This window comes from Dipteris shenzhenensis, chromosome 29, assembly GCF_047967505.1.
Source record: "Dipteris shenzhenensis isolate YYH24624 ecotype China chromosome 29, Dip_SZ_1.0, whole genome shotgun sequence".
In the NCBI taxonomy this organism is placed as follows: domain Eukaryota; kingdom Viridiplantae; phylum Streptophyta; class Polypodiopsida; order Gleicheniales; family Dipteridaceae; genus Dipteris; species Dipteris shenzhenensis.
The window spans coordinates 43,558,037-43,630,125 of NC_141624.1; the positions used below are offsets into that span (position 1 = coordinate 43,558,037).

The window sequence follows — 72,089 nt, forward strand, 5'->3', positions numbered from 1 at the left end:
CTCCATTAGAGAATGTATAATTGCTCCCCTCTTTCCTTAATCTAGAACTTAATGAGGTTCCAAGATTCTTCCTTGTCTAAACTAAGCTAACATTTCATGCCGATTATTCCAACCAGTGAGCCAACCTAGCATCTATGCCTCTCCCTTCCCTTGCTTTCTCACCAAAAGCTTCCATGAGATCCTCCGGGCTCTTGGGGTATCCAATGAAGAGTTATGAATACAACTATGCCACCAATGAAGGAAAGCTCTACCATCTCTAGCCTCTTGAGTAAGTCTCCAAGTTTATGATGAAACTGATAATTTTGATTAGCCTCCCCAATTATAGAAATAGAAATCAGTCTATGATCTAACAATGATAAAGAATTTTCCACCCACATGTCTAGACCCATGCTAAGCTTGTGACCTTAATGAGTTATGTAACATCAATCAAGATGACTACAAAATCTAACCATGGACATAGAGAAATATGTGTATCCTTGCATATCACAAAACCATCTGCCATACATCAACTAATTGAAACTCATTGCTAAGTTGATTCCACTTAGAAATCTCTTCAAGAGTTCTATTGTCTAACCTAAGGAGTTGACCTGCAAACAACAATACATATTGAAGTCTCCAAAGATAACAACTTCATGGTGCATATCAATTTTGAAATGTCTCCATTGACTTGCTCTTGCATGAAAGGTCAAATGACCATAAACCAAAAACAAATGAAGCATTATGCAACTAAATTGAATAGAAATGCCTAAATAGTGACTCTCATCATCATTACCAAAGATGTGGGGATCAAGATGTTTTGCAACCAATAGTCAGTGCTAGCTTTTTCATCATGCTTTCTAGCATAGAACTACAAATATGATTTAGCACTAGTGATGGAGCTTGCCAAAATGAAGCTTTTTCTCTTAAATACAGCAAAAAAAAACTTTGTTGGTATGAAAACATCACAGATTGGAGGCTCTTTTGCCTCTAGAATTGAGACCTTTAACATTTACAAAAACTAATTTATTTTGATGCAACTGAAGAATCCAAATTGCACAACAGAAAACCATCACTATTATGCAAAATGTGCAATAATGAGGAAGAGTCCTCATCGCTCTCACCCACAAGATGAGGAGGGAAATCACAAATTTCCCACATCGGAGATCTTTCAAAGTTGGATAAAGGATTAGGTTTGCAGCATCTCTATGGAACCTCAGAAGTAGAAAGTTATGAAGGAAAAAATGTGCTTTAGCCAGCATTGAGTGGGGGCCTCTAAATCACCCCTTGCTCTTAGGAGTGATCCAACCATCCTTGCCCACTTGAGCCCTTCTTATTGGGAGGAGTTTTGGAAAGGATAGGAGATGCAAGACTAGCAGAAGCTGAGCTTTTAGATTTCTCCATGCCCAACTTATCTGCTACAAGGAATGAAGGCTTTGAGGAAGGTTTGTCTATAAGATTCAGTGGTGGCCTCTTCCAAATTAGGGAGTTTCTTTTGAAAGTGTTCGATTGCTCCACAAGTAAAGTAGACACCTACAAAGTTCCCCCCGTTGAAGTTTAAAACCATCAAACCCACAGCTTAACCCATAGCTTGAACCATCATATGTAGAGTGGATGGCTTGGCCTTCTCCATTGGCCAAAACACAAATTTTATCCTTAGAATGGAGAAGGGGGAGGTGACAGATTAGTGGGACGGGTTCAAGATGAAAAATGGGAGGAAAGATGGCAAATAATAGAGATAATGGGGGAAAAGAGAAGGGGGAGGGGGAAGGGGACTAAAAGGGAAAGGGAAAGAAAGGGGGAAAGGGAAGTTTGAACAAAATGAGAAGGTAGAAGATAGGGTGTACCTTGAGTGATAGTGGGGGTGGAGGTGGAGGTGGAGGTGGGAGAAGTAGTGGGATGGTGGAGATGAGGCTAATAGAAAAGTGGAGGTGCAGGTGGAGATGGTGAATGGAAAAGTGGAGGGGTGAAGAAAAAGTGGTAAAGAGATGGTGGATGGAAAAGTGGTGGTGGATGGAAATGTGGAGGAGGAGGAATGACAGAGGAGATGTGATTTCTGGAAAAGTGGTGGTGTAAAAGAAGTGATTTAAGAGATCCAAAAAGAGAAGGGGGTGTTCAAAAGTGAATGGGGTTAAGATGGGTATGAGAGATGCTTTTATAGAATGTAGGGGCTTAGATGATTCAATTTTTGTGATTAGTAGTCAATCCTCTTTACAGAAGTTACCATTTTGAAGCAGGTAATTTTCTAATTTTAGTAGTACTTGGAAGAATTTTTTGTACTGAGTGATTTATCATTGACAATTCTTTTTCACACAGAAAAACAAGTGATCCAATTTTTCTTTGGGTGCTAATGTCCTAGCAACACTATCAAAACTTGTCCCTTTTTCTATCATTTTCAATTCTAAGGGTTTTAGGTACCTATTTTTGTCTTGTTTCTCATTGTAGCATAGGTGTACACAATTGTGGCATCAGTGATAAATCATGGAAACTACTTCTTGTATGAGCTAAGGTGGGAATTCTTGATCACAAGGTTTAATTTTAACTAATGGTTATAGGCTTTTATTTTTTTTATAGTATGTAAAGCATCATTGTAACAAAAAGCACTCTAGAATGTCAAAATTTTGGACCTACCTTTCCAAGATTTTCAAAATATTCCATTCTTGAGCACTAATGTAAGTCCCCATATTCTACTAATGTGGATACCAAGTCCTTAGAAATCCTAAAACAAGTCAACAAAATGAGCACCAACTGCACATAGGGATCATTTGGGAAACCCAAGCTATACAACATTATAATCCTTCTTCTTTTTAATGTGTACTCTTGCAAAATTGACCATCGAGCCTTTGAATTCAGTTGTGAGGAGGGTGGGCATTTGGTCCAAGGCTACCTTCCCATGATATCCCCAGATGAGCTACCATTGGAAACCACATAGTAATGGAGGGTTATGGAATGCTTGGTGGAGTCCTAGAGAGACTCTTGTGATTTTCAATGCATGGTGACATGTATCTCATACCCCCTCTACCACCTCACCCATGCTGCTTATTACAGGAGGATGCATGCATCTCAATAATCTTGCTACATTGCCTATGCTTCTCAGTATGAGAGGCTACATCAATGGCCTCTCACTATGATTGCCACTTTGAGAGGCTACACGAAAGGCCTAGGGCATGAAAATTTGGAGCCTCTACATCTCTCTATCTTGAATAATTTTAAAATTAAGAGTAGTTCCATGTTGCTAATCATGTCCCAAGGCAAAGAGTGTCATTACACAATAGAACTCATAATCTTCTATTCTTCTTGTCCATAGATAACCACTATAAGAGAATCAAGGTAGGACAAGAGCTTATGCATAATTAAAATAAGAAGGGCTAGAGCCAAATAAATTTTCTCATAATTACGCAATGGATGAACTCATTCATGCATTCTATGGTCGAGAGAAGGATGGGATAGTCCCCCACGAAGTTTAGGAAAATACCATAAGAGATGAGAAGAAACTTGCCAAAGAGGAGCAAACCATGAGAGCTAAGGAGAGATTGACAAAAAAGGCTTGTATGATGTCGTACAAAGGTGCCAAAAACATCCCACTTTGTGTTGATCCTCTTGATATTATGCTTTCAAGAACCTTATGAGTATTCAAGCACAAGTCTCATGTCCATTATGTTGATGAGTAATCTTCTACAACCTTGAAAACAATATTTTATTTTAATGTTATTTTTGTGGATCTCTTTAACACACCTTTCCCTTCCTCTCTTACTCATATGCTAGTTTACTTTGCATATTGTTCCTAAATGGCTACACAATGTTGATGGAATACTAGAAAGATAAAAAAAGTTCTTGTCCTTGATAGAAACTATTGCAACTCAATCCATGCTTGTCCAAATGATTGTATTATCTATAAAAAAGAGTAGGGGCATGCAACATGATTGCCCAAATGTAAAACATTCTAATGTAGGCAAGACATAAAGGATGAGATACTAAGGAATGTCTTGTGACACATGTCCATTATACTAAAGATAAAATGCATGTCTTGTTTTCCCACATTAGCATAATGTATGGAACATCATGCTCGAAAATGGTTGATTGATGAAACATTGTGGATTCTCATGGCTGGAATGTCTTGGAGGCTCATGGAGAGTTGGTGCATGGATTTCAAAAAGGAGCCATGATATTTGTGCAATGGTTTGGAAATGGATGAGGTAAATACTTTTGGTCGTCAGTCCATCTCTTGGTCAACATTGGCCAGTGGATGGTAAGCTATGACATTTGACCACCACGGCTCACAATAATAAGGTAAGACCTCTTGTCATAGATCATAGTGACAACAAAGCACAGGTGAAGAACATGGATTTGTATCTCACTTGATTGGTGGAGAAGTTGGAATAATTGTGGGGTAGGAAATGGGATTTGTCTCACCACGTCGGTGGATTTTATGGGCTACAAATGGCAAAGGGTGTTCCATGTAAGGGGTATTTAAGTAGACCATGCACAATTACTGTGGTTTTCATGATTACCCTTGCCACCCCTTGTACTTTCTCTTTCTTAGTATGGGTAGGTCTTTCATTACCCTCTCACACGAGTTTCTCTTTTCCACTACATAATCATGGCACTCATCTTTCTCAAGGCTCATGATTTGTCAGATATCATGCTTCTCTCACAAGTGGCTATAGACTAAGCACCTCAATGATCCAAGGACCTCACAAAAAATGGTATAAAAAGGGGATTGAAAGAAACTCCCTATGAAGCATCCATATTTATGAGTAGTAGGACTTTGTGGGAAAGGGGCCTTTGCTGATAAGACCCAAAATGGGTTGTGAGCATGGAATAACATTAAGACACCTACACTCCTACCAAGCATGAAAAGGTTTTCCATCTTCTTGAAAGTCCCTAATTGTAAGTATCATAAAGTAACTCATTTATGAGATCCAATGCAAATACTCAGGAATGTTAGTATTTAGAGGCATCTCATTGGTCACAAAGAGAGCAAGGGACAATAAAATGACTTGTGGTGAAGCAAAAAAAGAATAACATGTGGCAAATTTAAAAATGAACATAATAATGCTACTACCAAAGGCACCATGGGTATTATTAAAAAAGGTTGAGGAAAAATACATTAAAAACATAGCTATAGGCATGAAAACACAAGTAGGACACCGTCATTCTTATAAGGATGCTTTTCTTGTGTTAAAAAACTCAACAAACTAAAATCACACTGTTAGTTCAAGATGCTACAATAAAATCTATCTTTACTTCTATTTTCCTTGAAATAGGTGCATATGTTAGTTATGTTTTGGCTTGCAATATTACATGCTATCAACAGTATACATGCTATCGACAATATTTGGGGATGCTTATTGATGGAAGGGGTCAGTAGTCTAGGGAGGTTATTAACAAGCAAGGCACTTTTGTGAGAATATGTTCTTGCAAGGAGCTTACATCTCCAACATTATTCAAGGAGGTGAAACTATGAAAAAAAAGTGAAAGAATATGTCTCACCTTATGGCCTAATGTGGGTACCTTCTACCTTTACGATTGGGGATAAATGGATCCAGAGATATAAAGAAGCTAGGACCAAATGGGAGGATAAAAGGAAACATTGGAGAAGGAAAAACAAAGGTTATATAATTCCAAAGAAGCTATGTATGTCCTTGAAAATGCATATTGGAATGGTTGAAGGTCCTCTCTGGGAGGCCAAGGAATAAGCAGATATTGTAAGAAGAGAGAAGAGGAATTTGTGTTTAGGGTATAATATGCATGTCACAAATTGAGGCTACTTTCTCATTTTGTTATTGGTCTTAAACGCATCAAGTATGAAACCTAAAAGTGGCTCACTAATTTGGTTCTATCTCTCTAGTACACGAAACTTAATACCATGTGGGATTCTCGTCACCACTTTTGAGTAGAGAATATTCATATGTTGGACAATACAATCTATTATGGAGTAATAACTTAAGATATTGATTGAACAAGATAGTGCTAATTCTAGGGGTGTTAACCTAGGCTAATTCCAGGGGTGTTAACCTAGGCTATGGTGAGCTAGAATATGTTGGAACCTTTGAAAGGACTTTGGAAATGAATTGCAAAGCATTCAAAGTTTTCATTTTTATGTCAAATTGTTTAAGGTAGTTTGTAGAGATTTTATAAAGGTTTCCAAGTAATAGTGAACTAAGGACTCCAATACCTTTTCTGCAATTGACTCCACAAAGTTTTGGGTTGATGAAAAGTACACATTTATGCTACCTACACATTGTTAGTAGCTAACAGTCCATCTTTTATTTTTGGCTTGTTATATATATATTGAATACATGTTAAGTTCTCTTTTTAATGTAGCTACTAAGCATTCTTTACATTCTTTTGGTAGGTTGTTTTAAGTTGCACGAAAAATGGTGTGGTATGTGGTCCAAATTGCACCTTGAAAGACACATGTTTAAGGGAATAAACTTTGAGGATGATGCCAGATGTGATGGTAGTTGACATGCAAGCAACTCATCTATCTCTACTATGGATGAAGAACCCAATCAAGGTACATTGAGAAGAAAATAATAGGGAATTAGATCACTTTACTTGGAGAAGTGGTACTACCTGGCAATCAACAGTCCAAGCAGTGAAAACTGAGTAAGGCAAAAGAAGTGAACAATAATCAAGATATAACAATCAATATTGGTCATCTCGTCACATGTATTCAAGGGGTATTCAACCACCAAAAATAAAGCAATTGCCATGAGGTATGATCATGTAAGCACCAAAATATCATATGGCCTATGTAACATATCATAGCACCTTCAATAGTTTTGCTTAATTTTAATCCATTTTAATATCAATGTGAGTCAAAGTGATCAAGGCCTAAGTTCAAGCAATACATTGATTGCTTATAGATTGCATTAGAACCAATCATCCTTTGATCCTTTGAAGCACATAATAGGATTGTAAGCTTAAAGAAGTAACTTGACTATATCCTTACAAGTTATAAGAATCAAAAAATCCTTGGAATCTATTAAGAGCACAAGGTTAGCAAAGCAATCGTGAGGAATGTCTATGGATACATGGCACAAATCCTAGATTCTCTAAGGACCTTAGAATATGCTTATGGAGAGAGGTAGGTGGTATTGCAAGAATCTTGGAATCAAGTTATATTGTCACATCTTCCTTATATAACCCCCTCTCCATTTTATGGGGCTAGTTCGCCTCTTAGTTGTTTCTTTAATATAAGGAGTTAACTATTCTAGGGAGCCTAAAAGTAGGTGTAGTCTTCTAGACTAGCACTTTGGTTGTATCTTTTGGATGTGTTGATTGTATGGTTTATATTTATAGATGGCCAAGTTTAAGAGTTAAAACTAAGATCATGCGAAGGGAAATGAAATCTTTATACATAATATAATGATGAGGATTGCCAAGGCAATGTTTGATAAGTTAGGAAAAAAATATACAACGTAATATGTAAAAATGGGAACATATTGATGCAATGAAGTCTTCACAAATAAGAGACAAAACTACATGCATGTTACAATCATCTTAACCATGTTCATGCTCTCCAAGCATCTAGGATGACTTAAAGTATAACTACTTGCTTAAAGCATTACATGAAAGCTAATATAGGTTATAATTATCAAATGCATGTTGTATTTCTCTGAACATTCATCATAAACAAATAAACAAGAAATAGCTATCTTCTCTATTATCCTTCCATTATAGTTTCAAACTATTCCATTTTACTAATCACATCTTCCACATAGCATGGTAGAAAGCTATCTTGACAATTCATCTCAAAATCATGTTCAATATTGTGCATATCACTAACACAAAAGAGTGCTAAAAAGGAAAGGGTTAGAAACCATAACCCTACCCCTAAAGGAGTTTATATATATTCCTTATTTTCAACTAAATCTACTGTATAGTTAGTCATTTGTGGTATGCTCTCTAGCTGTGTCCTCTCTCGTCATCTCCACTGTCTATATTTGTTCATGGTATAAGAGTTCCATTGCCCTCCACTAAGGCATTGTGATCCATATGAGAGCATGAGAGATTGAGAGATAGAGAGTTCTAAGAATTTCATTCTATTGATGAAAGAGAATTTTTGTCACTTCATTGTCAGAAATTTCCATTCATTCTTCCTGATAATGAGTGCTTCTTTGATTCTTGAATTCTGTGGAGAGATTTCATTCTAACTCGAGTGTGAGGGATAGGGAGAGACTTTGATTATGTGAGAGAGAGAGTCTTTTGAGCATTAGTTCATTGTCTATTGAAAGAGAGTTCTGAGAGAATTCATATTGTGAGAGGTAGTATTCTCAGCAGCAAGTGCTTATCTACATTCAGCCACAAACTAAGCTTCTACAACCGTGACCTACAACAACTAAAGGCACCAACGAGCATCAACCCGAGTCTCAATGCCTAGCGGCTACTCACAACCTTACAATAGATGACTCAACTCTTCTAAAGGACATGGCTCCAACAACTACAAGCCATGGCCGATGAGAGCTCTAGATAACAAGAAAATGACTCAAGCAACAGAAGAACATGCCATAAATGAAGAGGTAGAGGAAAAGGTAGAACATCTCAGAGAAGTGGTCATCATTGGCATCAAAGTCAACATCAACATCAACATCCACACTAGCATCAACATCAACAACCCAGAGAAAATCATTCCAATCGAGGAAGATTTCAAGGAAGAGGGAATGCATCCACATCTGAGGAAGTCTACATGCAACAACTAGCAAGGTATGTTGAACCAAGGAAAGAGCATCAGGTTTGCCATCTCAAGAAAAGTGTCTATGGCTTAAAACAAGCACCCAAAACTTGGTATAACAAGTATTTTACTAATCTAGGATACATCAAGTCTAATGTAGATCATATACTCTACCACAAAATTCAAGGGGAAGACATTACTATTACACTTTTCTATGTAGATGATTTGATTGTGATGGGAAGCAATGATAGCTTCATCAATAAATTGAAACAAGATTTATCTGCACAGTTCAACATGAAAGATCTTGAAATTTTGCACTATTGTCTTGGAATTTGAGTTCGGAAGAGACTCAAACAACACCTTCATGAGGCAGCAAAAATATGTAGATAGTCTCCAAGATTGTAGCCACTCCCATGGAGCAAAGTTTGAAACTTATAAAAGATGTAGAAAAGTCTATAGTCAATGACAAGTACTATCATCCGATCTCTTATATATTTAATTATCATAAGGCTAGATATTTGCTATGCAATAAGTTCACTTGCACAATTTATGGCAAATCCAAAACAATCTCATTGGACTGTAGCCAAGAGATTCTTCAGATACAATAGAGGTATATGCCAGTTTGGAATAGAATACAGAGGAAGTCATCCAAGGTTGCATGGATACTATGACAGTGACTATGCAGAGATCATGAGACCAGGAGATCCACACAAGGATATGCATTTTTTCTTGGTAAAGGTGCTATATCATGGTTATCAAATAAATAGCCAACTATTTCTTTGTCTTCAATGGAAGCAAAATATAGGTCACTCACAACAAGCACACGTGAGGTTATATGGCTTAGAATGCTATTGTCAGAAACAAATTACTTTGATGAATCAAAGCCAATAACAATCTACTGAGATAATCAATTGGCTCAATCATTAGCCAAGAATTTAGTATATCACTCTATGACAAAGCAAATTGATGATGATAGAGAGAACTTCATCAAAGAAAGAGTGTTACTTGGTGACATCACATTGCAACACTATGATAGCAAAGATAATGTTGCAGATATCTTTACCAAACCACTTGGCAAAGGGCTTTTTGAGAAACACCGACAAGCTCTTGGTTTGACTCAAAGGAAGGAAATTTCCATCAAAGGTGTGTGATGGAATGTAATGTTCAGTCCTTCTTTGATTCCCCATAATCATAATCTTGAGGGTAGGCCTACCTCATGATGTTGATCTTGAGGGAAGGTGTTGATGATTCATCTCAATAGCATGTTCAATATCATGCATAGCACTAACACAAAAGAGTGCTAAGAAGAAAAGGGTTGGGAAAACCTAACCCTAACCCTAAAGGGGTTTGTATATATTCTTTGTTTTCAACTAAATCTAGAGTACATTTAGTCGTTTGTGGTGTGCTCTCTAGCTATGCCCTCTCTCCTCATCTTTACTCTTCTCCTCTCCTCTTTCCATATTTATTCAAGCTAAAGAAACATTGTATGTACCACAAATTAACATGAGATTCCTTAGCAAAAATGAAATGTGAAATATCTAGTATTTAAGTACTAAGATCATCTCAATATGACAACCATTTCACAAAGTAAGCCTAATCCAACTAGTTCAAAAGCATTGATATGTTCTTCCTAATAAACATCACTAAGAAGAAAAAAACCATATGAACAATTTACTACCCCCACTATAAAAACTAGGTAACCCAATCTAAAGGCCATAAGACATCTAAAATAGCACGAAATATATCATCAAGAAATAGTATCCAAGCCAAAAGTTTACCATTTTGAGTCATATGTGTTGCTCGTGGGCATCATTGTATACTCAATATCTTCACCCTTTTGAGTGAGAAAATCCAACTGAGCTCTCTTGGCACATGAGGCATACACAAGGGGTCCACAATAGTGTGGTAAGATTGCTATAAAAAGAAAATCATGATAGACTAGTTGCTTGGTATGCTCATATGATAGGAGACATGCCATATCCCATCTCCATGATTATACCACATGGAAGACACAATAACCTCAAAATGCATGCGATAAACCTAGTCGATTTCTCCATTGCTCCTCATGCCTAGTCAAAGATGATCTCACCATATTCTCGGTAGCTAGAATATAATGAGTCCAATAATTACTCATTTTTTGGATGCAAAGCCTCTCAAAGAATCTCTTGCTCCATACACAAAACGTGAAGGGATGATGGCCTACACAACTAATAAATACAAGTGTGCAAAACTGCATATGCATAACCACAACAAATGTTTGAATAATATGTAATTCATCAAACCACATAATCAAAGAAAGCAACCAAGAATTGAATGGCTTCCTCTAGTGATGGTAGCCCTAGCAATGGCAGCCCTAGTGATGGCAGCCCAGATAAGGTTTCTATGTCTTCCCCTCCTGAAGCCCTCACGGCCTATCCCCTCAATCCCCATCCCATTAGTCTTGTTCTTGTCAATTTGGAGTCTAATCAGATAGTCATCAGTAGTGCCTCGAATACCATCATGCAAGATCTAGCTCATGATAAGTGTGATACCCCTCTCCCTCCCTTCAACCTTCACCTGGATGAAAGTGACATTCTACAACTCAAACAAGGTGGTAGAGAGATAGACGCTTTGTGCAAGCTTCTTTTCAAGTTCAAAACTTCTTTGACTAGCAATTTCTTTAGTAGTAGTCAGAGCAAAGACAAGCCTCATTTCATCTCTTTCACTACAAAGGAGCATTGTCCCAATAGATCTGCCAAGTCCGTAGTGCACCAGGTCACAAAAGGGAACCCCATGCTAGAGCTGCCGAAGAGCACCTATGCTAGTGCTATTAGTGGAGGAGGCAGAAGCCTTTTCAAGGCTCTGACGATGCCGAGAGAGTCAGCCTAGGAGCAACTCTCACCACGAGCCAAGACAATCTCTAGTGGCTCCACGGCCTTCTCAATTGCAAAAACTGTGAAGCTCTCTCCTTCCTATGATCCAAATGCTTCAAAGGCTATAGAGCCTCTCAAAGGTAAGCTTCCAATAGTCAAAGTACACAATGAACTACTTAACGAAACGATGAAAAGGCTCTATTCATGTGATGTTGTAGGATACATTCACAACCCCAGGCAACCTGTGCTTTTCTTGGAAGGATGGGTCCCTAATTTTTGGTTGTACAAAGGTCTGGTTGTCACAACCATTCGCTTCCTCAGAAATGGGTATATTGTTTTCATTTTTGAAAAGCCAAAGATGGTGATAGAAGTAGTTCAAAAAGGGACATGGACTATTAGGAACCAACCTCTGCTAGTCCAGCTCTGGGTGCCTTCCTTTAACCCAGATTCCCCACCTTTGTCCAAGGCCTCTATATGGGTTGAATTCCCTGACTTATCGTTATCTCTCTTTCCCCAAATTGAGACTCTCTATGCTCCACTTGGCCAATTTATCGAGGTGGAAATAGAGAAGTTTGTTAGCCCTCGAGGTAACCCTCAAGCCTGTGTTCTCATGGACCTTGCCTCTAATCCTCCTAGTGCCATCCGTATTCTCAATCGGGATGGATCTAAGCTCCAAAAAGTATTCTTCAAGAACATTCGTAACTCTTGCTTCCTCTGTGGCATGGGAGGCCACTTCATCAAAGAATGCCCATCTAGAAATAACAAAAAAAAGGAAAAACCGAAACCACCCCAATAGGACCCTTAGGAAGACAAGGACACACAAGCCCCTTCTAAGCAACTAGTAGCTTCTCGTGTCAAAGAACAGATGGAGGCTCAAAGTAAATTAACCTCTGAGAGCACAAGGGAGGAGGCAAAGGGAAAGGTAAAGAGATCATTACTGAAAGGGAAGATCAGATGGAAGATAGCTCTAGGGAGGAAGAATTTGTGGTCGCCACCCAGGCAATACACAAGACAGTTGACAAACAAGGTCCTCCCTTCATAGTCATCAAAGGCAGAAAAGCCACCATGTCAGGAAAAACAAAGGCACAAGTTGACGAGGTAAACGATAGAGGAAAGGAACTTTGGCTCAATTGAAAGAGAGGAAAGAACTTACTAGGTGATAAACTCAGAGCAAGGGAAAAATGTAGGTTGGTCAAGAGGAGCACGATCCAAAGATTTGATTCCATTTTTTTAGACAAGCAACTCTCTCCCTTGAAAAGTTAAAAGGTGTAGTCACATCTAGGTCACAACCATGGACAATGGGAAAGTTCTTGGTGAAGATGGACTATCAATCAAATTCTACCAAGTTTTTTGTGATAGTGGCCCACGCCTTCTCCTCCTATGGCAAGGGTCCAAAGCAAAGGGGTTCCTTGATTCATAGATAAACACAAGCATGATTAAACTGATCCCCAAAGGTTGTCCAAAAGAAGGACTAAAGAATTGGAGACCTCTTACTATGCTTAATACTAGCTATAAAATATTTGCTAATCCACTTTGCTAGACCAAGCCAAGGCGCTGGCAGATTTGTGGAAGTAGAAAAACAAGATTTTGTGTGGAATAGCCATGCCCTAGCCCTAGCCCCATCTGTCTCACCATTTCCTCCTCCCCCTCCTTTGTCAGCACCTCCTTCCTCTGCAGGCCCAAACGTTGCCCCTGCTGCACCAGTGGTTCTCCACCCACCCATCTCTCCTCTTGTTCATCCCTTTAAGAGGCCAATTTCACGTGCGAACCCATCCAATGTCTCTTATAAGGTTTGTCGAGAAGCACTTATATTGCCGCTTTGCCAGTTTCTATTGCCTCTCCGTTAGCTTCTGTTAGCACTTATATTGCCTCTCTATTAGCTTCCGTTGAAGTCAAAGAAGAACCGGTCTAATTCAATATTTTCATCTTATGCTACTATTGAGTTTTCTAATTAGTTGTTGTTTTGCTAACTTCCTGACGTCTACATATGCGCAGTCACGCTTCCTTGGATTGTTGTGTTAAACGATAGTTTTTATGATGGCCACCAGAGAAAGTTTTTCACCTAATAATGCTCAGGCAGATGTATATAAACTTTTGATATTATAATATAACCCACACTTTTGGGAAAAAAAGAAGAAGAAAGTAACCACATTAACACAACTAACCAAGGATCTTCTCCATGCTCCTTTGAACAACCATAAGGACATTTGCCAAGTACAAACATGCAACATGCCACCATTAGGCCTTTAATATGAATTTACTGCTATATCCATGTAAAGCATGGACCTTCACACAAAGATTAGGAAATAGAAATAAAAACAAATTTTAAATATGATTTATTTTTATTAGCTAGGTATTATATACAATCATGTAGTAAAGCTTAAGCAATCGATGTGGTTTTTGAGTTTATACCATTTTAGTATGCCTCTAGTATGCACGCAAGTATGAAATTTATTATAATGTTCTAGATTTAATATATTTAATGACATAAGATGCCTTTTCAAGTGACTTGCCCTTTATTAGCTTATTCTAATAAAAAAGGCAATTAACATGATATATGAAAATTTTGCTTATAATATCTTTCTTGTCTCATATTGTTCTTTGCAGTAGATTTATCATGGATTTTCTTAATATCCTTGACTTGTGAGGAAATCTATAGTTCTCTTCCTTGAGATTTTTTCAAAGCTACTATTCTTCAATTTTTAATCTATATTTTATTATCACTATAATATTAATGAAAAAATAATAATAGAGAAAAATATTGATAATATTGCAAAAAACCCAATAGGGGGGCCCTGTTGGTGAAAAATTGCATTCATTTGTGGAGGAGAAAGTAAAAAGGTGAAAAGGAAGAGCTATAACCTAAGGTAGAAGCCAAAAATTAAAGCTCCATTGAGAAATATATAAACCACCATTGCAATCTTATAAGAGAGCTTGCTCCCTGCTCTGACACCAGTCCATGGATGCCTACTCGCCTGCGCTCCCTACACCCTATGCTTGGATATGATCTGTGAATGGATTTGCCCATGGAAACCTTGCCTCCCTCCCCATCTGCAAATCCGGCTAGTCCTCCCTCCTTGAGCTCCTTGCTACTCACTCTAGCCTCTCTGCTAACCTCGGCCAAATTTCTTAGCTCCAAGGCAAGCTTGCCCCCCTCTAGAACCATGCCAACTTGAACAAGAGCCTCACTAGCTGAATCGATGGGATCTTAGAGTGAGCTTCCCCCTACTTCATCCCTACTTTCGCCCCCTGTGCTCCAACCTCCCACCTCTATTGCTTCTATCCCCTACCACCTCCTCTTGGGCCCTCGCGCCGTCCCATTGAGGTCCCACCCCTACTGCTTGGTCTGCTTGGAACGGACATGGTATGTATTGTAGGGTTGGATCTGAGTAGGAGCTACAATGGATGGAGATGGAAGGGGGGTTGGAGTGATGCAAGGGCGACGAGGATGAGCATAGGGCATGAGAGAGGGCTTAGGTAGGGGGAGTGGTGGGAGTGAGAGGGCATCTTTCGAGCAGTGATGAGTAGGAGGTAGGAGGAGCAGAGGGGTGAGGCTGAGCAGAGGCTGGAGATGTGAAGGGAGGGAGGGTTAGTTAGTTTAGTTAAATCAATTAGGTTAGGTTAGATTGATTAGATGACATTAATTAAATTAGGGGGCTAAACTTATCAATTATTGTTTTAAGGGAATCTTGCAAATCCAAGAGCTTTTGTAGATGTAGAGCAATGTTTGAACGCATAGACAATTGAAACACAAAATTACAAACCCACTGAAATAAATCCCATCAAAATCCAATGCTTCAATATGTAGATCATGAATTTTTAAGATTAGTGGAGCCATTTAGGACCAGTAGAATTAGAGAGGATTAAATTGGAAGATGCAATGCAATAAATCCAAGTGTTTCATTGTGATGAGAAGTTGGATATGTGGCCCATTGAATAGATGGACTTGCTCTAAAGCTTGCAAACTAGTAATATAAGACAAAATCTTTGTACACATATTTATTATGATGTATGTAATAAGATTAAACTATAGAATTAGAGAGGATTACATTTGCAGATGTAATGCAAGAAATCCAAGTGTTTCATTGTGATGAGAAGTTGGCTATGTGGCCCATTGAATAGATGAACCTTGCTCTAAAGCTTGCAAACTTGTAATATAAAACAAAATCTTTGTACATACATTTATTATGATGATGTGATAAAATCAAAGTATTATGATGATTTAATTGAAAGTTGAATTATCATAATGATGTAACAAAAATTTCAAGTCTCATTTTTGAGCCCTTTACTTTCCTAAAATTTTCTTGGAATTGATTGTACATTTGTCATGTAGCGTTGTCATGCATCATGTCATGTTGCATCCTTTCATATAGAATTGTCATGCATCATATCATGTTGTGTCATCATGCATCAAGTAAGCATGCAATTCCTGTATTTACTCTAGGCTTTTAAGGGTAGCACAAATTCTTGCCAAGTCTATCAAATATTTCTTTTGAGCAAGTGCTATAGTATCCTATGGCTTGTTTCCCATGCTTTGGAGATTGAGACATCACCCTAGTGCTATGATAATAATTTGCAAGTGGTATAAATGATGATCTAAATGATCATTATTGGCAAGTGGTAGAAATGATGCTCTAATCCCACACATATGCAAAGGGTATAGCTCACATTGACTGAAGTGTTTAGACAAAAAATTTCTCCTCAAGTCTTTAGGGTCATGAACCGCAATCATATAGAGCGTGACTCCTCTCTGAATTCTACATACTCAACAATCCTAGCCTCCAAATGTTTTAAGGATAACATCTTTCCTTTAGTAAGATAATTACTTCTAGAGAGAGCCCAAGCACCTATACCTCGGGATTAGTCCAAGCATAGGGATTGATACCCATTCCTTGGGGTCATGAAAAGAATTACTATGCCTTTTACTAAAGGAAGGTTGATAACCATGGAAATTTTGGAGGCAAGGATTGTTGACTATTTAGTATTGAAAGAGGATTCACATTCACTATGATTCTTACTAAAGGAAAGTTGATAGCCATGGAAATTTTGGAGGCAAGGATTATTGACTATTTAGCACTGAAAGAGGATTCACATTGTATGATTGTAGCTCATGACTTTGAAGACCCGACGAGAAATTTTTGGCATAAATGTTTTAGTCATCAATGTGACTTACACCCTTTGTATCTGTTTGGGATTGGAGCATCATTCATACCTTATGCAAATCATAATCATAGCACTAGGGTGATACACCAATCTCAAAAGGATTAGAAACAAGCAATAAGATACTATACCACTTGCTTAGAGGAGTGGCAATTAGTAAAGAAGAGCTCGGAAAAGGAAAAGCTCAAAAGAGACCTTGAGATGTTGAGTCAATAGGAAACTTGGCATCACATGCTTGATAACTAAATATCACACCTTCAAATATTTGTAGGGTACTAAAATCTTATAGGAAGTCCATTGTATAAATATTTTGTTAATATAACTACAAAATACTTTTTAACAAAATATCAAACCTTCTCACCTTAGGAGTGTCAGCAGCAAGGGTAGCTTCACATCATCTTTGGTAAGTATCTTTATTAATTACTATCTTGTTAGTTAATGCATTTCATTTTTGTATGTTCTTTTTCATACGTATCCTTGCCCTTCTCTTTTCTCTTTTTATAGCTAGAATGTACTGAGTGGTGAAATATTATTCACGATGTGGTATATAAACTTATTGAGAGATAACTTCATATATCACATGGTAAAATATTAGAATATCTCCATTGAAATGATGAAATAGTGATGACTACTTGTGACTTTGGTTAGCCCTTCAACATGACATTTTGTCCCAAAGCATGCCTTACAAGGCTTGAGAAACTCCAAAACTTTTGATGTGGGGTTTCAGATTTAAATGTTCTAACAACTATTTTTCATTCAGAAAATAGAGGAAAGCTTTTCATCCCTCATCCCCTACCAAATAGGCATGCCAATCCTAGAGGATAAGATTAAGAAAGTGATAAGGGCATGGAAAGACGACATGGGGATTTACTTTTGGCTCATCAACCACATTTGGCATAGAGGGAGACCTATATGGTTAAAGGAAAGGGTTAGATTCCCTAACCCTAAATGGGTTTGTATATATTCTACATTTTCAATCAAATCTAGTGTACAGTTAGTCATTTGTGGTCTGCTCTCTAGTTGTGCCCTCTCTCCTCATCTCCACTCTTCTCCTCTCCCCTCTTCATATTTTGTCATGGTATCAGAGCTCCCTTGCCTTACACTGAGGCATCGCAATCCTTGAGAGTGTGAGAGTGATTGAGAGATTGAGTGTTCTCTTCCATTGAGAGAACTTCCGCTTTGGTGAGAGAAATTCTATCCTTGCAATAGTGAATTCCATTCATTGGAAGAGATTTCTGTCCATTTCGATTCATTGAGAGTTCTTTCTTCGGTGAGAGAAAGGTGTAAAAAGAGGTGTTAATTCCTTTTGTAAGAAAGAGAGAGAGAGAGATTTCTCCTCTACCTACTTTGTGAGAGAGAGTGTTTCTTATTGAGAGATAGAAATCTGTCTATTCTCCTTGATTGGCTGTTTTTGAGAAGAGAGACCTTAGTGTGTTTTGAGTTTGTTAGTGAGATTCCTTTTTTAAGGGACTTTAAGAAAGTTCTTTGAGGTACCAGCTATAGCAACAAAGGCTACACATCTAAAAGGCAACTCCGCTCCAACCAAGGAGCACAACTGAAACGACTTCAACATCTACAACATGGTCAAGTGATGCTCAGCAACCGACCTACAGAGCTCAACTCTGCAACAAGGGATTCTTGTGAACATAGCGGTAGATACTCTAGCATCAATGAGTTAAGAGAACCTTTGGGCTGCTGTTAAGAGAGTTTGCCATCTACAAACGATACCAGTGGCCTCCTACAAGAAACCACATCCACAGTTGTGCCTCAGCTTGCCTACGACTCTCAACATAGCAACTCAACATCTATAAGCCACCACCCAAGGCTTTGGCCAAGTCCCTGTAGCATGAGCCAGAGAGCTTAGCAACTACTATGCAAGCGACTCCCTATCTCCAACTGCCTCTACATGGCCAGATTTCACAACACATGCGCCATCTATAATAGCAACTGAGCAGTGGCATCCACGACGATGGCCAAGACTCCATGCAACAAGCGCAATGCCTTTGACCACCAAGAATGCACCAACAGCTACACCACCAGCCTTTATACATGCAGGGAGCTCTCCACGGCCACTGTATGATGTCACCTTGACTTTGCTGCACACGAATGCCCATGGCTCCATAGCCTCAAAGCCTCAAGTGGCTCACAAAGCCTCTGACAATGAGCAATGGAGACAAACACTCTATGAGCTCTCGATGTAGCTCAAGGAGGCACAAGCAAACTGTAAAGGCGAGCATGCTCTTCAACCACCAAGCAACACAAAGATGACGCGTCAAGTTCTAGTGCATCCTTTGAAGCAAGTGTGACAATGCTCCGAGCACGGTCGGTAGAACGATTCCATATGGGCACCCAGTTGCCAACACTGTAGCCTCCAAATGCCAAACGACAGCCAAATCTCAAGGCTTAACCTTTAGCATAGGCAACGTAGCCTCTCCTGTGATGAACCGGTGGTCTCAGCTTCTCCGACGAAGCCATAGCTTTTGCATCACTAGCCTCAGCAAAGAGACACATGGCATATAAGGCCACGTGGCTCTCCAAAGGTCATAACCCACTGTTGGTCAACCTTACCATAGGTCAACAAGCATTCGTTTAGCCTTTCACATGTGGTAGGTAAGATTTAACTCAGGTTAAGTGAAGGAGACCCAAGGTTGAGTGGTTGGTCAGTTTTCTTACACTTGGTAGATCATAAGAGACCATGGTCAAGTTACTTGGCTCAACCAAATTGCCACATAATCTTACTTACCTAGTGCCACATCAACAAGATGGCCTCAGCTACCATGTCATCCTTTGACCAAGTCAAAGTGCCACCTCACCTACCACATCAGCACACTGCTCCACAGGCACAGTCCCTACTAGGCACAATTACCTCTTACAAGGCACACACATCACCTTGCATGTGTACCCAGTTGTTAGCAACTCATTACACAGTGTCCCAGAGGCACACCCCTCCATAGGCACTATTTTTGCATGTGACCCCCTGAGTGCCTCATCATCACTTTGCATGTTTTTTTGCCCCTTCACTTATATCAAGTCGTATCTCTTGATCCAGGAAGAATTTGAGGGCGCTCCAAAAAGAAAAATTACTTGATTTTTTGTGCTCTACATGTTCGTCACATCACACACATTTTGGCACAAGTATAACTCACTTTTGAGCCTCATTGTGACAAATCCACTTCCTTCATGCACATTAGCCTCTACATTGACGCATCTAACCCAGCACATAAAGAGAACCAAAGGGAGACGCTTTGAATTTCTTTAAGTTACCAATCTAAGACATGCCCAAAATTCCCAATTAGTTCCTCTCGGAGCCAGTCCCTATGCTCACATGTGGTTTCACATCACCACATTACATGAAAGTTGACGTTCATCAGTTCAGTGAGCAGACTTCAGAGTGTTCAGAGGCATTGATTGATTGTTCAGTGGGTAGATAGCACATGATTTGATTTCACACACACATTCCATCATTATAAAGCCTATTTGACTATTTCACAACATTGTGCACTTTATTCCAACCTTATAAAGCCTCTTGGCTATTCCCGACATCATTTGCCACAAGCCTTGTAATTTAGGTTGGATTATAAATTACAATTCTACCTTCATCGATAGTTTAGATTTTAATTGGCACAATCAATGTTTTGCAGCTGATTCAGAGAGTGATTTCACGATAGTTTGAGTACATTTCTTGCATCATGTCTATGACTAGCAGCCTCAATCTAGCAGCATCTTCTAAGCTAGACAACTCGGCACTCAGGTTTAATTTCCCTTCTGGAATTATCTTAAGAAACTTGATTTATTCCAACCAAAGCTTGCACTGGATGGAAATACCGAATGAGACCATTCTTGTACTTCAGGATAAATGGGAGTATGTCGATGGATCTACACCTAGACCATTGGATGATCTAGCCAGTAGTAGCTCTACTCACCTATTGTCACAGCACCAGCAGTGGGATCTCTAGCAACACAAATAGTTTCCACACTGGTAGAAGACCCTGCTATTGCCCAAGCACAGGCAGAATGGGACGAGAAAGACAAGTATGCATATCATCTGATCAAGCAGAATGTGCAAGATGTCATGTTCCATCAAAGTGGTCATCATCAGCAACAAAATCAGCATCAAAGTCAGCATCAATATCATCCTCAGCAACATTAGAATCATCAAAGAGGAAATCATTCCAATCGAGGAAGATTCCAAGGATGAGGGAATGCATCCACCAACATGTCAAACATTCAGTGCAACTACTGTCATAAGTTTGGACACTATGAAAGAGATTGCCACAAGAAGCAGTACGACCAAGGTGGTCAATCTAGCAACAATCGAGGGAATTCCCACAGAAGATGAAATCATCATGGTGGACATTCTAGTCATAGTCATTATGCAAATGAACATGGGAATATGTTTCTTGAAAATGAGGAAATGCAAAAGATTGATACAACGTATCTAGACAATGATTGCAATTCAAAAGAAGATTTTAGCTATCAAGTCGACCAAGCAGATCAGGATCCTTGGTACATTGACAGAGGTGCATCATCTTGTATGACAAAGCATCAAGAATGGTTCACAAAGATGAAACCATTAGAAGGTTAGAAGAATGCCATCTACATGGTAGATAATAGACCGAATCCAGTTCAAGGGAGAGGCATTATCCCTATGAACAATTTCACTGGTACAAAAGGATTGGTGAAAGATGTACTCTATGTTCCAAAACTCAATAAGAACCTCTTGTCAGTAGGTCAAATTGATGAACACAACTACCGAGTCATCTTCGACAAAGATGAATACACTATTAGAGAAAAATCCAAAGGATTTTAGCTAGTAGGAAAAGGAGTCAAGGAAGGACACTTGTTCTGAATGCTACCTACAGTACCAGATTTGCATGCCATGTCAGCTCAACTGCAACAGATGCCACTATCCACAAAATGGAACAAGAGATATATGGACATGTCAATTTTAAGAGCTTGATAGATATCAGGATTCATAATATGGCAATTGGGATTCCTAAGCTACAGTTTCCTGGAAAAGTTTGCGAAGCATGCTGCTTTGACAAACAAATTGATAAATGAAATCCAATGCAGATCATACTCTCTACTACAAAGTTCAAGGGGAAGACATCACTATTGTACTTTTGTATGTAGATGATCTGATTGTGGCTGGAAGCAACGATAGCTTCATCAAGAAGTTGAAACAAGACTTATCTGCAGAGTTAGACATGAAAGATCTTAGACTTATGTACTATTGTTTTGGTATTGAGTTCTAGAGAGATTCAGATAGCACCTTTATGAGTTAGTTGAAATATATTGACAGCCTCCTAAAGAAGTTTCATATGGCAGATTGCAAGAACCACTCCCTGGAACAGAGTTTGAAACTTACTAAAAATTTAGAAAAGCCTACAGTCAATGATAGGTACTATAGGTAGCTCATCGGGTCTCTTATATATTTGACTATCACACAGCTAGCTATTTGTTATGCAGTAAGTTTACTAGCATAATTTTTGGCAAATCCAAAACAGTCTCAGTGGAATCCAGCCAAAAGAGTCTTGAGATACATGAGAGGTATAAGAAAGTTTGGAAGAGAATACAGAGGAAGTCATCCAAGGTTGCATGGATATTGTTACAGTGACTATGCCAGAGACTCATGAGACACATAGGGATATGCATTTTTCCTTGGTCAAGGTGCTATATCATGGTTGTCAAACAAACAGCCAAGTGTTTCTTTGTCTTCGACTGAAGCAGAATATAGAGAGCACTCAATATATAGGTGCATGTGAGGCTATATGGCTCAGAATAAGTACTATTGTCATAAATAGATTACTTTGATGAATCAAAGCTAGCAACAATATACTGTGATAATCAATCGGCTCAAGCGTTGGCCAAGAATCCAATATATCACTCTAGGACAAAGCACATTGATGTCAGAGAGCACTTCATCAGAGAAAGAGTGTTACTTGGTGACATCACATTGCAGCATTGTGATAGCAAATGGAATGTTGTAGACATCTTTACAAACCACTTGATAAAGGGCTTTTCGAGAAACACTGACAAGCTCTTGGTTTGATGCAAAGGAAGGACATTCCCATTAAAGGGGTGTGATGGAATGTAATGATGAGTCCTTCGATTTCCCAAAATCATCATCTTGAGGGAAGGCATACATCATGATGTTGATCTTGAGGGAATGTGTTAAGAGACCACGCTCAACATCATGTGATTACATGTGCATATCACCTCCATATCACTAACACATATAAAGGAAAGTGTTAGATGCCCTAACCCTAACCCTAAATGGGATTTAATGGGTTTGTATATATTCTACGTTTTCAATTAAATGTAGTGCACAATTAGTCATTTGTGGTGTGCTCTCTAGCTATACCCTCTCTTCTCATCTCCACTCTTCTTCTCTCCCCTCTTCATATTTTGTCAAAGTTTTGATACCTATGCATTTATTTCTTGTCTCCATCCTTATAGATTTTCAAATTAAAAGTGCATAAATATAGACACATATCAATCCAATCTCACCAGATATGATTGGCACATTACACAAATATAATGTGTGACATGTAAAAGTTGTACCAAGGTTCAAATCCCAACAAAGGGAAAAAATAAACTCTTGAAATCTCATTATTTTACTGTCCTCCCATAATCTCCTTGCATTTATTAGCATTAGCAGTTGTGGTAAAACCATATGCCAATATGTTAAATATTGGAGTAGTCGACCACTTTTGCTACCATTATGAACACTCTCTCCCTCAACCTCATCCTCTCATGACTCAATTATGGTCCACCTTACCCTAACACAGTATGTGCAAAAGCTATGGGCGTCAATCTTGCCAAATGAAGAGTGCTTGTGACTCTCGCAAGCCTTTTATAAGTAAGAAGGTGACAGGAAATCAATAAATATTTCCATCAGAAAATGCTTTACTACATTGGTATAATCATTACCAATGGTAATTTATACCATTCCTTATAGTAGTATTTAGATAGGCCATTGGTATCCAACCTAGTACTGCCAATTGTCCTATTATTACTACTGATAATGCTAAAATTGATGATATCCATTTTACGTTTTTTTAAAATGATTACCAACATCATGTCATTATTCTCATGCTATTTTGGACCAAAATGATGTTCATGACTGATGCATTAATGCAAACATGAAAATGTTAATGAAATCCTTGCTAATAATGTTTGATTTGTTTCCTCAAAATGAGAGAAGTTTTTGAATTAATAGAGATAATAATCATAATCTAGAAACCTCATATTCCTATCTAACAAATTTGTAGAATATGTGTATTATTCCCCCAATTTTATAATTCAAACTATGAAGTCTTCAAGCACTCACACTACAATGTGAAAGTTGTCTTTCCCCAATCTTGTTTTGATCTAGAAGTAAGATTATGTTCTATAGTGTCAGCCCACATAGATTTTGTTGTCTTTGTAAAATTATGCATCTCATCCCAAATTCATCACAAGACCAAATTCATTGCAAGACCAAATTCATCTCATCCTAAATTCATTGCAAGACCAAAAGTATGGCTCCATTGAATAATTGGAAGCTAAAAGGTGCAAATGGTCTTAGAAATACATCTAATCTCTGTAAACTCACAACCCATGCCATCAAAATTTCATCCATTCATTCCTTAATCAAAAGTAAGACTATGTGAGCCTTCTATACAATTGCCTTCATAAATTGTGTCACCGGCATGAAAATCGCCTTCTCTAAACAAGGGAAGCTTGCTCAAATTTGAAAACATTTAAGTGCAATATTTTTAAAATCACATTAACAAAGAGCCAACCCACATCGTGTCACATGGCATTAGAAGTAGGATATGACGAATCCACAATAGGAACTCAAAATACAAAGAAAGCATGGACATAATATTTACATTGTTATGCTACCCCATCTTTCCCCAACCCACTTTGGGATCATAGGTAGGACTATGTTCACAATATAATAACACAAATATATATGACTAATCCCTCACACATTTAACCATAAACCAATTACTAGGGTAAAGGATAGGCACTAAGACTTAGCCATAGACCCTATGTTGTGCATGGAAATAATCAAGCACATCAAAACAACATGGTTGATATTGGCTAACATCATCAAATCTTGGTTGACAACTCTAATGGCAACAAGAAACATTAAGACTAAATAAAAAGCACTCAAAGCATTGTAGCTAGAAGCTAACACTCTTGCATCCCAAGCCATCTCTAAGGGTATCAAAGGCCTAGCCATAGATGCTAAGGTCTCAAGCACCCAAGTTGAGGAGATGAGAAGGTAGTGAGAATCGATGCTAATGGCGAGAAGACTATTATCAATCTATATAGAAACTTTATTATTCATAATAGTGAAGTAACTGATGGTTAATATTGGTGGTGTAATCCTTATCCACCACTAATTACATACCACAAATAATGGGGCTATTTGAAATATTGGTGGTGTAATACTTATCCGCTAGTTATGTATCAAATAATGGAGCTATTTGAAATTTAGGACTCATGATCGGTTTTATTAAATTAATGCTGAGATAAATTTTATTTGATGGTATATCATATTTATTTGTGGTATATAGTACATTGACAATTGATTCCATTCTTTGATGTCTCATCTCATTTTCATGTCATGATCCATGATGATGAGTATCATTTATAAAAGAATCCCATGATCTTGAGAATATGCGAACCTTGGAGGAGACTATTGGTTTCCCAAAATTGAATCAAGGAAGTAAGAGATACTCATTGATAAATGATTTAGATTATGAAAGAAAGTCCAATGTAAATTTCCCAAATGGGCACTAAAGATTCATATTAGCAAGGGCATTATGAACAAATAGGTCATGCAATCTAACCCAAGACAATATGTATCTTTATTAATAAGTGCAACTTGAGACAAAGTATATAAATATCCTTTCATCTTTTACAATGATCATCAAATATTTCTTGCTGTGTACATGAAATGAGCCTAAAATTTTAAGACAAGCTTATGGGATTACCTTAACTCATAATCCAAATTATGTTCTAACTACTTAAATACTATGCTAAAAATGAATTGTCATACTTAATTTTGTCCCAGAAATTTATTGAGCTATGTGTAATCAGACATTGTTTAAAATTGAACTTTGCCACAAGGCTACTTAGAGGCTACTTATTCCAATTTCGAATAAGAAACAGATTGGAGGATGTTAAAAGAGAATGGGGCATGATCTATTACACTTAATACAATGTTTTTAACTAACATGAATCATGCACTACTCCATGGAGAGGTGTGGTATCAGAGAAGTATTGTATAAGGCTTCTAACAAACTAATAAGAGAGTCGAGCATGACCCTATCCCTAATGCAATGTCTTGAGAAACATAATCATGTACTCCTCCATGTAACTTTGTGGTTTGTTGAGAAGTTTATAAAGCCCACAAAGATGCCATTACGTTTTGTCAAAAAAAAACCCTGAAACAAGTTCCCTAGGGGCATACTACCTTGAAAACCTACAATGTGACATGCATTTAGATACATAGTTACATTTGAGTGCACATTCCTTTCCCTTTATAATTTTGTGAATTAAAGAACCCCTTATGTATGTATAATTGTCATCAAAATCAATATTCTTTTGTAAAACAAGTCCCTTTCTTTCCATAAAAGCAATATTCTCAAGTACAAACAACTCCCTCTCCCTTCAAACAAAACTAAACCTACATCGATACATGTTATAATAATAGACAGAGGCCCGTGGTCAACAGGGGTTCTTGTTTGGTCTCTAGGGAAAGGCTGACCAAGGACATTTCATCTTTGTCAAGGAGTAGCATAGCCTTGACATGGTCTTGATATGTGTTAAAAGTTCAACTAGACTAGGCCTCTAGGAATTGATCAACTAGACTAGGCCTAGGAGTTGACTAACCCTCTAGCAATAAAATTATCTAATTAGAACTAAAAGAGACTTTACTTTGGATCGCTCATAGTTACACAGATCACTCATAGTTACACAGTATTTATGAACATCTTTCTTTCTTTTTTATTGTAAAAAAATTTCCCCTTTTTAACTTCAAATTTTTCACAATGATATGGTCTCATCATCCCTTCCCTATGGAAAGGTCTCCTAAGGCATTTTTTTGTTTCAAATTAAAATTGGCATTGACTAGTTCAAATCCAAAGAAACCATGTCAATGGTCCAAAATACCACGTGCTCAAGGTTCTTTGACTTTGACTCCCTACATAGGAAGATGTTTTTCATTAATAATTAAACAATATTAAATAGGCAATGTTTTGCTTAAGACTTCATTAGCATTACATTGCTAGTAGAATACCTTACTAGAGACGACTTTGAGGTAGAATAGTGTAATCTTTTCTTTTTTGATATCCTTTAAAACTCGTTGTATCTTTTTTTCTGTCTCTAAATTGACCTTTTTAGGGGTCTCTCTCTCTCTCGCTCTCCTACTAAAGTGTTCACACACCAAACCTTAATTGTTGAGGAAGAAAACAACCAAATTGGCAAAGGCGAAAGGAGTCAAAAGGAAGGCAAGACACTAATTTATTCGAGAAGGAAGAGTACTCATAAAGGATTTCAAAGCTAAGCCTAAGCATCTCCCTTCCTCCTTCCATTTCCATGGTGCGTCATAATGGGATAATGCTTTGGCAACAAAGGGTTGAGTTTTTCATTTAAAATTCAGTCACTATAGAAAGAGGTTGCGTTGAAGGGTCTTCATACTTTCCAATGCGTTGGGCATTTCGTTCAAATTCACTCGCAAATAGTGTCCTTCAAATTTCAGGGATGTGGCTCCGATCGTTGGTTGCTGCTCATCATCTTCTTCATGAAACCCTGCAAAACTTGGATGGTTTGCGTCTTCATCTGCTGCTTCCTCAACGTTAGCCTCCTCATCGTGTCCAGTAATCAAGTCCTTAGGAAGGACCGTCCCTCCTCCGCTCCCTCCATTTTCGTTGCTTTGGTCGTCATTACCACCTCTTTGCAACCTCTTCTTCGACTGTACCTAATCCGATATGCCTACCTTCTCAAGGGCAAGGAAGATACCCAGCTCCTCAGAACTGTCTCTGAAGTCGAGGAAGTCCATGCGGAATTTTTGAGGGCCTTATCTGGCTTCCCACACTGTTCACGTATGAGGAGCCCAAGAACGCCACAGGAAATTTTTGCAAGCAGCTGGGACGAGGGGGTTTTGGGTCTGTCTATGAGGGGAAATTGCCAGACGGAACTAAGGTTGCGGTCAAAAGGTTGGAGTCTAGAGAAGGCCGGGGACAGAAAGAATTCTGTGCAGAGGTGGCGATTATTTCCAGGATTCGGCATCTGAATCTGGTCTGTTTGAAGGGATTTTGCGCGCAGGGAGCGCAAAAGTTGCTGGTTTATGAATTCATGCCCAGAGGGTCGTTGGACAGATGGCTGTTTCGGCGCAGAGACGACGTAGAAACGTCCACAGATGAGAGGCCTACTCTGGACTGGGAGACGAGATTTAGCATCGCGCTGGAGACCGCTCGTGCTGTAGCGTATTTGCACGAAGAATGCGAGGAAAGGATTTGCATCTGGACATAAAGCCCGAGAACATCCTGTTGGACGATCAATTCCGAGCAAAGGTGTCAGATTTTGGGCTGTCACGAAGCATGAGCAGGGAACAGAGTCGGTTGGTGACAAACATGCGGGGAACGCCTGGCTATCTAGCGCCGGAATGGCTGCTGTCATCGGGAATAGACAGGAAAGCCAATGTGTACAGGTATGGAGTAGTGCTACTAGAGCTGGTGAGCGGGAGGCGGAGCGTGGACGAGTCGAAGGAGGAAGCGCATTTGCCGCGAAGAGCCTTCAAGAAGCTGAGCGAGGATCGATTGAAGGAAGTGGTGGATGGAGGCATGGAGCTGGGCGAGAACCAGAGCGAGCAAGCTGAGGCGACGGTGAGGATCGAGTTATGGTGCATACAGGAGAAGATAGAGATGAGGCCTGGGATGGTGGGCAAGGGTGAAGATGGATGAGGGCAATTTGGAAGTGATGGAGCCGCCGAACTTATTGGGTGCAACAACAGGAGGCGTGCATGGAAGAAGATCATCATCGTTCATGTCGATCAACAAGGTTGCCGAGTGAAGCCAGGTAGTGACTTCGAACTCTTCACGTAACGTCGTCACTTTAGGTTCTATGTGTTTTTGTTTTTTGGAGGAACCTAATGATACTCCCACGGAGGTTGCCTACATGTGTAAGCAGGTCTCTTTTGTCCCATAGACCTTTTAGGTCTCTAGTCGACATTAATAAACTTTCTTTCTTTCTTTCTTTCTTGAAGAAGTGACTAGCTCCTCTCGAGATAGAAAATTCATAGCTTTCAGACCATATATGCAACATCTTGTTTTTGCAACTTCATCAGAATTGATATGTTATTACTCACTAGAGCCTCTCATGCTCCCCCATGGTGCATTGAATGCATCTGAGTAGTGGGCTTGACATCGCCACGCAATTTCCCTCCCCATCATCCATGGGCGGTGCCATGGTATGCTAGTCTCTAAACACCCTTCGTCGACATTACTGGTTTGTTTGGCCTATGCTCTGTGAGGGAAAGAGAGGAGTGGAACGATAGGAGAGAGAGACACAAGGAGTGTGGGTGTGTAAAATGTGTTGAGCCACACCACAAACTCAAAAGTTTTATTAGGATTAGGTATTCACCCTATGACTGTCTGGGTCGTAACATTTTAAAGGGTGGCAATGTGCCTTTACCCCAACAACCTCCCACCTAAAGGCCAATGTGCCTAAAGGGGAGAAAAGAATAAAAAATTACAGCAATATACAGTTACTGTATACAAGACCATAAAATAAGAATGGTCTCATCCTAATCCCATGATGTGGTGACAATGTGCAAACCACTCTGTAGGCAAGCTCTTAGTAAGCAAATCTACAGGATTATCATCAGTATGCACCTTCACAAGCTCAAGCCGCTTGTCTTCCAGTACCTCCCTGATGAAATGGTATTTCACATCTATGTGCTTGGTCTTCTGATGAAAGACCGGATTCTTTGCCAACATGATAGCACTCTGACTATCACAATGCAAAACTGGCATATCTCCTGTAATGCCCAAATCTCCCACCAGCCGAGTAAGCCATATTGCTTCCTTGCAAGCCTCAGTGGCTGCAACATATTCAGCTTCAGTGGTTGACAGTGCAATGCATTTCTGCAACCGAGATACCCATGATATAGCACCTCCTGCAAATGTGAAAATATAACCGGTAGTAGACTTCCGGTTGTCTGCATTCCCTGCATAGTCTGAATCTGTAAAACCATGCACCAATGCATCCTGCCTACCATAGCATATGCACAAGTCTTTGGTACCCTTGAGATACCTCAAGATGCCTTTCACTGCTTCCCAGTGCCGCTTGCCTGGATTTGCCATATACCTGCTGATGACTCCCACCGCAAAAGCAATATCCGGACGAGTGGCAACCATGACATACATCAAAGAACCAACTGCAGATGCATACGGAACCTTGGCCATCTCAGCCTTATCATCATTTGATCTGGGGCTGTCCTTACTGCTGAGTTTTAAATGAGGAGGCAACGGGGTCCTAATAGACTTCCCCCCCTCCATGTTAAACCCCTACAGTACCTTGCCAATGTACTCTTCCTGTGACAGAAACAAAAGTCCCTTAGACCTGTCACGAGTAATCCGCATACCTAGTATGTGATTTGCATCACCCAAGTCTTTCATGTCAAAAGACTTATGTAGTTGCTTCTTCAAAGCAATGATCTCCTGCTGAGATTTGCTGGCAATCAGCATGTCATCCACATATAGAACGAGTAGCATCAAACTGCCATCCTTTGCCCGTTTGGTGTACAAGCAGTGATCGGTCTCACACCTATGATACCCTTGGGACTACATGAAGGCATCAAACTTCTTGTACCATTCTCTTGGTGCCTGCTTGAGTCCATACAAGCTCCTCTTGAGCTTACACACAAGCTGCTCTTTCCCTTTAACAGCATATCCCTCTGGCTGACTCATGTAGATCTCATCATGGAGATCTCCATGAAGAAAAGCAGTCTTCACATCCATCTGACATAAATCCATGTCCTCATGAGCAACAAGAGCTAACACTACTCTCAAAGTAGTCATCTTGACTACAGGGGAAAAGATCTCATCAAAGTCAATGCCCTTCTCCTGCTTAAATCCCTTGGCAACCAATCTGGCCTTATACCTCGGTAAAGCATTTGAATCCACTTTGACTTTGTAAACCCACTTGCATGGCAAAACCTTTCTGCCTATAGGTAGCTGCACCAAGTCCCATGTATCATCTCCCACTTCCTTTTCTCTGTTCTTTCCATAGCTTCCCTGAAGCTGAAAGGCTCACCACAATCTGTCAGCATGATAAAATCAGCCACATTATTGGCTCCTGGAACAAACCTGTCAGGAGGCCGTTGTACACGGGTGCTCCTCCTAACAAGATGTTCCGTATTAGGCTATTGTCTAGCCTGTTCGTCATGCATGACGGGTGGCTGTACCACCATATTTGGCTGTTCTACAGTGCCATTTGTTGGCATATCCAGTGGTGCATCATTGGCAAAATTGTCTGGCTGATTTTCAGCCTGTATACCCTCTTGAACAGGGTTATTTACAGCAGCCTGCTGCTGCATATTAATGGGCATTCTTTGCTGTCCGACATCATCATAAACAACCCTCCTGTATTCCACAGGTTCTTTGTGTATACTATCCTCTTTAAAGATGACATCATTGCTGCGTATAATCTTCCGTTTGACAGGATCCCATAACCTGTACCTCATTTCACCTTCATCACCGTAACCCATGAAGATGCATCTGAAAGACTTTGGTTCCAGTTTGGTGCGCAGTTCTTTGCGTACATGAGCAAAGCACTCACAGCCAAACACACGTAAGTGCTTATATGAAGGTGGCTTGTCAGACCACACCTCCTCTGGCACTTTCAACTCCAAAGCCTTGTTTGGCGACGTGTTAATTAGGTGAACTACTGTTTGCACGGCTTCTGCCCAAAAGCCATGGGGCAATGCAGCATAAGACAACATACATCGAACTTTCTCCTGAATAGTTCGATTCATCCGCTCACTCACACCATTTTGAGATGCATTATGAGGGGTTGTGAGTTCCTGTTTAATGCCCTTAGCTTTGCATAATTGTACAAAAGCATGTGACACATACTCACCCCCATTATCGGATTTGAGGCATTTCAGCCTGCATCCTGTCCGATTCTCAACCTGAGTGACAAACTTCTTGAAAGCATCTAAGGCATCGCTCTTATGCTTCAAGAAATAGACCCATACTTTGCGTGTGGCATCATCAATAAAAGTAATGAAATACTTTGCACCCCCTAGTGATAATTGTGGCATCTCACACAAATTAGTGTGCACTAGATCAAGCGGTGCTCTATTCTGGGGAGTTCTCCTCTTATGAGGAGTCATAGAATGCTTTCCAAAAATGCAATGATCACAAGTAGGCAAATCTGAAAAAGAAAGAGACGGTAGATAACCCAAACGTGACAGTTCTTGCATTCCTTTAACGGACATGTGTCCCAACGGGCTATGCCACAATGAAACCTTCGGCAGTTCGGTTATGGCAACAACATGATTACCTACACTGGAAACATAAAGAGGGTACAAGGTATCACTCTTATAACCCTCAGCCACTACAACCTAGCCATCAGTAATCACCCATTTGGAATCCCCAAATGTGGTGTGGTAACCACTGTGAACAAGCCAGTGCTAATCAGATTTTTCTTGATTTGCGGCACATGGCGAACACCATCAAGCATGAATATGCGTCCGTCAGGGAATACTATCTATATACTGCCAATCCCTGCAATCTGACATGCATAGTTGTTCCCAAGGTGAACAACTCCATAGTACCTGTGTAGGAAGTAAACCACTCCCTATGAGGTGTAACATGAAAAGAAGCACCTGAATCCAAGATCCAGGTGTGCATGTCATGGCCATCAATAACCAATGTATGTGCAATTACAGCAGAAGAACATAATACATCATGTCTGTCACTGTCACTGTCCTTTGCTGCAACATTCACTGCATCCAAGTCATGCCTTTGCCTTTGCTTCCACTGCCTGCATCCTTTGTCTCAGCCTTCTTGGCTTTCTGATCCCGTATAAACTTGAAGCACTTAGACTTCACGTGTCCCTTCTTGCCACAGTAAAAGCATTCAATATCCTTTTTGCCACGGGACTGACTGCGAGATTTGGACTTGCTAGCAGATCTCCCCTTCTGCTGAGTCCTACCTCTTTCCTGTACCTGCAAAGCATTGGAAGACTTGCTGCCTGCGTTATTCTTCCTGCTCATCTCCTCCATGAGAAGAGAGCTCTCCACATCAACATACATAAGAGTGACATTTGAATTTGACAAAGTGGTCTTGAAAGTGTCCCAACTCTCAGGGAGGGTACACAACAAGAAAGTAGCCTTGAACTCCTCATCAAGGTTCAATCCCTGTGCGATAAGCTGAGTAAAGATGGCATTGAACTCACTCAAGTGTGAGGTCATAGCTGTACCTTCCTTCATGCGAAGGTCGATAAGCTTCTTCAACCAATAAACCTTACTGGCTGAGCTCTTTTGGGCATACAACTCTTTTAGCCTCTGCCATAGGCCATAAGAGGTCTTTTCAGCCTGAACATTGAACACAAGAGAATCAGTGAGAGTAAGCATGATAGCCGCCCTTGCGGACAAATCAAGCTCCTCCCACTCATCATCTGCCATCCCAGATGGCTTGACACCCTTCACCCTTATGGGCTTAGAAATCTTCTTTAGCAGAAGTACATTCAAACACTGTTCTGCCCATAATGCATAATTGTGTGCCCCTTCCAATTTCTTTATGTTCAGTATTGAGGATTCACTTCCCCCTGATGCCATATCAGACAAGGAAAGTGCCTGACTCCCTGTAAGTCAAAAAATGACTAAATAAAATTTTGATTTCTAAGAAAACATGCTCTATCAAGAGCCAGGAGCACTCACAATAGTGCTGTTTTTTACTGTCAAAACATCCTGCAGCAAAACAGAAAATTTTCCCTCCAGTCACTGTACCTTCTGACACACTGTACCGTGCTCAAATAGGCATAAAACAGTAACTACAGAATGCTGCAGCTATTCCACAACTGCTTTACAAGTGCATCATCATCTGACGAAACACAAAACACTGATGTCCTGATCACTTCTCCCACCTCAGATGAGGTATTGCAGTGATTTTATATGCATAAACCACTTGGCATACACTGTTTTGTCCACTGAAAAAGGCTCCAAACACCTCAGCCTGTCACAAAACCTGCAACAAAGTATGGGACAAATCCCAAACAATCACCCTTCTGCCAAGGGGATAAAAGGCATCTGAAGTTCTCAAACAGTAACTCACAAGCAAAATCTGGGCAAAAGCCCCTTGATTTGACACCTGTACCAAGTGAAAAACACCTCAACACTGAGGTAGCATACAAAATACAGCGCTCTCCTGGCACTTTCACCTGACAATGTAATGCATAAACTGCCTGTGTGCACAGTAGCAACACAGATCCCAATGTACAAACACCGAAAAGAAAATCTTTTGAGCACTGTCAACGATGGACAGTTAGGGACCGAGTAAACTCGATGTGCCCTGGCCAAGCGTGGCTTAACTGAGATTTTCAAAGTGTCGTACACAGAATGTGACCTGCAAGAAATGTCACTGAGTACACTGTGGAAACAAGACCAGTGTGGGCACCTTGGCTCCACACTGCCTCAAGGCATACACTGCATACACTTCCAGGCAAAAGCCCTTTGAAATTGTCACCCGAAAACTGAGATTTGCACTCAGCAAAAGCATAAAAGCCCTCTGCAAATTAAGGCATCCGACCTTCTCGAAAAATAACTGTGCAATTACCACACACTGTGGCACTAGTCACCTCAAGCATGAGGGACACAAGTGTACTTGCTATACCTCAAACACACAGTTTTAGAACTGAAAAATTCTGGGAATGCATCAAGAAAATACCTCGTTGTACTTCTGTACCTGCGTGTACTTGCAAGTACCACGCAAAAGAGCAGAGTGCTCTCCCTTTTTCCTTCTTCCCCAAAAAAATTTTTTGTTTGTGCCTGTGCAGCTGTACCTTCCGTACCTGCACAGGGTACCTGCTATACCCTGTACTTGCGAGGGCACGGATCCCAAAAAAAAACTATCGAAACCTTGGCTGAAGGTATAGCCGGTACGACTGTACCTGTATGTGCACGCGTCCGTACAGTTGCCTGTCGCGGCTGGTCGCGATCACGACCAGCTGCCTGTGCAGCCTGGTTGCGCGCGACCAGTGCTGCGTGTTGTGCGCACTGGCTGTGCCCGCCTTGGAGTTGCGGCTGCGCGCGCTGGCTGCGCCCTGCTCGTGCGCCCTGCTCGCGCGCGCTGCTGCCCTGCTGCGCCCTGCTCGCACACCTTCTGACACAGGGCATGAGGCCCGAGGGGAGAGGGAGGGGTAGACCGGAGTGAGAGGGAGAGGGTGGCTCTGATACCACTTGTGAGGGAAAGAGAGGAGTGGAACGATAGGAGAGAGAGACACAAGGAGTGTGTGTGTAAAATGTGTTGAGCCACACCACAAACTCAAAAGTTTTATTAGGATTAGGACAGTCATAGGGGTCGTAACATTTTAAAGGGTGGCAATGTGCCTTTACCCCAACATGCTCTAGTTAATAAGGATTCGGAAAATTGTGATTCATGAATAGGGTAAGGCCTTCAATAGCACCCCTTTTTTGTCCGTGGGAAGACCCACTATGAAAAAAGGTAGAAAGTGCTTATATGTCAAGCCTCTATAAAATGTTATGATAGTCAACATGTGGCATAGTACTAGCCCACCAATGCCTTTGATATTGGATGTTTATGTCAAATTGTTAGCTCTTTATTGGCCTCGCAAGGGCTTAGTGATGATTTTCTCCTCAAAGGGAATTGCACCCATAGGTTGATGTTTCACTTAATTTTTTCATTCCTACTTATTTTGCCCCCCCTCTCTCTCTCTCTCTCTCATACACACACACACACACACACACATCCTTCCATCATAGGAGGTATCGATATATAATCGTATACATCAATGGTGGTATTTCCCAATAAGGAACATTAGTATCTTAATCTTTGGAGGGAAATACGATGTAGCATTTATCAGAGTATTCAATATGGGATGTTTGGATTCAGGTACATCGAAAATAATTATAGTTGAAGTGAAATGACATATGTGTAGCAAAGCTAATGGGAGTTGTGTGATCTATTATATTCCAATGGGCATTTCCAATAATGACCTAGATATTTATAATCATAGTTTCGGGTCATGGGGACCATGAAGTTTTGGTTATGAAAAGAAATTATATTGAATAAATATTCTTTGATCGAAGTAGATTTGCCAAGGAAGAGATAAAGGGGTGTTCATCAATATGAAAGTTCATGGAATTTTAGTGATAAAGCGTGGCATTGCCCATATTACATGTGAGACTAATATACACAGAAAATTTACAATGATTACCCATGCTTAATTTGTCCATTGAAATGGACTTGCCACAGGTTAAATATTTATGTGGAATTAAATGAATTCATCCCATGGAGTAAATTATTTCCAAAATAGGAGTATATAGCTGAATATAGACTCATAGATTATACGATTGGGTAGACAGGAGTATACACCATGGTTTCTTCAAATGCTATCGAATATATCATATAACCACTCAAATAACCTATGGATATCGATAGTTAACAACAAATATACAAGAGATGCAACGGTGGGACTTGTGGATAATGATAAGGTGAAAATATTAAGCTGATTATTAGGTTATTGGGCATCCCTATGATAATATACCATTGTCAATATTGATAAGAAAAATTGACTGACCTCAAGATAGATATTAATAGCACCGAATGTCAGAGTATAGCCAGAGAATCGAGATTCGGACTGGATAGGGACAGAGAGGCCGCAGCCAACAAGTAATGAGGGAAGGTACTAGGGGACCTCCTTGGAGGGAGTGTCCTCACCACTCCCCATGAAATGCGGTATCCAAGGAAGGTGAAGACAAAGGAGTCCACGGAGAGTCCACGGAGAAGAGAATATTGAGCAATGAACATAGAGCAGAGTTTTGGTGCACGCACCAAGCAATTTGAAGGCACTTCCAGCAACACGAGGGATTGCACGTGGACCTCCCACAAGTATATACGTTACTTGGAAATAATCATTATTTTCGGAGCTCGAGGTAAGAACCTGCATGCGAAACTGCCCAATGCTCATGAACATAGTAGGGAAGAGGGAGCGAAGTTATATTGGCTTGCCACAACGACTGAGTAAAAACGCGCAAACACTATCACTAACGTAGTAGAACACTATAAGGCACTGTGAGGAGGAAGATGCCTACATGCTCATTTGGTTCCCTATGTGAAGACTCCTCTAGGGCCACTGGTACTCATAGTCAGTAGTCTATGAAGATGGGAGTTAGGACACTAGAGGTGTAGAGATATTACGCTTATAAGCTATGACACTGAGTAGTCAAGAATGATCCTTACCTGTTGATAGACTAGATAGTTCTGTTCACATAGTGCTTATCCTCGTTCCCCTGCCATTTCGCTCGAACGAGAGCTTTTGTGTCATTTCGTTGTCAAAATATGAGAGGGAACAGAGCGTTGAACAGATGCGATGACAATCCCTAACTTCTCTATGCCCCCACTGTCATTTTTATGTCGAGCTATGTAAGATCATAGGTGTAAATAGTAGCGAAAACATAAGAAGAGATTTAATGATGCAAGTATGCTTGCGGCTCTGATTGTCTCTCGATTTCGGTAACGGCAGTAGATCCTACTTGGGAGAAGTGGTTGAAACAGAGAGATATAATGTGATACTTATGCTTTGCTAATAGCACAAGTGTTGTATTATATTGTTTGCTTGCTCATTAGCTCTAAGATCAATGCTCAGGGTCCACCACACCAGGAGTGAAAAGCAAGAGAAACGAGTACCATTGAAGGTGCCATGCTCCGTAAGGGCTGAGGATACACTATGTATCTAAGGATAACCCAGAGCAAACCAGTAAAAAACCAGGCCCCTTCCATCTACATAGGGCGGTAGGGATATGGAGGAGTGATGCAGTGCTGAAGTTTTCCAATGCGATCTTCACTCTACATATGTTTTACCTATGACGAGTAGTATGCAGCACAGGTCCCAAAAAAAAGACAGATATAGGGACTACCCACTGCAACATCAATATTCAGGCCGAGTAGTTAATTGCATACTCAGCAGTTGAGAGCTATGTATCCCTATGTAGCCTACAATGATAGGCACATTTTGGTCTTAATATGACAAAGTTTAATTAGGATTTTATAGTGACCCGCTTGCTAATATGCAGGCGAGAGAATGGTGTGAAGAAGAGGCACCAAGTCATTGAGTCACAAGATCAAGAGTGGCATCCAACGAGATCATGTACATTACTACAACTAATCATCAAGCCATCATGATTAGAGATATAGCTGAATGACCCAAACACTCTTAGACTACTATGACTAGCACAGGGGACAAAAATTAGAGTTTGAGAGATGGTAGATGTGACCCAGATACGCAGATGAGAAATAATTTAGATAATGAATCTAATCATCTACATCATTACTATGAAGCATGGGAAGCTCTAAGCCATTTGTAAAAAGTGTCCCCAACTTGGGATATATTTTAATTTCCCTTCAAACGGGTCAAGATTTTTTACTGTTTTAGATTTATTATATACTGGTTGTATTGCAAAAAGCTGAGACAATCTGGCGATTTTTATGCTAAATTTATATAGAAAGATTGTGAACAAAAGATAACGACTTATGATAACCCAACGGGATTATTACATATGCTGAAATTGTTCAATGAATTGACATTACATCATATTGCTAATGCTATAATAATCATATTGAAGATGCATTCTCCAATGCAATTTATACTACAAATTTGGTTGAGTGACATAGATTACAATTGTGTGCCAGCATGGATGCCTGCAGTCCCACATTGTAAGGTCCTTATTCTAACTTGCCCTTGGTGTGGATGGATGCAAGTGAGTTGGTACACTTCTGTACTAGATTTGTAGATGAATATTTCTGAGTATTAATGGAAGAGCACTTTCATATATCCTACAGCTCTAGTTGTCCTTTCAAGTGCAATTTTTGGTATCATCCATGATTTTGAAAAAGCTCCAGTTTAGTATGGATATGCAACACATATGGATGTTCACTAGATCAACTTAGTAATCCCTATGTATGGCCACTATGATGCAGTTTATGAGATGACATATATCTCTTTGATATAACAATCCCCCCCTTTTTTGATGATATGAGGGATCTGAATATGTTGATTAGGTGATGATAGATTTGGAGAAATACATGGCTCCTTTCCATTTAGTTGTAGTCTGTTTATTCCACTAGAACTTCATATACTGCAATGACAGTTATTTTCAATATATTTCAAACTTTTTGTAATGGATTTGAAAAAAGTTGAATTACATTAGACCTTGGAACATGTAGCAATGGATGGGTGTGATTATTTGAATGATAAGAGCACATTTGTATTGAGTTAATTTTCTAGAAATTGATAGTTGAGGCATCCTTGAGTTAATGAAGATAAAGGACTCAAATTTTTATGAGATAATTGAATAGGAGTATTAGAGTAGAAGTATAGAAATAGGAGGAACACACACACACACACACACACACACACATCCCTTTTGTCTTTACTAGTAATGATGCACACACACTATGCTTTTTGGCCTACCCTGAGGAGGGAAGGCTTTAGTAAAGGTGTTTCTGTTTAAGAAAGGGAAAATGATGTGGATTTTTTGCTATTTTGGTCTGTTGTTGTTGTTGTTGAGTAGTCGTTTGGGGACATTCTGCAGCTTCTTCTTTTTATTAAGTAGTTGCTTTTGCCAAGAGCTTCCTTCCTTCCTTGGTGGTGGTTACTCTCTCCCTCTCCCTCCCCTTCTCTTCTCTAGTCACATCACACCCAACATTTTTGTGCCGCTCACTCCGACACTATTGCTGGTATCGTGTTGTGATTTTGTCATCGTGTGTGTGTGTGTGTGTGTGTGTTTGTGTGTGTGTGTGTATGTGCATGAGCAGACTTTGTTACTGTCATGTTTGTGTGTGTGTGCACGAGCACACTTTGTTGCTATCATGTTGTGATCCTGCCATTAGGTGTGTGTGTTTGCGTGCACGGGCTTGATCCAATGCTGCTCTACCAACATGTCACTGTGTGTGTGTATGCGTGTGTGTGCGTGTGTGTGTGTAAGAGAGATCTTGTCATCATGTGTGTGCATGCATGCGAGAGGAGGCTTTGTTGGTACCATGTTGTGATCTTGTCATCATGTGTGTGTGTGTGTGTTCATTCCAAGATACAGAGTCTATTGCTCTACCGACTTGTCATCCTTCATCTTCTCCGAATCAACTCTCTCTCTCTCTCTCTCTCTCTCTCTCTCATGTGCCTTCTCCACTAACCTTCGCTGCATTCCCAACCCAACGGTTACCTTATGGAGCACCTCCTTGTGCCATAACACAAGGTTTTGCCTTGTGTAGGCCTGTGCACATAATTGGGTGTGAAACACACACACGTGCACACCTACATGTGTGGAGGTGGGTTGGGGGTTTCAATTCCCATACATGTACTCTCTCTCAACAAGTTCAAGAGCTAGCCTTCAAACACATTTGCAATGCCCCCTAGCTAGTCCTTACTCACCATGTGTACTCTTGTTACTGTGGACAAGCCCATATCATTCTACATCAATCCAAACTGCCAATGGCTTTTTGATGTCCAATTTTCCTCTTTGTCCCAACTCACTTCTTTTGCTTCCACATGTAGATAATCCTCCATGAAACTAATCTAGGGGGGGGAAAAGCAAGACCCCTAAAACTCTAATGCCATTAATTGAAAATAATAAAATTAGTAATGGTGATAATCATGTGCACATGTATGCAATTAGATGTATATTTATATATTTCATCCAAAAGCATGACTTTGTTTCTTGTAATTTGGAATGACGAGCATGCTTTAGTAACAACAATGATAATGTATGTCATGGTGCATTTTTTGCATAATTATTTTAGCAAAGACATTTCTTCTTTCAATGCAGCGAAACAACAATGCCAATGTAGGTTACAACATGGGTTAGTGCATAAATATTTAAGCATGATTGCATGTCTTCTTTCAATGCAAGAATTCAAAATAAGGCATTTGAGTCAATGTATGTACTCATACACCAATTGAAGTGCCTACAATGGGTTCCCCCCTCCACTAAGAATAAGCGTAGCTTTAAAGATACAATGTACTTTGCTTGCATCATTGTGAGTCAAAAAACCATGTTCTTTTATCTCTAGAAACAAATAGGTCCCCCCATTTGAAAAAATGGCTATAAACCCATATTTCCATGCATGTGGGTGCAAATAGGAGCACAAAGTGGACTTTCACCATCTTTCAATTATTGTTTATTGCTTTGGGATTGTGAATGGTGTGTCTTTAGGTAATCTTCCTTGTTTAATGTTTACTTTCTTAATGGAAAGGTGCAAGGGCCAACTTCAAAAATAATTATATTTATTTGGGATTGCTACTTGAGTAAACTAAGCTCAAAATCCTATCTTTATGCATGCCTATATAACATAATGCTGAGTTTCTTTCCAAGTATACTATTCCTACCTTGATAAGCAAAAGTATCCCTTGGTATCCTACGATGAGAATAAATCACATTAAGAGAAGCCATAATGGGAAAGACAATCAAGACCATGGCATATAATAGCAATGACTAACTCAATAATTTTGCATGAGAAATACGTATGCAGACTCAATATTCTACGCAAGAAACATACATATAAATTATGCTTATGCAAGCTCAATATTCTACATAAGGAGCAATTACTATCATGCATATTATATAGGGAAAGAAATAAGTTGAATCTGTCTACCAACAAGTTCAATAATAGTAATAAACTGGTTGATATTAGATGCTACAAATGTTTCCACCGCTATGTATTGGGTTGTGAATTAATTTTACCATCTACTATGTTTATTCACAATATTGTTGGGCTTATGTACTTCTTAAAAAATCATTTTTAATAATTCCATATCATGAATTAAATTTCAAGCTTGTTTTGGAAATGAGCTTAAAACTGACTTAAATTTAGGATAACAGTCTTAGGAGTGAGGGGAAAAAATGAGACCTTCCCAACAAAATAAGAGCTAAACCACACTATCCTTTAGTGTTGGCTTAATGTTAGGTTGTGTGTCTCGCACAACAAGGTTGTGCTTTTTTTTGCTCAAACGTGAGTTTTTACTTTCATAAGTTCCATTTGCACTAGCTACGTGTCCAATTAGAGTCCAACATTTATGGCATCATCCTCGTAATTACAAGTTCTTCATGCTTTAAAGACGTGTTATATTCCGTGATGCATATGCTTACATCTATTCACTCTTAGATTGCTTTTTAATTCCTACGCGCAAAAGTTCCTTAATGTATACAAATTTGTACATTTTTGGCTTTATATACAATTGCCGCATGGAGGTTCATGAGGTGACTTTATCCCATGAGTTTTCATGTAATTTGACTTGAATAACCTATGTTGTTATGTTAAAATCGTTGTGCTAAGCAAGCCAATCATAATTCTTATTCCTTCACTTCCCTCATCTACCCCCTATTACATGTGTGAAATTAAGGCAACCAAAATAGTTGCTTCAAAGTAATCATGTGTGCCTAACCTACAGATGTATATGTCCCTAATAGTCAATGGTATATTTATAGGTACCTCTACTAATGGGTCTACAAATTTAAAAATTCATGATCTATGAATTCAAATGTCAAATTTCCATGGGATTTGTTCCAAGAGGTTTGTAATTTTGTGGTTCAATTGTATATGCATTTAGAATTTGTATTCGATCTGCAAAACTTAATTGGCTTGAGAGATTCACGGATAAAATTATTTGTTAATCTTGCCTAAGTTAAACCCCCGAATCTAAAGCAATTAAGCTAATCTAAATTAATATAAGTTAAACTAGTCTAATTTAGCCTAAGTTAAACCCTCAGCCCTCCCCCTGCACCTCATTGCCACCCCCTTATGTCCCCCCTTTTCTCACTCCCTCTGCTTGGCCTACCCACGATGGCGATTTCCGGAAGCCTTAGTCAACCCTTCACATAGCCCAGCCTTCCCGTCCCTCTCTGCCTCACCTCCCCCCCCTTCTCTCTCTCTCTCTCTCTCTTTCTCTCTCTCTCTCTCTCTCTCTCTCTCTCTCTCTCTCTCTCTCTCTCTCTATCTATCTATTTATCTATCTATCATCCTCCCTCCCTCCCTCCCTCCTTGCCTCTCTCTCTCTCTCTCTCTCTCTCTCTCTCTCTCTCCCTCTCTCTCTCTTTCGTGCGTGCGCTGTGATCTGACTGCCAATCTAGGTTTTAACATTTCCCACATGTTGCACAGGTGCCATGGCTACTAGAAAAGCAAGCTGACCATTCCCACATGAATGACAATTCCCACATGATGCTGCACAGGCGCCATGGCTACTGGGAAGGTGAGATGCAATGTGTGGAGTTGGCAACTGACGAGGGTGGGAGCCAGTGTGTCTAATAGTCATATTTATGCTATACTAATCATTGCAATATGTGTGGTGGACTGTAAGACACAGGGGATGGTGGACTGTAAGGTGGGTTTATATACCCTTCATCAAGGCAGTGTAAAAAAGTCTCAGAGAGACACACGACAAAATAATCCTTTCCCCTCCCCCCCTTTCCCCCTCTCTCATGCTCTAATATGATTTTTTACCATCAGGGCCCCCTATTTGGATGACAAAAATATCACTTTGTATCCTCAAAAGTACATCAGGCATTTGTGATAAGAGGAGATGTAATCAAGTTGTCATTCATCCTTGCACAAATCATGTTGCTCTATGAAATTGACTTTTAAAGCTACACACAATAGTCTTAGAGAGCCTCTGGGGACCTTCAAGTCAATAAGCATTTCAAATCTATCGGAGTAGAAGATCAATAGTTGGTCATTGTTTACTGATAAGACATCTTACTAAGTGGCGAAATTCTAGTTTTGTTAATATTGTGGGGAATTACTTTAGAGACTGGGTAATGTTTTATGCATCAACATTCTTGGAATAGGTAGATGGTCTTGTTTTACTAGCTCAATTAAATGGAATCTTTGTATTATACCAATTCATCGAGTTACATAGCAGTAGAATTATGGAAATTTTGTATCCATGAAATAAAACAATGATCAAGAAGCCCATGGTTTTAGGTTTGCATTCCAATTTATGCCTACAATTAACGAGCAATGTTTAAAGTTAGAGACCAAAACAATAATAACTTGCACAAGACAGAGATACAAATGTACATGTTATTGATAAATAGTCTTAAATCAATGTTTATCTATCAACATGTGCCTAAATATCAACTAATAGGCCAAGCCAATTAAATGGGAGCTTTTCCATACCAACTCATAGAGTTAATAGTGGAAAATCTACCCATGATAGGAAACTAATGAACAACAAGACTTGTGGTTTCTGGATTACCTTATAATTGTGCTAACAATCAAGAAGAACTATTCAAAGTCAAAGAGCAAACTAAAAATAACTTGCATAGGGCGAAGTGGCACAAATGTAATGTCACATTTTCAAAGCTATGAGTTTATAGGTTATTCACAAATAGTCTTAAATCATCAAAATATAAATCGAGTCACAATCTAGATTTTAGACCTAGTATACACAAGTAAAACTCTTTCTACATACTTAAGAAATCCATTGACATTTTTTATAGATATTTATTAAAGGGAATCAATGGCCCATCCAAGCCCATCTAAGTTTTGGAAAGGTTTCTTAAAAGTAGATTTGTTAAGTGCTCAATTTTTATGGATTCTCTTATGAGTCTAGCATAATCTTGGTGCCTTTGGGGAAATATTTGACATATATAATCTTAGTCCCCTTTCATTAATTCCTTGGTTGAATACCACCATAACATGTCAAGTGGAACATGATTGTAACATTACAAAAAATTTGGACTCAAAAAGGGCCCTGTAAGGGAGCCCTTGGGTTGGTGACATAGAAGAATAAGGTGAATAAAACCCAATAGAATATTGGCTGGTGGAGGGCAATAGAATATTGGAAGTGGCCTAACTTCTCTATTTCTTTATTTAATGCCCCAAACAATGAGGTGGAGCACCCACTTGTTGCCTCAACTCTCCATCACGTTTTTTAACTGTAACCAAACTGAGAAACCTAGTTTCTCAACCAAACTGAACCATTTGACCTGAAACCAAATCCTCCCATCCAACTACCACACACCTTTCATTCTCCCTCATTCTTCTTGCTTCCCCCTCATTTTTGAGCACCATTTTAAATTTTTCTTTGCTCTAGCCCTCTTTTCAAATTTCTTGCTAGCTCTTGAGTGGGAAGCTTCTTTCTCTATTCTCCCTCTCATGGAATGGACTCTCATGCCAAAATCTCGTCACTTCTCTTCTCTACGTGTATTTCCCTCCCATTTCACTCTCATTCTTTTAAAACGTTCAAGATTTTTGAATGAGATTCAACCTACCTTCTTCTTTCTCTATTTTGGGTGCTTCTCCTTCAAATCTCGCCACTTCTTCTCTCATTTGAGATTCTCCCATGATTTGAAATCATTTCATTCAGAAAGACAAGGCAATCAATGTTCTAAGCGAGTCATGAATGATGCAAGGTGTTTGCACCTTAGAAGGAGCTATCGGATGAGATTCTTTGAGAAAGGATCAAAGAAGATTGACTTTTAGGCATTGCAGTTGCTGATGCATGAGAATCAATCTTTCTTTTACCCATCTCTCAATACTAGTTACTTTCCCTGCTGCAATCTCTAAGGGTGCATGATTTCGAGCCATTTGTGAAGGTTTGGGTCCACCGAGATAGCTTGTCTGGAGGTTCAGGTGAGATAATCTTTGGAACAATGCAATAGAGTGATTATGACGATATTTGTTTGTTAATGATGAGTGTTGTAGAGGTGACTGAAGCTATTGCAGTGCTGTCAGCTCATGTTGCTCATCGTTGAAGAGCTGTAGATTGAGTATGGAGCCTCAAATGGGCTTTGGAGCCTATGATGTGGGCACTGGTAGTTGATAGAGCAGCCCGTGTGCCTGAGTTCAATGTGCGCCTGCTACTGGAGAGCTTTCCTTATGCTGAGGAGGCCATTTTGGGAGGTTTGTTGGCTGGTCATTGTTGCAGAGGAGTGTATGAAGCAGAGTTACATATGAAGTAGCCCGTTGGCAAAGCATGCGCACTGTCAGCCAATGCTTATGGAGTTAATTGGAGATGGCTACTTGTGAGTCGTGGAGTTTGGCTCTCGTAGATAGAGCCTGGAGCTAACAAGGAAGCCTGAATTGGAGATATAGCTGTGGAGAGATCGATGCTATAAGGAGCCAGTTGTTGCAGCTCATTGGTCGACCGATTGGAGCTCTGTTGAGAGGCTATGAGTGGCTATGGAGAAGGAGCCGTAGGCTATCTTAGGGCATAGATGTTGTTTCCTCTACCTTAGAGGACGTGCGTGCAGTGGTAGCAAATATTGCTTCGGCCATCACTCGAAGATGCAGGTCTATCTCCCTTCTCTTTCGCTTGCAGTTTTGGATGGATGAGAACTCTTTACGAAGCTGCTTTGCATTGAAGCTCTTTGAAGCTCTTTGGATGCTCGCAAGAGCCGAGTTGAAAGGCTTCTCTCCCTCTCTCTTTCACTCAACGTGCCCCAATACAGGGCAACGAGAGGCTATAGCCATATGATGGCAGAACAATTGTCACATGCCGGCGTCATGGAGATGAACCTCTTTGAAGCCATGGCACAACAGTCGCAAGTCGCCCACATGATCTTACAAAGGAGATAGGAGAAAGCCTTACAACTCTCCTCCAACCTCATCCAAGCCTAGCTCTCGGCACAGGAAAGCCAGTCGACAATGGTTGTAGCTCAAGCAACGGGCCATGCCGCACTAAATTAAGCTAATGAATATCGAGCTAAGGTGGAAGAGCTCGAGCTCACTCTAACGAAAGTCAAAGATGACCTCACCACCAGCAAATCCTTGGTCTAGACATTTATGGAACAAGCAAGAAAAGGTAATGTCAGCCCTACGCACGACACTAGAGCAGTAAGCATAGGTAGAGCAGCAGTACACCCGCACCTAGGAGACCCATGACCAATAGATCCGCTCCCTATAGCATCTGCTAGCACAAGAGAGGATCCTCACATTAGGAGAATTTTGGACTCAAAAAGGGCCTTATAAGGAGTGGATTAGCAAAATGGATTAAGAACTAATAAGGTGTATAACGGGTCCCATCACCCTTATATGAGTTCAAAAAAGTACACCTCCCTAGGCTTTGGTGGTCCCAAAAAGTGCACCTCCCTCTCCCACTTGGAGGATCCCCACCATGTGCAAGAAGTCCACCCTCTTTATACCCCAAGGTGGTCCCTGCTAAAAAGTATCTCGTGGGTACTACTCCCCCCAAAAATTTGAAATTTTTCAAAAGTGCTAAAAATGACCTGAAACCCTTCCAAACCTTCCCCCAAACCATGCATATGCACCCAAATCCCTTTCCAACCCTTGAATCCTTCTTCTACTCACCACAGTCACTTTCCAATGCCTCAATCCTTCTTCTTCTCACCTAATCACTTTTTGACCCGTGAATCCTTTTTCTTCTCACCATAATTTATTTTCATCGCTTTTCTAACCCTCTCATGGCTCCATTGCAAGATTCTCCTACAATGTGGTGCTTGGTAGTTGATAGTGTAACAACAAAGCTATTTTGTACTCTAATTTTTTTAATTACTTTCACTCGGTTACATCTCTCATTGTTCCATTTCAATGTTACCAACAAGAAGTAGAAGTGTTTCCTAAGTTACAAGTGCATGTGACAAAATGTGTTCTTAGTAGGTTGTAGTGGAGCAAGCAATCAATCAAAGGGTGTAAGCTACATGGTGAGGGCTACGTCTAGGGATTATGAACTACCTTCTCCATGTAGCTTATTGGATGAACATTATTCAAATCTTTTCAAATATGTGGAAGTAATCTCGACTATACCCATCAACATTTATTTGTCTTATATGTGTTCTTTTCCTTTAGAGGACACCTATTATTTAATACTATGTCCTTTTGTAGACATTATATTTTAGCTCCCTAATGGAGGTTGCTTGTACTTGTCCTTTCTATGGTAATTGATATTATTTCATTCTACAATAAATAAGTGTGATCATTCTCATGAAATAATGTAAAATCATAATCTATGTTGTTTTATTATTGTTGTCTTATTCTTGCTGCTTGTTGAAGTTTACCCAAAACTCAATTTCAAAAAGGCCTCTTGGCCTCAATGTGCATGTGGGTGTGCAATTGGATCAAACAATGTAAGTTTGGCCCAAATGTGTGCTTGGCCAAGAGGACTTTGTTGTGTCTTATGACATTACTTCTTGCCCCTAATCAGCCCCTTCCTGGTGATTAGCAAGTTTCTCTGCCTCCATGCCAAAGGCTAGGCTGAAGAGGGTGCAGTTCATGGCCACCTTATAGGATGTTCTGTAGGCCCATAAGGCTGCAATGAGCTTATGCTCCTAGTCCGTACGATTAGCATCTACTGTGAAAGTTATGATCTTAAAGCAAGTTTTATTGGAGCTCTTAGCCAAGCCATTCACCTTAGGATAGTATGGCGTTGACTTCCTATGTATGATCATGAATTCACTAGTCAAGATTGCTATAGTTTCATTGAGGAGATGAGTTCCTTGGTCACTGACTAGCTCTAAGGGACATCTAAACCGCGTGATGACTTGCTCATATAAGAATTTAGCAGTGGATCTTGCATGTGCCTTCACGGTGGCTCTCCCTTCCACCCACTTGGTGAAGTAATCTGTGGCCATCATCACACATCTATACAAAAAATTAGTTGAGCCAAGAAGAACAAGTATTGTGTAAACAAAGAAAGGCAACCATTAGAACTAGGCTTCAACAAGATTGAGCCCCAAATAGTGGTTCCCAATAAGTAAAAGAGAAAAAAGATGATTTGGAAAAATATTAGGCAATCTTGACCCCCCCCCCAAAAAAAAAAACTATTAGGCATCCTTGATTTGTTGGGAACCAATATTTCGGGCATGGAGAGACATTCCCCCAAAAAATTTTTGAAAAAAAATGGCCAGATGGCCCTAGGTGTGAGCAGGCGCGACTTTTGTCTAGACGGGGACCCCAATAGTGTTTGGGGCATGGAGAGACATTCTCCAATAGTGTTTGGGACATGGAGAGACATGGAGAGTGTTTGGTCCCCAATAGTATTTGGGGCATGGAGAGACATTCTCCCAAAACAAATTTGGAAAAAAATGGCTAGATGGCCCTAGGTGTGAGTAGGCGCGACTTTTGGCCAGACGGGGACCCCGTCTGGCCAAAAATCATGCCTGCTCAGGTCCCCGTCTGGCCAAAAGTCACGCTTGCTCACACCTAGGGCCATCTAGTAGATGGCCAAAAGTCATGCCTGCTCACACTTAGGGCCATCTGGTGATTTTTTTTCAAATTTTTTTTGGGGAAATGTCTCTCCATGCCCCAAATACTGGTCCCCAATAGTGTTTGGGGCATGGAGAGACATTCTCCCAAAACAAATTTGGAAAAAAATGGCCAGATGGCCCTAGGTGTGAGTAGGCGCAACTTTTGGCCAAATGGGGACCGTCATGCCTACTCACACCTAGGGCCATCTAGCCATTTTTTTTCAAATTTTTTTTGGGGGAATGTCTCTAGAGCCATGCCCCAAATACTGGTCCCCAATAGTGTCTTTCCATGCCCCAAATACTGGTCCCCAATAGTGTTTGGGGCATGGAGAGACATTTTCCCCAAAAAAATTTGAAAAAAAATGGATAGATAGCCCCAGGTTGAGTAGACGGGCCAAAAGTCGCACCTGCTCACATCCGGGGCCATCTGGCCATTTTTTTCCAAATTTTTTTTGGGGAAATGTCTCTCCATGCCCCAAATACTGGTCCCCATGCCTACATGTAGGTGCAATTGATTTGATCTAGCAAGTTCTCCTTTTTTTTAAAAAACACTGTGAAAAAACAGCCTTGTTTGGAGGCCCATATCTTCTAAATCGTGCAAGATATGAAAATAATTCATAGTATAACTTTTAACAGTCTTTTGATACCCTACAACTTTTATCATCATCTCTTTCTGCCCAAACTCGCCATCTAAGGCTTCAAATTTGCATTTAGAATTGGGCACACAAATCCAAGCCAAGAAAACACTTTAGAGTGTCTTTTTTACATCTTCGGGCCATTATTTGCCCATCTGAATGGTTGAACCATGTAAATCACAAAGTATCAAAGTTGTAGCTTGGTGTAAAATCTACAACTCTCTCTCACAGACTTTTCCCAAAATCAATCATCTTCTCAGCCATATTTGCCTTTCCAAAGTGCTCACTCTCAATATGTTGACGAAATTGTGAAAACAAATCATGGAAGCAAAAATACAGTGTAATGACCTATGGCCTGACAATGGGTACTCACAAAAAGTACACATATTATACTCTACAAGGTTGATCTACAAACTCTATTCATGGTTTATATATGTCCCATGCGCATCCCTTTCACTTTTACATGCATATGCATATTATACTCCAAGATTGATCTATTACATAAATTCAGTCATATTTATTTCTTATGTATTATGTCCTCTAGTTATTGTTTTAGTATTTACACTAAAACCAATAAGAACAAATGTCACTCTTAAACTTTTAGAGACAATTTGTCATTACAAATAATTGCTACCTTATACAAGAATCGTCGATATTATACATATGTATGCCCCTAATAATCTCATTGTACCTCAATTCAATAGCATGGAAATGCATGGACATGTTCTACGCTTATGGTACAATTGATCTATAGGTGCTACTTCATTTAGATGCTCAAATACTTTTACTTTTGGATGCCAAACATTAGGATATGATATGGATATCTTTCATCAGGTCTTGATGGATATGTTAACTTTAAACCTTCAAAAACTTTCCACTTCTTTTAATAAATAAAATTGAACATTTTTTTCCCCAATCAAGCAGAATGTGCAAGATGTCATGCTAGGATAGCTCAACATAGTCAAGACATTAAAATAAGCATGGGATATGTTCACAATTCTCTATGAGTCCAAGAACACGTCCAGGATTCTCACACTGAGAAACCAGATTAACCAGAGTTTTCACAACAGCAGCGAAACTGGTCATGCTTATGTACTTCGGATAAAAGACTACAACAATCAACTTGCAATAGCAGGAGAGACTATGAACCTCACAGAAATGGTTCAAGTAATCCTGAATGGACTAGGATAGGGATACAAAAATCTAGTCTAGAGTATTGCCATCCAACAGCAAATTCCGACATTAGAAGAGCTTTAGTCAGTCCTACTTGGTGAAGAACTCAAGACTCAGGCTATCCAAGCATGTAAAGGTCATTCTAATAATCAGGCATTCACAGCTTCAAACAGAAGTAGAGGTAGAGGTAGATCATACCAAAAAGTGGTAATCATCAGCAACAACAAGGTCATCATCAGCAAAATCAGCATCAGCATCAGCATTATCCTCAGCAACATCATAATCAGCAGAGGAAATCATTCTAATTGAGGAAAATTCCAAGGACGAGGAAATGCATCCACCATGTCAAACATCCAGTGCAACTACTGTCACAAGTTTGGACACTATGAAAGAGATTGCTGCAAGAAGTAGTACGACCAAGGCGGTCAATCCAGCAATAATCGACGAGGGAATTTTTGCAGGAGAGGAAATCATCATGGTGGACATTCTAGTCACAATCATTTTGCAAATGAACATGGGAATATGTTTCTTACAAATGAGGAAATGCAGCAAACTGATACAGTGTACCTAGATACTAATTTCAATCGAAAAGAGAATTTCAGCTATCAAGTCGACCAAGCAAAATAGGATCGTTGATATACCGACAGTGGTGCATCATCTCACATGACAAATCATCAGGAATGGTTCACAGAGATGAAACCATTAGAAGGTCAGAAAAATGTCATCTACACAACAGATAATACACAAAATCGAGTTCAAGGGACATATGTTATCCCTATGAACAATTTCACTAGTACGAAAGGATTGGTGAAAGATGTGCTCTATGTTCCGAAGCTCAGCAAGAACCTTTTGTCAGTAGGTCAAATGACGGAACACAACTATCGAGTCATCTTCGACAAAGATGAATGCACTATCAGAGACAAATCCAAAAGATGTCAGCTATAGTAGCAAAAGGTATCAAAGAAGGACGCTTGTATAGAATGCTAGCTATAGTACCAAATAAGCATGCCATGTCAACTCAATCGCAACACACGCCAGTATCTGCAAAATGGCACAAGAGATATGGTCATGTTAATTTCAAGTACTTGTTAGATCTTAGGAATCAGAATATGGAAATTGGGATTCTGAAGCTAGAGTTTCTTGGAAAAGTTTGCCAAGCATGCTGCTTCGGCAAACAAAAGCGAACCAACATTGTTAGAAGTACCTCTCGTGCATGAGGTATTCTTGATTTGATACATATAGATGTATGGGGTTATGCCCAAACCAACAGCATCAATGGTTCACTTTACTATTGGACTTTCATCGATGACTACAGCAGATATTGTTGGGTCTACTTTTTAAAAGAGAAATCTGAAGTGTTTTCCAGACTTCAAGAATTCAAAGCCATGGTAGAAAACCAAACAGGGAGAAAGATCAAAGTCATGAGATCAGATAGAGGAGGTGAATACACGTCTTCAGCATTCATGAACTTTTGCAGAAATCATGACATTCGAAGATAATTCACTTGTGTAGATACTCCTCAGCAGAATGCAAGAGCTGAAAGAAAGAATGGGACTTAAGCAGACAGTGCTAGGGCACTGCTTAGTGAAAAGCATCTTTCGAATCAATATTGGGTAGAAGCAATAGCCACATTGTAAACTATTTGGTTAATCGGCTTCCTACCGAACCGATACAGGGTATCCTTATGAAGTATTCACTGGACACAAGCCACACATTGGGCATCTCTGCATATTTGGTTGCATAGCATATGCCCACATACATGATGATCATCGCAGAAAATTGGATCAAAGTTAGGCGAATGCATCATGGTTGGCTATAGTGAAGAAAGCAAACATACAAGTTGTATGATCCCATCAACCGCAAGGTCATTATCTCCAGAGATGTAATCTTTGATGAGGAATCAGAATGGAAAACCTCACCTACACAGGAGATAGAAGCATCCACTTCACAGTCATCTACAGAACAGTTGATGAAGAAGAGTAATAATTGCTAGCAACACCCCAAGCAGAGCCATAGCAGCTCAGACGGTCTACAGGGAAAGCAGATCTCCAGCCAGATTGACATATGCTCAGAAAGGCAAAGCAATTCAGGTGGAAACTACCAACTATGCTCTTATGACTACCATCATGGCTACAGAAGAGCCAGTGTACTTCGAAGATGCAGTAGACAAGCCAGAATGGCAAACTGCTATGAATGAAGAAATGGATGCCTTGTATAAGGATAATACTTGGGAATTATGCAACCTTCCACCAAGAAAGAAGGCCATAGCAAACAAATGGCCATGAGCCCTCTAAGACTTATGTGCAGAGTTCGACATGAAAGATCTTGGACTATAAAGATCTTGGACTTATGCACTAATGTCTTGGAATTGAGTTCTGGAGAGATTCAGATCACACATAAGCCACCGTGCTGGTTGGAGTTATATATTTGTGTACCAAGGAAAATGTATTCCGTTGTGCAACCAAGCAAAATGTAGTTGACGATATGGCCCTTGAGGGGTCCCCTTTAGGGACAAGGGCCATATCTACAATATCCAAGACAGAATTAGCATGTTGATATGGCCCTTGCCCCTAAAGGGGACCCCTCAAGGGCCATATCATCAATTGCATTTTTTGAAAGTTTAATTATATTTTTCTAGATGTATCTCCATGCAACCACAACAGTGGGGTTGTTGGAAATATTTTAGCGCTTTTTTGGTCATAAACCAAGGAAATTGTAGTCCTTCTTTTCGAGTATTTTAGTCCTTGTTGCAGTAAATATAGATGTTCAATCCTATTGTTAATCTTCTGAATTATCTCCTCGTATTCATTCTTCCGAATTATCTCTTCTAACACGATGAACAGACTGCTATAGACCTCGATGACTATTACAGACCTTGATGACTGCACATGAGACGAGAGGATTTCCACTCATTCGATGATCAACTTCCCACCCATTCCCAGCAGTCCAATCTGTTACGGAAAACCTGCTTGACATCAGTGGACTCCTGCCTCTCTTACTTGCTTAGTGTTGTCCCCTGGTAGTGTGGATAGCATAACTCAATGGAACAGGAGAGCACAGATGAATGGACGGCTGCGAGTCCATGGTTCAACAAGCTGCAATTTCTTAACAACGCACCAAATTTGAAGTTCGCTCTTCCACTCTTGTCATAGTTATGAACTACAAATAGATGAAGTGGTAAACAAGATGAATGATATGTATCATTCAATAGGCCTGCCTAAGAGGAGGAAGAAAGAGAGAGGAAGGAAGAGAGGGAGTCTTGACTAAGAGGGAAGGGGGCAGAGAGAGAAAGAGAAAGAGAAAGAGAAGAGGAGAGGAGGGGGCTAAAAATGTGGAGAGATAGGAGATCTCTAGATTTCTATCAAGTGGGGATGATCCCATGGAAAAATGGGCTTCTTCAAAAGCCACTATTGGCTTTACTAAGGCTACCATATATGGCAGGCCAAAAAGCTAAGAATTAGATTTCACTAGAATCAACGTCTATAATTATAACGAGTAACCTGACCCGTCTACGACGGGCTAGCGACCCGCTCCGCCGGGTCTCAAGATGCTAAAATGTCTGAAACCAGCAACATATTCTAACCAAAAAAAAAGTCTACGACACAGTACTTCAAAATATTTAAAAAAACCTATACAAAGATTACTGAAATGAAGATTTCCCACCCAAGAAAGCCTCAAGAGGGTTTGAAAGAGCAATGTCATACTCCTAGGCTCTTGCTGTTGCCAATTGCAAAACTTCCTTGTACACAACATTTGTGGTAGAAGTATTATCCATCTCCTCGCCCCTAGCATTAGATGCACTCTGCAAAATGAAAACCTTAGGTAACAGTGTTTGATGCTCGGATATGTGAAAATGCCACGTATAGTTGGCCATGATTGAATACCGGTGTCACCAAGTATAGCCCCAAAAACAAACAATGTTTGGCCCTGTGGCTTATTGATTGTCATGCAAAATGCCAAATCGGATAGGAAATTGCCATCTCCTCATGTCGAATGGGAGTTTAAGGTTGGTTGAAATGAATGTTATCCTTCCAATAAACGTTCTATCACCAGCATTGGTACCCGTTTTTCAGCTTCTAACACTTTCTGTGAAACTCTTTCCAAATACACATCCGCAAACACAGTCATAATTGAACATATAAAATCTAAAATAGACACCTAAAAGGGAAAAAGTCTGCGGCCATGTACTATAGGGAAAAAGCCTTCGCCGACCATGTGCTCCACATCCGCCATGTCCAAAAAAAAATTTATCTATGACAGAGTACTTCAAAAATATCACATCCAAAAGTGCAATCACATGTATGAACATGCAATAGCTACATCAAACAACTGATTGATATATCCAAATACACAGCCGCAAATAAAGTCATAACTGAACATACAAAATCTACAACAGACACACAAACATCCCTAAGGGAAAAGTCTACGACCATGTGTTACACGGAAAGGCCTGCGACGTTCGCCACATCCACCGCAGTTATGAAAATACAACGGGGTACCAACATTCGTATATGGGCCAGCATCACACAGAAAGATAAATTGGGAACTATAATTATTGAGCCGGCAATCTAGGACAGCGTAATATCCCATATGGATTGTGGATGTGGAGATTCATTAGAAACCCTAAATCAGGAACAGTCCTAAAAGATAAACAATAGCATGTTTTCCCACTCACATATAATCGAAAAAAAACCTTTTATTTTAACAAAAAAATAAAGCAACAAACAATGTACACGATTCTTACCCAAGGTAGCTCTCCAGCTCAAGCAAATCCAACAACAGTTGCGCGCTCTCCAGAGATCCCCAGCCCATACGATTTGCAATTTTCTAAAAGTGAGTGACTATACTATTAAACATGTCAACATAAAACGTGGTTGTCAAGCAACTATGTACCTTGCACCTGCGCTCTTGTCATCTCCTCATGTCGAATGGAAGTTTAAGGTTGGTCGGAATGAATGTTATCCTTCGAATAAACGTTCTATCACCAGCATTGGTACCAATAATGATTTTAGCTTCTAACACTTTCGTGTGAAACTTTTTCGAGTAACCTGACCCGTCTACGATGGGCTAGCGACCCGCTCTGCCGGGTCTCAAGATGCTAAAATGTCTGAAACCAGCAACATATTCTAACCAAAAAAAATGTCTACGACATAGTACTTCAAAATATTACATCCGAAAGTGAAATCAGAGAACTCATTAATATGTCCAAATACACATCCGCATACAATGTCATAACTGAACATACAAAATCTACAATAGACACACAAACATCCCTAAAGGGAAAAGACTGCGGCCATGTACTATAGGGAAAAGCTTGCGTCAGCCATGTACTACACATCCGCCATGTCCAAAAAAAAAATTCTGTAAGACAGAGTACTTCAAAATATCACATCCAAAAGTGCAGTCACATGTCTGAACATGCAATAGCTACATCAAAGAACTGACTGATATATCCAAATACATAGCCGCAAAATAAAGTCATAACTGAACATACAAAATCTACAATACACACACAAACATCCCTAAGGGAAAAGTCTGCGGCCATGTACTACAGGGAAAAGCCTGCGACGGCCATTCAGTCTACGTCCACCACGTCCGCCGCATCCACCACGGCTACGAACATACAACGGAGTACCAACAATCGTATCTGGACCAGCATCACATAGAAAGACAACTTAGAAACTATAATTATTGAGCCATAAAACTTTTATACATGTATGTTGGTAAAACCCAACTCATTCTTTAGAGTACTTACTCAGACGCAAAGGGCTGTCAACAATGCTGGCAAAGGTGTACGTGTAGTCCCCATTTTGCCCTCGATAGAAAATTCGTGTCCACACACATTCATAGTATCCCAGCCAACGAACAGTGATGGTCTGTGGTCCATCATCCCTATGAAGCCGGCAAGCCAGGACAGCGTAATATCCCAAATGGACTCGTCCATCGAAAGGATTGTGGACGTGGAGATTCATTAGAAACCCTGAATCAGCAACAGTCCTAAAAGACAAACAATAGCATGTTTTCTCACTCAAATATAATCCAAAAAGACTTTTGTTTTAACAAAAATAAAGCATTAAACAATGCACACAGTTCTTACCCAAGGTAGCTCTCCAGCTCAAGCAAATCCAACAACAGTTGTGCGCTCTCTAGAGATCCCCAGCCGCAGGATCTACAATTTTCTAAAAGTGAGTGACTATACTATTAAACGTGTCAACATAAAACGTGGTTGTCAAGCAACTATGTACCTTGCACCTGTGCTCTTGTTTCGGTGACAAATGTGAACTGCCTAGACATCCTATCACATTGCAAAAAAAGAATGCACGTGTCAATCTACATATACTGGAAAAAAACAATAGGCTTTGAAGAGAAAATAGCCTGTAGTGTATTGCAAAACCATAACTCAAATTAAAAATGAAATCCAAACATTATCAAGGACAAAGTCATGAAATATTACGTCTCACTTCATCTTTGTATAAATAGCCAACATTCCCAAAGACCTATCATAGTTGGAATACTGAAAGAACTTAAAAAAAGCTATACAAAGATTACCGAAATGAAGATTTTCCACCCAAGAAAGTCTAAGAAGGGCTTGAAAGAGCAATGTCATCATACTCCTAGGCTCTTGCTGTTGCCAATTGCAAAACTTCCTTGTACACAACATTTGTGGTAGAAGTATTATCCATCTCCTCACCCCTGGCATCAGACGCACTCTGTGAAATGAAAACCTTAACAGCGTTTGATGCTCGGATACGTATGAAGCCGGCAAGCCAGGACAGCGTAATATCCCAAATGGCCTCGTCCATCCAAAGGATTGTGGACGTGGAGATTCATTAGAAACCCTGAATCAGGAACAGTCCTAAAAGACAAACAATAGCATGTTTTCTCACTCAAATATAATCCAAAAAGACTTTTGTTTTAACAAAAATAAAGCATTAAACAATGCACACAGTTCTTACCCAAGGTAGCTCTCCAGCTCAAGCAAATCCAACAACAGTTGTGCGCTCTCTAGAGATCCCCAGCCCGCAGGATCTACAATTTTCTAAAAGTGAGTGACTATACTATTAAACGTGTCAACATAAAACGTGGTTGTCAAGCAACTATGTACCTTGCACCTGTGCTCTTGTTTCGGTGACAAATGTGAACTGCCTAGACATCCTATCACATTGCAAAAAAAGAATGCACGTGTCAATCTACATATACTGGAAAAAAACAATAGGCTTTGAAGAGAAAATAGCCTGTAGTGTATTGCAAACCCATAACTCAAATTAAAAATGAAATCCAAACATTATCAAGGACAAAGTCATGAAATATTACGTCTCACTTCATCTTTGTATAAATAGCCAACATTCCCAAAGACCTATCATAGTTGGAATACTGAAAGAACTTAAAAAAAGCTATACAAAGATTACCGAAATGAAGATTTTCCACCCAAGAAAGTCTGAGGAGGGCTTGAAAGAGCAATGTCATACTCCTAGGCTCTTGCTGTTGCCAATTGCAAAACTTCCTTGTACACAACATTTGTGGTAGAAGTATTATCCATCTCCTCGCCCTTGGCATCAGACGCACTCTGCGAAATAAAAACCTTAACAGCGTTTGATGATCGGATACGTGAAAATGTCACATATAATTGGCCATGACTGAATACCGGTGTCGCCAAGTACAGCCCCAAAAGTGACAATGTTTGGCCCTGTGACTTATTGATTGTCATGCCAAATGCCAATCGGATAGGAAATTGCCGTCTCCTCATGTTGAATGGAAGTTTAACGTTGGTCGGAATGAATGTTATCCTTGGAATAAACGTTCTATCACCAGCATTGTTACCAGTAATGATTTCAGCTTCTAACACTTTTGTGTGAAACTCTTTGCATATCAACCGTGTCCCATTGCACAAACCCTGGCGAGGATTCAAATTACGCAACAAAATTATAGGAGCATTTCTTTTCAAAACCAACCGATGCGGGGGATATCCACCACCAAGATCAAGACTGTTCAAATACTCGACTGCAAACAAAAAGGAATCTCCCCCTAAGTTGTCCACTGAGTCTGCACTTAGGTACTCCCTTTCCTCACCGGGCATTGCCTTCAATGCCGTAGCATTAATTGCATCAACCTCGATGTTTCGAGGTGCAAGAATAGCACGCTCTCGAAAGTATGGTGCATAGTCCAAAATAGTTACAAGCCCTCGATACACCCATCTAATGAGGCCTTCCATGGACTTTGTCTCTAAAAGCATATGCGATGGAATCACAACAGTATCTTCTTTTGTACATCTATTTATCCCATTGCCAATGTCCAGAACCCATTGCATGAACTCTTGCTCAGCACAATTATCACCATTCCGAAGGACCCGCATATTCTGCGTTAACTTCAATACTGTAGTGCGACCCCAAATCCTTGAGTGGCATAAGGTAGCATTGACAATGTCCTCTCGTCCTGCCTTTGGAAGAACTGGCAAGACTTGCCTAAAATCCCCCCCCAACAATACCACCTTCCCACCAAAAAGTTGCTCATTGGACATGATATCTCGCAAAGTTCTGTCTAGTGCCTCAAAAGCAAACCGGTGAGTCATGGGTGCCTCATCCCATATTATCAGCCTAGCCATCTTCAAAACATCTGCCAGTTGACTATTAACCTTAATATTGCAACTGCTAGTACCATCCAGCTCCAACGGTATCTTGAATCGTGAGTGTGCCGTGCGTCCATTGGCTAGTAGCAATGCAGCAATCCCAGAAGATGCACATGCCAAAGCGATGAGCCCCTCCCCACGCAATCGAGAGAGCAAGCAATTGTAGAGAAAGGTCTTTCCAGACCCTCCTATACCATCGAGAAAAAAGACCTCACCACCATCTCCATAAACCCTTGCCAAAATCCGATCGAATGCAGCACGTTGACAGTGATTCAAGGACATTTCCATTTGCTGGGCAGTCTGTGCTTCTTTCACACAATCAAACATTCTTTCTTCTTGCAATAAGCCATTTCCAGCTTCTAACAAAGATGTTCTATCTACAACAGGCATTCCGTCAAACTCAGCCAACCTTCGCCCATGTTGTTGAAGAATGTGCTCTAAGTGCAATATAGCCTTCTTTATTGCTAGTTCACGACGACCAATTAAATTCCCCATACTTGATTCCAATATATAAAAAAAATCATCCGAAAGCTCAAGGGAAAATTTTTCCCACAAAAGTTGAGGAGATGTTGGCTCACAAAAAACCAATATTGTGACAAATAGGTGTCTCAATTGTGCACTATTTTGATAAAACACAGCCTCTTGCATACACACAAACCATTCATCATCACTCTCCAACAATCCTCGTGCTATGCATGCTGCCTTGAAAGTAGGGTACACTTGGCTGTCAAAAGTACGTAGGTCATCAAAGGACTTGCATCCCGTGCACACATTAAGAAGCATACGCATGAAGTAGAGCTCACCAGCTGAGGGGGAAATATTGTACATCCGACCTATGGTATTCCCCTTTTGTCTTCTAGTCCACCGCTTACTGGTTTTGTTCCAAACCAACTTCTCTGGCAAGTCACCATACAGCAAGTTGCTTGCGTCAGATTGCAACTGATTATAAGTGAACCATTCTGTGAGGGTGGTCTTTTGATTTTGTTCCCTGCCTACAACATTTTGCAAATCATCATCATCTCGAAAGATGATGTTATTACGCATCGGAAGATGAACTTGCAATCTTTGCACATCGGGTTTTTCATCGTGCGTGGCATACTCATAAATCCGCCAACATGCTTCTGATGCTGACACGTAACGTGCATCTAAGTAACTACTAATCTCATCAATATTGCCACCGTCAACTATGTTGTGCAAATGCCCTTGCTCTCCTGCATTATTTAGCTGCATCTTGATAATGGCTCTGTCATGACCTTTGTACACATATTTATACAAATACTTAACTGCAGTGATTGTGGAGCATATTTCAACATTGATGTGTGCCTTGTACTTCATGGAGAGAAAAGGATTAAATGGCACAATCCAACGATTATCAATCACACCCCCTTTCACTTGCATCTTTCTACCATCATCACGACGCATGTAAACTGGATAGCCATCGTTGCCAACAATAGTCGTCTGTGAGAATCCACGTGGATAATGACGAATGCATTTTCCATCAACCATGCAAGCTGCAGATGGATTTAGTGCACCACACGGACCATGGACATTACATTGCCCAATAATATCATGCAACTCCGGGAACATAGCCTTATCTGGCAACTCCGCACACACTAATCGGTCATAGTGACCGATCTCCACGGGTTTGAAACCACTTTCTAATATCAACAATATGTGTGAGTGTGGCAGGCCTCTCTTTTGAAACTCTATGACACTCACATATCCAGCCACCTTCCCAAACAAATTATGTTTTATAATTGACTGCATCATGTCCTTATGCTTTTGGAAAAACACACGGGCTGTCAAATCTGGACGGTCTTGTGCAGTTTGCCCCGGCAACAATGCTATAGATATTTCAGCCCATTTGGGATTACAGGTGAATGTTATGAATAAATCCGGTTTGCCCCTTTTTCTGACAATTGCCATAGCATCTTGGTATAGCTGGCACATATACCGAGGCCCTCTCGTAAAAGAAGAAGGCAACACCACCCTACGCCCTGCAGCATTGCCAAGCACAGTACGTGTCCCATCAGCTGTATTCACCATGTCCATCAACCCTTGATAGACTTCAGCGCGTAGGGAAGCTTGGTTGTTTCGTATCCACACCAACCTAGACTCTTCCATGCTACTGTAGGCATCAACCATGTATTGCTGCAGCAATCTACCCCCACGCAAAAGACATGCATTTGTATCATATCTCACTTGCAAAAGATATGCGTAGTATTGTCTCTGGGTGACACAACTCTATCCACGTATCTCGTGCAATGGTGTGTGATTAGGAACATCACTATATGGGATATATGGATGCCAGCCATCTTCTCCCCGAGGGAACAAAAGAACATACATGAGAGGCATGTATGATCAGTGCAAATTAGATATTCTACGCACAAACCCATTGCGGCTAAAAATCTGAATGTCCCGATTTCCAATATCAAAGTCATCCCCTTGTCCTGGCATGATTGCAGCAACCTCGCTAGCCATAGGAGCCAAGTACTGCCTTGAGGTGGAGCGACTCTCACAAATAACCATCCTCAGGTTTGTATGTGGATTTGTTCTTAGCACTTGCCCAATAGCCATCAATGCACTGGCATATGGATTGCTCTCGTGCATCATCCTCTGCAACAACTCCAAAATGCCTGGATCCAAACCAGGCATCCCATGTAAACGGTGTTCTAGTTCATGATCAGTATCATACACGTACAATTGTGCAAAACGTGGCATCTCTTGCCTAGCCTCATCCGGCAACAAATTTCCAACCTGATGATACACACTACCATGGACTCGAAAGTTTTGTATACCCCCATTCCCACGGAACATTTGATCAACATGGGCTCCCAATGAAACAAATGCCATGGCACTATTATAAGCCCTAATGTTTTTCTTAAATAGTCTGCTTCTAGCATCATGTCCGTGTAGTAGAACTCTCAAAATCTCTGGTGGTTCTTCTAACGGCAACAATGACACACGACCAACTTTGCAACAGTGCTTGCCCACAACTTGATGCATATGCATTCGCGTCTCTTGTTTCCACAGTTGAGCCTGGCAAAAGCTACATGTATGATCCATGGATCCGAGTGCATGAACAGAAGGAGCATTGAAGACCAGTGGATACAAAGATGGATGCTCTACATTTTCCCTTAACGGAAAAGTATGCAAGATAGAGAGGCTCCCCCCTGCACCCAAAATCACAGCCCTGTTGTGAACAACACGCCTTCGGGCTCTTAAATGAGTAGCATCCCTGGTTGCATCCATATGAGTAGTTGTACATACTACTGGAGCATGTTCATGCTCATTACATACTATTGGTGCAGTATGGAGGTCCATTCTATTTTCAGCAGTGCATCCTACATTACTGTGCCCATGCATTTGATTCTGTTCTCTGCGTAGGCCAACTTCTACATCCATAGATTCCATTGCCCCCCTCACACTTCTAGCAACTTGTGTTCTCGACCTTGTTCTTTGTATAGCATAAATGCGACGGGCCGCCCGCGTTGAATCCATTTGAGTACTTGTACCTATTACTGGAGCATGTTCATGCTCATTATCTACAGTTGGTAAAGTATTGACGTCCATTGTATTTTCAGCAATGCACGCTACATTACTGTGCCCATACATTTGGTCCTGTTGTCTACGAAGGCCGTCTTCTACATCCATAGATTCCACAGCCACCCTCATGCTTCTAACTCCTTGTGTTTTCGACCTTGTTCTTTGTATAGCATAACTACGACGGGCCGCCCGTGTTGAATCCATTTGAGTACGTGTACCTATCACTGAAGCATGTTGATGCACTCTACCTACTGTTACTGAAGTATTGAGGTCCATTGTATTTTCAGCCACAATGCATGCTACATTACTGCATCCATGTATCTGATTGTGTTGACTGCAAACTCCTACTTCTACACCCATAGATTCCACAGCCACCCTCATGCTTCTAGCACCTTGTGTTTTAGACCTTGTTCTTTGTATAGCATAAGCACGACGGGCTGCCCGCGTTGAATCCAACAATCTTCTCCTATGAGAACGTATTGAATGTAGCCTCTCTTCTATTTGTCTTGCCATCTTCTGTATCCACTCAACCAACTACATAAATATCTATTCCTCAAAGGGAAAAATAGATTAATCAAATAACTTATGCATCATCCCTAACCATGACAAAGCCATCCCTTTCCCATCTATCTAAAATTGAGAGCGGACCATCTATGCATTGAACCCATTATCTTTGGTAAGAGTAATGCTCATATTTTTTCAACATGTGGCAAAATACAATACCATATGTGCAACCATCATTTGAAACATAAAAACCAAAGCTAACATATCTAAAAAAACTCAAAGTTGACCATCTCAAAAAAAGTATAAGCGTTGCATCAGCATTTATGCAAAGAAATTACAAATATTTGAGTATATCTTAAATAAAACGAAAATGGGAAGGAACAATAGGCAATTCAAATATTGAATTAAATTAGCTTCCATTGCCATATATATGTCAAATGAAAGTAAATATAATCATTTGCAAAAAAACTTGTCTTGCCAAATAACATAAGGGCAACCCAACTACATGAATCCCATAGAAGCATTTGGAATTCCAGTACAAAAAGTGACATAAAAATCTCAGGAGTCAAACTTGTCTTGCCAAATAACATAAGGGCAACCTGGAAGTACATGAATCCCATAGAAGCATTTGGGATTCCAGTACAAAAAAGTGACATAAAAGTCTTAGGAGTCTCTTAATTGTCACGGGTTGCGACCTGCTCTAGTTTACGGCTCATCCTGGTCATCAAAGCAGTTAGCCTATTTAAACCAACTTTGAACATTGACACCTCAGTGGACAGTAGTTGAACTTGTTCTTTCAGCTTATCAACTTGTAGTCTACACCCATTCTCACATACAACTGCCCCTTCTCCACCTCTCCCCAAAATCTGCTGCATCCATTGATTAGATTCCTTAACGCTATTCTCAATTTGAGAAATCCTTGCAATGAGAGTTCCAGGGAATTCTGCCATGCCCTGCGCTATTACTGCAGCACCATCTGAATGGATTTCTCCCCACAAAGACCCCAAATATCGTGTGTTCATGGCACATGCATCCTTATTATTCTCGCACATGGCTTGAATGGACTTTAAAAGATTGTAATGACTTGAATGCTCAGTTGCATGGGTTGAAGCTCTCCCCCTTGTAAGTCGTTTCATTATATTAGCAGTGCGACGTTCGCGGCTAGACTTAAAACGCTTTGAAGGCAACTTGGGACCGTGATTTGCTCCATGGGTTGAAGTCTCGGCCCTTGCCAAAACTTGATTTATCACATGAAGGCTATCTGGCTCAGGAAAAGATGACAACACAATGTCAGAAATTGCAGAGCCCTCCAACCTAGCAGCTCGCTTCATTGCCCGAAGGCTTTGTCGCCCATGGAAACCCGACTCCCCAAGATTTGGAACAACGGTAGAAGCCATTTCTGGAGCTGCATCCATAACAAAATACAAAAACCTTTTCAGGTATGTATTGGCTCAATTGTATAATTGGATCACACAGATTCCATAGAACAAACATGAGCAGAAATGAATTGCCATAGGAGGTAGATACCCAAAGATTGTAGCCCATCTCCTCTCAGCAAAGAATTTGGAATCAAGTTGGATGGATTGAGATATTTGTGAATGAGCTCGTGCCAAGCACTCGTGCAAATATTTTCCGATTCAAAGGCGGTAAGTTGCTTAGAGTGACCAAGGATATGGTGGTAGGAAGTAGAAATCATAGGACATGTTAAAAGGAGAAATCGACATGGAAGGCACATGGCCCTAGCGTCTATTTCAAAAATAAAATCCCCCTAACCTCCCCTTGCCATGCATTAGCCTCCTCTAACGAACCCTAAATCTAAGACCTTAGTCCTATGATTTCTACTTCCTACAATCTTACTGTCTGCTCATGAAGGTGCTCCTGCGAAAGATACAATTAACTTTGGACCTTTCATATCCAACCACATCATGGACTTATTTCACTTCTGTCCACCATTATATTTTGCTCTGTGTGTGTGTGTGTGTAGCCCCATCTATCATCCAATCGCCTCATCTCTCGAGCTTAGTTCTCATGGCTATAAAGCACATGACGTGAAACACACTTAATCCTTTACTCTCCTTGAGAAGCAAGACTAACTTCTGAAAGAGGTTAGATTAGATCACTTAGGGAAGAGGATGCTAGCTTATCTCTAGACATACTACCAGCTCGATGCTCCTAAGAAAATACAAATACCTTTAATGATTACTGATCCAAACACATCATGGCCTTGTCTTATTTCACTTCTGGCTACCATTATATTTCTCGTCCCCTCTCTCTCTCTCTCTCTCTCTCTCTCTCTCTCTCTCAATGTAGCCCCACCTATCATCCAATCGCCTCACGTCTTAAGCTTAGTTCTCATGGCTATAGTCCACACGACATGAAACATATTTGATGCTTTACTCTCATTGAGAAGCAAGGCTAGCTTCTCAAAACAAAGGTTAGATTAGATCATATTTAATGATTACTGCTCCGACCACATCATGGCCTTGTCTTATTTCACTTCTGCCCTACCATTATATCCTTTCATCCTCTCTCTCTCTCTCTCTCTCTCTCTCTCTCTCTCTCTCTCTCTCTCTCTCTATGTGTGTGTGTGTGTAGCCCCACCTATTATCCAATTGCCTCATGTCTCGAGCTTAGTTCTCATGCCTATAGTCCACATGACATGAAACATATTTGACGCTTCACTCTCATTGAGAAGCAAGGCTAGCTTCTCAAAACAAAGGTTAGATTAGATCACTTAGGCTAGAGGGTGCAAGCTTATCTCTAGACATATTGCCAAGTCATCAAGATGCTCCTAGGAAAGATACAATTACATTTAATGATTACTCTTATCCAATCGCCTCACCTCTGGAGGTTACTTCTCATGGCCATAATGCACATGACATGAAACATACATAATCCTTTACTCTCCTTGAGAGGTTGATTAGATCACATAGGGTCCAACCACATCATCGCCTTGTCTCTAACTAATACACTAACTTCATTCACTTCTGTCCATCAATATATTTTCCCTCTCTCTCTCTCTCCCTCTCTCTCTCTCTCTCTCACCTCTATTATCTTTTAGTTCTTCCGTCTCAATAATATAATCATCTAGAAACTATAAGATCATAATGGTTTGCATGATTTAAAAAATGTAGCTTACATTTAATGATTACTGGTCCAATCACATCATCGCCTCCATTATCTTTTAGTTCTTCCATCTCAATAATATAATCATCTACAAACTTAATTCCTTTCTGTCCACCATTATATTTTCCCTCTCTCTCTCTCTCTCTCTCTCTCTCTCTCTCTCTCGCCTCTCCTAAGAGATATGCACAGACAAAGCAGGCATGGAGGTATGAGACTCTACACACAGAGCAGCACAACCACATCATTGCCTTGTCTCTAACTAATACACTAACTTCATTCACTTCTGTCCATCAATATATTTTCCCTCTCTCTCTCTCTCTCTCCCTCTCTCTCTCTCTCTCACCTCTATTATCTTTTAGTTCTTCCGTCTCAATAATATCATCATCTAGAAACTATAAGATCATAATGGTTTGCATGATTTAAAAAATGTAGCTTACATTTAATGATTACTGGTCCAATCACATCATCGCCTCCATTATCTTTTAGTTCTTCCATCTCAATAATATAATCATCTACAAACTTAATTCCACCATTATATTTTCCCTCTCTCTCTCTCTCTCTCTCTCTCTCTCTCTCTCTCTCGCCTCTCCTAAGAGATATGCACAGACAAAGCAGGCATGGAGGTATGAGACTCTACACACAGAGCAGCATAGCAAGGTCCACAATAGAAGAGATCATGCTGAGCCAATAGAAAAGGATTGTAGAAAAGGCTGGTAGTTTAGCATGCAACTGTGTTGTAGGTTGGGCTACTGTAGGTTGGAGAGAGAGAGAGAGAGAGAGAGAGAGAGAGAGAGAGAGAGAGAGAGAGAGAGAGAGAGAGAGAGGTACCATGTTTTTGAAAAAACATGGTTCTTAGTTCAGTTTTCCCCTCCCAAGAATCTAAGCGTCCACGAATTATAAGATCAGAATGGTTTCAATGAATGTAGCCTGCAAACTCACACACACACACACAATGTGTCCTAAGGAAGCAAAGAATTCATGAATGATCAGATCGGAATGGTTTCAATGATTTTGAAAATGTAGGTTGTCTCAAACGATGCAAACTCACACACACACACACAACGTGTCCTAAGGAAGCAAAGAATTCCAAATAGAAAGCAAAGTCAATTGAAAAGCAAGGCTAGCTTCTCAAAAATGAAGGTTAGATTAGATCACTCAGGGTACACAGTGCAAGCTTTATCTCTAGACATATTGCCAGGTCATCAAGATGCCCCTACGAAAGATACAATTACATTTAATGATTACTGCTCCAACCCCATCATCGCCTTGTCTCTAACTAATACACTAACTTAATTCACTTTTGTCCACCATTATATTTTCCCTCTCTCTCTCTCTCTCCCTCTCTCTCTCTCTCTCTCGCCTCCATTATCTGTTAGTTCTTCCGTCTCAATAATATAATCATCTAGAAACTATAAGATCATAATGGTTTGGATGATTTTAAAAATGTAGCTTCTAAATCTCTCTCTCTCTCTCTCTCTCTCTCTCTCTCTCTCTCTCTCTCTCTCTCTCTCTCCTCCATTATCTTTTTGAAAAAAGATGGTTCTTAGTTCAATTCTCCCCTCCCAAGAATCTAAGCATCCACGAATTACGATCAGAATGGTTTCATGAATGTAACAGAGAATTCATGAATTATAAGATCAGAATGGTTTCAATGATTTTGAAAATGTTTAAGATGCAAACACACATACACACACACACACACACAAAAAAAGAAGTGATCACCTACCTGGATAAACAAAAGTTGTGGAGAGAAGCTAGTGCTAGTCCAACAATAAAATGAAGCACCTGCAAGAAAAACAACCCAAAACAAAAGTAAAGCTAAGCGAATTGTACATCTCTCTCTCTCTCTCTCTCTCTCTCTCTCTCTCTCTCTCTCTCTCTCTCTCTCATAGAAATACGTAATGACATACACCCCCCCCCACACACACACACACACACAAACACACACTCTTTCTCTCACACACACATATAATCTCTCTCTCTCTCTCTCTCTCTCTCTCTCTCTCCCCCCTCTTCCACTTATCTTTCTCTTGCATTGGATCATCCCTCAAGATGGTTTTTAAGCATGTGCAATTCTCCCCCCTCTTCCACTTATCTTTCTCTTGCATTGGATCATCCCTCAAGATGGTTTTTAATCAAGAAATTCGCCGGTATTGGCAGCAAGGAAATACGGGAAATAATTTAATGTACTTAATGTGTCTAGTTAGAACGAATGGACTAATGTTGGGTGCTCCAATAACATACAGCAATGGCTAGAGGAAGTGAATCATATGACTATATGTGATATAAGGTAGACTGATACAGTTAATTACTTGAAGGGAAAGGAGGGTGTAGCATATGTGTCTACATGCAAGGTCATATGATAATGTCGTTAGTCATTTGATAAACCCTCGACCTCCCCCCTCCCCACCTCTCTCTCTCTCTCTCTCTCTCTCTCTCTCTCTCTAGCTATGGTTTTGTGCATATCTTTATTTTCTTTCATCTCCTTTCCTTATATATTCATGCCCTTTCACCTTCCCCCTAGCATCGATCAACCCCTACACCTCTCTTTCTCTCTCTCTCTCTCAAAACCTCCCCCCCCCTCTCTCTCTCTCTCCCTCTCTCACAAAAACACAAAAGCACACACACACACACACACACACACACACACACACACACAAACACACACTCTCTCTCTCTCACACACATATAATCTCTCTCTCTCTCTCTCTCTCTCTCTCTCTCTCTCCCCCCTCTTCCACTTATCTTTCTCTTGCATTGGATCATGCCTCAAGATGGTTTTTAATCAAGAAATTCGCCGGTATTGGCAGCAAGGAAATACGGGAAATAATTTAATGTACTTAATGTGTGTAGTTAGAACGAATGGACTAATGTTGGGTGCTCCAATAACATACAGCAATGGCTAGAGGAAGTGAATCGTATGACTATATGTGATATAAGGTAGACTGATACAGTTAATTACTTGAAGGGAAAGGAGGGTGTAGCATATGTGTCTACATGCAAGGTTGCATGATGGCGATTGATTGACCTATAGGAGGGTGCACACTACCTCTTTTCCTTCAGGAAAATCTCTCCTTGCTTGCTCAAATCTACCTTCTTTCGTTCCTCCATTATCTTTATTTTCTTTCATCTCCTTTCCTTAGATATTCACAAAAACACAAAAGCACACACACACACACACACACACACACACACACACACACACACACACACACACACACACAAATGCACACTCTCTCTCACATACACACATATAATCTCTCTCTCTCTCTCTCTCTCCCCCCTCTTCCACTTATCTTTCTCTTGCATTGGATCATCCCTCAAGATGGTTTTTAAGCATGTGCAATTCTCCCCCCCTCTTCCACTTATCTTTCTCTTGCATTGGATCATCCCTCAAGATGGTTTTTAATCAAGAGATTCGCTGGTATTGGCAGCAAGGAAATACGGGAAATAATTTAATGTACTTAATGTGTCTAGTTAGAACGAATGGACTATTGTTGGGTGCTCCAATAACATACAACAATGGCTAGAGGAAGTGTATATAAGCGAACTGTACATCTCTCTCTCTCTCTCTCTCTCTCTCTCTCGCCCAACCTACAGTAGCCCAACCTACAACACAGTTGCACGCTAAACTACCAGCCTTTTCTATAATCCTTTTCTATTGGCTCAGCATGTATTGGCTATCAGTTAATTACTTGAAGGGAAAGGAGGGTGTAGCATATGTGTCTACATGCAAGGTCATATGATAATGCCGTTAGTCCATATTTGGTTTAATCCATATTCTTTTGTTTTCGGCGCATGTAATGAAATAGTCATTGAACTGAATCACACTCCCTCACCTTTATGTCTGCACTCTGCATGCCTTTGCCCCCTCGAGATTTGCATTCGGGTCCTCACACACACACCGTCTCACTCTCTCTCTGACCTTGCTCACACACACATATGGACTAATGTTGCGTGCTCCAATAACATACAACAATGGCTAGAGGAAGTGAATCGTATGACTATATGTGATATAAGGTAGACTGATACAGTTAATTACTTGAAGGGAAAGGAGGGTGTAGCATATGTGTCTACATGCAAGGTTGCATGATGGCGATTGATTGACCTATAGGAGGGTGCACACTACCTCTTTTCCTTCAGGAAAATCTCTCCTTGCTTGCTCAAATCTACCTTCTTTCGTTCCTCCATTATCTTTATTTTCTTTCATCTCCTTTCCTTAGATATTCACAAAAACACAAAAGCACACACACACACACACACACACACACACACAAACACACACTCTCTCTCACATACACACATATAATCTCTCTCTCTCTCTCTCTCTCTCCCCCCTCTTCCACTTATCTTTCTCTTGCATTGGATCATCCCTCAAGATGGTTTTTAAGCATGTGCAATTCTCCCCCCCTCTTCCACTTATCTTTCTCTTGCATTGGATCATCCCTCAAGATGTTTTTTAATCAAGAGATTCGCTGGTATTGGCAGCAAGGAAATACGGGAAATAATTTAATGTACTTAATGTGTCTAGTTAGAACGAATGGACTATTGTTGGGTGCTCCAATAACATACAGCAATGGCTAGAGGAAGTGTATATAAGCGAACTGTACATCTCTCTCTCTCTCTCTCTCGCCCAACCTACAGTAGCCCAACCTACAACACAATTGCACGCTAAACTACCAGCCTTTTCTACAATCCTTTTCTATTGGCTCAGCATGTATTGGCTATCAGTTAATTACTTGAAGGGAAAGGAGGGTGTAGCATATGTGTCTACATGCAAGGTCATATGATAATGTCGTTAGTCCATATTTGGTTTAATCCATATTCTTTTGTTTTCGGCGCATGTAATGAAATAGTCATTGAACTGAATCACACTCCCTCACCTTTATGTCTGCACTCTGCATGCCTTTGCCCCCTCGAGATTTGCATTCGGGTCCTCACACACACACCGTCTCGCTCTCTCTCTGACCTTGCTCACACACACACCGTCTCGCTCTCTCTCTCTTTTGTTTTCGGCACATGCAATGAAATAGTCATTCATTTTTGTTATGTGCTAGAGGAGCATGGGATGAGGCAAGGAAGGGAAGGCAATAGATAGAAGATAGATGCTCAAGGGCACTCTATAACTGTACATCTCTCTCTCTCTCTCTCTCTCTCTCTCTCTCTCTCTGTCTCATAGAAATACGTAATGACATACACCCCCACGTATAAATTAAGCTAATGCCTTACACCTTTATCCCCCCTCCCCATTTCTTTTATATTTGATTTAATCCATATTCTTTTATTTTTGGCGCATGCAATGAAATAGTCATTGAACTGAATCACACTCCCTCACCTGTATGTCTACACTTTGCATGCCTTTGCC

General features: G+C 40.2%; 1 pseudogene; it reads left to right on the forward strand.

Annotated features, from left to right (window-relative positions):
• Positions 1-27,490: 27,490 nt before the first annotated feature.
• LOC147882896 (G-type lectin S-receptor-like serine/threonine-protein kinase SD2-5 pseudogene) lies at positions 27,491-28,683 on the forward strand (annotated as a pseudogene).
• Positions 28,684-72,089: the final 43,406 nt, after the last annotated feature.